Consider the following 72,089-nt stretch of genomic DNA (forward strand, 5'->3'; position numbering starts at 1 on the left):
AGGCAGGCATAGCTGGGGCCTATGCGGGTGCCCATGGCTACTCCTTTGGTTTGGAGGAAGTGGGAGGATTGGAAGAAGAAGTTGTTAAGAATGAGGACCAGTTCAGTCAGTCGAAGGAGGGTGTCAGTGGAAGGGTACTGGTTGGTACGGCGGGAGAGGAAGAAGTGGAGGGCTTTGAGGCCTTCGTGATGGGGGATGGAAGTGTATAGGGACTGGCTGTCCATGGTGAAGATAAGGCGTTGGGGACAGGGGAAGCGAAAATCATGGAGGAGGTGGAGAGCATGGGTGGTGTCCTGAACGTAGGTGGGGAGTTCTTGGACTAAGGGAGACAGGACAGTGCTGAGGTATGCAGAAATGAGTTCGGTGGGGCAGGAGCAGGCTGAGACAATGGATCAGCCGGGGCAGTCGGGTTTGTGGATTTTGGGCAGGAGGTAGAAACAGGTGGTGCAGGCTTGTGGGACTATGAGGTTGGAGGAGGTGGATGGGAGATCTCCTGAGGTGATGAGGTTATGGATGGTCTGGGAGATGATGGTTGGTGGTGTGAGGTGGGGTCATGGTCAAGGGGGCAGTAGGAGGAGGTGTTCTCGAGTTGGCATCTAGCTTCAGCGGTGTAAAGATCGGTGCGTCAAACTACCACTGCGCCTCCCTTGTCTGCTGGTTTGATGGTGAGGTTGGGGTTGGAGCAGAGGGAGTGGAGGGCTGCGTGTTGTGAGGCTGAGAGGTTGGAGTGGGTGAGAGGAGTGGAGAGGTTGAGGCGGTCAATGTTGCGGCGGCAGTTGAATATGAAGAGATCGAGGGTGGGTAAGAGGCCAGCACGGGGTGTCCAGGTGGATGGGGTGTGTTGGAGGCAGGAGAAGGGGGTCATCAGAGGCTGGGTGAGAGTCCTGGTTGGAGAAGTAGGCGCAGAGTCAAAGGTGGCGGAAGAAATGCTCGCTATCTAGCCGTGTGTCAAACTCATTGATCCGGGACCGTAGGGAGATGAAGGTGAGGCTTCTGCTGAGGACTGAGCATTCATCCTCAGAGAGGGGGAGGTCTGGAGGGAGAGTGAAAATACTTATCTCAGTTCCAACCCTCGGATTCAGCACTGCCCTCTTGACCTGCAATCTTCTTCCGGACCTCCCCACCCCCACCCTCTCTCCGGCCTATCAGCCTCACCCTCACCTCCTTCCACCTATCGTATTCCCAGCGCCACTCCCCGAAATTCCCTTGCCCCTACCTTTTATCTCAGTCCACTAGGCATACCAGCCTCATTCCTGAAGAAGTGCTTCTCCTGCTCCTCGGATGCTGCCTGGCCTGCTGTGTTTTTCCAGCACCACATTTTTCAACTCTGGTACTCCAGCATCTGCAGTCCTCACTTTCTCCTATAAGTGGAGTTAACCAAATCTTTAAAGACCCTGCCACCAGACAGGAGCTGTGGAGGCGGTGAGAGAATTGACATGAGAGAAAACCTGACTGGTCCAGTTCACAGAATTGAAGTTCCACCTTTCACGCTGAGAATATTCTGCATCATGTCGTGTGACACTGCAACAACGCTAAACGGAATTGCAGCAGAACAGTTCCAGGAGGTGAAAACTGTAGCATCAAATATAGAAGTAAGATCAGCTCATGGCTGATTGTTGTTCCAAGATATAAGGCTGGCATTAAGTCCGTGCATTTGCAAAAAAAACAGCCAATATTCTTCCATTGACTTTTAGTTATTCAGGACATACAGGACTTAGCCTTCCTATAAATGCAAAATTGTGCAGGAAGCAGAGCACTGCACTATTAAACAGCGTCAACAGGTGTTGCAGCAACAAAATACAGAGTTGGGTCTTTGAAGCAGCAAAAGAATTTCAAAGAGAATTGTGGCTGTTTAGCAGAGACCAAGGTCAACACCAAAATGCAGATTATCACTATCCTTACCTGGCTTTCTCTCTCTCTCTCTCTCTCTCTCTCCATTCTTTGATTACTGTACAGTGTTTAGTTGTTTTGTGTTTGATTATGAGAGTCTGGTATTTGTTCAATTGTGTGCAAGAGTACTTCTGCATTTATTTCGAAAATTGAAAAAGAGAAAAGCAGACATTAGATCTCTTGTGGCACAGTGATAGTGTCCTTACCAATGAAACAGAAGACCTGGGTTCAACCACCTGTTCTAGAGGTGTGTCATATTATCTGAGCATGTGTCTGCATTTAGATATTTATGAGTACGGACCAAATTTAAAATTCTTACAAATAAACCTGCTGCAGAGTTACAAAGAAGCATTGTTCTGAGATAAAATGCACTACTGTACAAGTCAGTGTGATGGTTTGAAGTATGTCTATTTTAATGCAAGAAGGGTCAGTAATAAGAATAATGAACTTAGAACATGAATCAGTACTTGGAGCTATGAGTTGTGGCCTTTACCGTGTCTTGGATATCACAGGGGCTGGAATGGTTGTTGGATGTTCCGAGGTGATGATCCTGTGACCAAGCTGTTCCTTTAACAAGGTCGTGCTGTCCTTGTTTTTGTCAGAGCATTTGTAAATGACACAGACTCTGAAAAGTCTGGGATTGAGGGATTGTAGGGCCAATTTGTTTATAGCTAACAGAGACTGCGTCAGGCAGAAAGCTTTCAAGTTTAAAAAAAAATACACTTGCCCAATGGCCAGTTCTCCCAGCACAGCTTTTCTCTGATTTGGTTTGGTTTGTGGCAGTAGTGTGGAAAAAGCTGCTGGATCCAAAGAAACAGGACCAGGCTGGTACTCCCTCTCTGACTTCTATCTGTACGAACCTCTTGTACCAAGGAGTATTTATGCGCATTGTGACAAGTATTTGGAACAGCATCATTAAGTTGGGATGGTATGTTGGGTTTTTGGAGAGCTTAAGTTATTTGATATTTTGTTCTCTGTTGTTTGTGTTTCATTCAGTAATCTTGTAAATAAATGTTGTTTTGTTTAAAACTAAGTGTTTTGACTAGCTGATTCTCTCCTGGAATATCCACTTCATACCTGCTTAAAACAATTAGCAAAGTTAAGGTCTGGGCTATCTTCTTGAAATGTTTTGAGGGGTCTGAACTGGAACATAATAACCTGCAAAAGCAACAGAGACATGGAGGAACAGAATGGGAGACAGATGTTTGAAAAGTATAGAAGTAATAGGGTTGTTGTCATGGATGACTTCATCTTCCTGAATATTGATTGGAACCTCCTTCGCTTAAATAGTTTGGATGATGAGATGTTGACAGGTGTCTCCAGAAAGGAATTTTGATTCAATATGTAGATAGACCAACTAGCGGCGATGTCATATCAAATTTGGTGCCTGGCAATGAACCAGGTCAGGTGTCAGATCTCTCAGTGGGAGAGCATTTCAGTGATAGTGATCACAACTCACTGACTTTTATTATTATTGTGGAGTGGGATATGAGCCGACAGTATGAGAAAGTATTTAATTAGGGGAGGGGGAATTACAATGTTATTAGGCAGGAACTATGGAGCATAAAGTTGGAGCACATATTCTCAGGGAAATGTATGACAGAAATGTGGAGATTGTTCAGGGACCATTTGCTGCAAGTGCTGGATAGGTTTGTTCCACTGTGGTAAGGAAGGATAGTAGAGTGAAAGAACCTTGGATGACAAGTGATATGGAATATCTAATCATGAAGATGAAGGGAGCTTACTTAAGGTTGATGAAGCAACAATCAGACAGGGCTCGGGAGGGTTACAAGGTAACCAGGAAAGAACTGAATAAGGGACTTAGGAGAGTTATAAGGAGCATGAAAAAGCTTTGGCAGATAGAATTAAGGAAACCCCCACAAGAAACACTAGGATAGCTAGAGTAAGAGTAGGGCCAATCAAGGATAGTGGAGAGGAACTGTGCCTGGAATCAGAGGAGGTAGGGAAGGTCATAGAGTCATAGAGATGTGCAGCATGGAAACAGACCCTTCAGTCCAACCCATCCATGCTGACCAGATATCCCAACACAATCTAGTCCCACCTGCCAGCACCCGGCCCATATCCCTCCAGGTCCTTAATGAATACTTTGCTTCAGTATTCACTACTGAGAGGGACCTTGTCATTTGTGAAGACAGTGTGAAACAGGCTGATATGCTGGGACAGGTTAATGTTAAGAAGGAGGATGTGCTTAGAATTTTGAAAAAAACATGAGTATAGATAAGAGTCAAGATTACAGTGGTGCTGGAAAAGCACAGCATCCGAGGAGAAGGAAAATCGACATTTCATCAGAAAGGGCTTTTGTCCAAAATATCGATTCTCCTGCTCCTCAGATGCTGTGCTTTTCCAGCGCCACTCTAATCTCGACTCTGATCTCCGGCATCTGCAGTCCTCAATTTCACCTCTGAGTATAGATAAATCGACTGGGTGATACGGGATATGTCCAAGATTAATATAGGCGGAAAGGGAAAGGATTGCTGTGCCTTTGGTGATGATCTTTGCATCCTCACTGTCCACTGGAGTAGTACCAGATGATTGGAGGGAGGCAAATGTGATTCCCATGTTCCAGAAAATGAATAGGGATAACCCGGGAATTATAGACCAGTCAGTCTTACATTGACGATGGGCAATGTATTGGAAAGGATTTTGAGAGACTGTATTTATGGTTATTTGGAAAAGCATAGCTTGATTAGAAATAGTGAGTATGGCTTTGAGAGAGGCAGGTCATGCCTCACAAGCTGTATTGAATTCTTTGAGAATGTGACAAAACACATTAAGGAAAGTAGAGTAGTTGATGTGGTGTTTATGGATTTTACCAAGGTGTTTGGTAAGGTTCCCATGGTAGGCTCATTCACAAAGTAAGAAGGCATGGGATACAGGAAAACTTGGTTGTCTGGATGCAGAATTGGCTGGCCCATAGAAGACAGGGGTGGTAGCAGTTGGAAAGTATTCAGCCCGGAGCTCGGTGACCAGTAGCGTTCCGCAGGGATCTGTTGCGGGACCTCTGCTCTTTGTGAGTTTTATAAATGACTAGGATTAGAAGATAAAATGGCAGGTTAGTAAGTTTGTTGATGACATGAAGGTTCGTTGAATTGCGGATAATGTGGACGGGTGTTGTAGTTTGCAATGAACATTGACAGGTTGCAAAGTTGGGCTGTGAAGTGGCAGATGGAGTTCCACCTGGAAAAGTGTGAAGTGGTTTATTTTGGAAGGTTGAATTTGAATGAATGCAGATTACAGGGTTAAAGGCCGGTTACTTGGCAGCATGGAGGAACAGAGAGACCTTGAGGACCATGTTCATAGGTCCTTCAAAGTTACCATCCAAGTTGAAGGGTTGTTAAGAAGTCCTATGGTGTGTTGGCTTTCATAAGCAGGGGGATTGAGTTTAAGTGCTGTGAGATTATGCTGCAGCTCTATAAAGCCTTGGTTAGACCACATTTGAAAAATTGTATTCAGTTCTGGTCACCTCATTATAGGAAAGAAGTGAAAAATATTGAGAGGGTGCAGAGGAGATTTATTAGGATGCTGCCTGGACTGGAGGGCATGTCTTATGAAGAAAGACTGAGGGAGTGAGGACTTTTCTCATTGGGGTGAAGAAGGATGACAGGTGGCTTGATAGAGGTGTACAAGATAAGGAGAGGCATAGATAGAGTGGATAGTCAGAGACTTTTTCCCAGGGCAGAAATACCTATCATGAGTTGGCATAATTTTAAGGTGATTGGAAGAAGGTTTAAGGGAAACCTCAGATGTAGGTTCTTTACACAGAGAATGGTGGGTACATGGGTGAGTTAGATACATTAGGAAGATTCAAGCAACTCTTGGATAGGGACATGGATGATCACAAAGCAAAGGTTATGTAGGTTAGTTTGATCTTAGTGTTGGATAATAGGTTGGCACAACATTGAGAGCCAAAGGGCTTGTACTGTGCTGTACTGTTCTATGTTCTATGTAACACTCAAAGCCATTATACTTCTGTCCAGGATCTATTGTTTCTTCAAAATGTTTGCTCTTAGATGTGAAGATAACTGGGACTGACTTGGAATGAGGTGACAGTTAATTTATGCATTGATTTTTTGGTAACATCCTACTATTGCCATGAGAACTTAGCAATACAACCCTTTTGCAGTTTGAAATATGCATTTCAGTATCATATTATGAGATATAGGTTAATTATAGGAAATAAAAATGAGGACATAATAACGCAAATACATGAATAAATATTGTTGGAAAAGCTCAGTTGGTCTGGTCACATTTGTGGAGAGGAATCAGATTTAATATATTAGGTCAAGTGACCTTTCCTCAGAATTCAGAACAGCTGGAACTGCAACTATCCAAGCAACTATGTAGCAGAGAGCCATTCCAGCCAAAATAATTACTTGACAGATCTTTAGGATAAAGTTTCTTTGCTGACCCTGAGGGCAAAGAATTGTTTTAGTATTCTTTCATAAAAGTTAAACTGAAATGATAGAAACTTGGTCAAAAGGAATCAGTTCCCATTGATCCAGTGAGTGAATTGAATTATTAAGACATCCTGAATAATTCATTACTGTGAGTCTGTAAGTAAAAACGTACAAGGGAGAAAAAAAGGTTGCATCTTTCAATTTTGTCTGGGTAATTAGATGACACTTTGTGAGATTTCATTGCTCAGTTGGTAGTTGATTATGCAGTTGAGGTCGGATTAGGAAATCAGTGATTTCATAATTGCTGAATGTTCTAGTTACTATTAACGTGCATGAAATCATTTTAAGACAAGAATATTAACTTGAGTTACTTCCTCCTGCAGCACACGTATATCAGAGTAGTGAAAATCTTCAAAACTAAGATTAAAAAGTCATGAATATGAAAATATCTACCTTCTGGATCATATAATGATTTTTGAAATACCATGGAAGACTTTTTTGAACTTATTAGCAGGCTGGAATCTGACAAAGCAGATCACAAATCCATTTTCAAATTTATAGAAGCTAACCAATTTTTATATTTGGAATCAACATTGTTGGCTGTACAAAGTGAATTTACTCTGCAAGGTTACTATCGAGCATGGTTGCTATGGTAGTTCATTGTCTAGGATGGCTGTCTGTGACAGATATTTCTGTGTTGAGAGACACTCTTGCAAAGTAGCGCAAAAATGGCCATGAAACATATAAATAGGCAACTGACTGAGACAATGTTAGTTCCTAAACTAGGAGCTACAGCTAACATTGAGGGAGAATGTGACATATGTGGTCTTTTACTCCTAGATTTGCAGTCCATGGGTTTACTGTGCACATCAGTATTGTAAGGCAGTCCCAACAACTGGTTATACTCAATTATTCTTTAGTAAAGCAGGGTAAACTGCGGTCATGTATTACAATCTTAGGCGTTTATTGTTGACAATCAGACGTGACCCAATAACTCAAGTGGACTTGTCCAAGAAACAAATCAAAACAGGTGATCAGTTCACTTGATCTCAACCTCTAGTCATTGATCAGTCAACTCCTGCTACTGAGTTACTTAGCTATCGTTCTGATGCACATTTTCTTAGTTCTTTTCTATACCAGCAGCCTGTGAGAACAATACTTGACCCTGTCCAGTCACCAGAGACTGATCAGTTGACCACTGACAAATGTCAAAACTGTGTTGTCCATCACAGTGTCTGAACCTTTCAGTTATTTTGACATTTTGTTTTCTCTGGAAAGAGGTTATGTCTTGATTTTAACAAACTTAAGCCCCAGGCCAGCATGCTCATGCTGCTCATATAAACTCATCCCTGTAGCTTTTGTGACATGAAATCAACAATGCAATGTTCAGACAGCCTTGTGATCAACTGAACTTTGTTTTGTTGACAAGTGGTCAATTATCCTGTTTCGAGCTGTATCCATGTTTGAACTTAGGACTCAATGTCACCAATTAAATTCATCACACACTAGGTTACAGCACTGAATTTAAACACAAATAATCACTCAAAAGCACTTCAGTTGATATCCAACCAATTGATCTTTCAACTAAGCATGCTTCAGCTGTATTTTTGCTATCTCAGCATATTTTGGGCTGCTACCTACATATAATATGATTAAATTAGATGACTTACAGTGTGGAAGCAGGCCCTTCGGCCCAACGAGTTCGCACCGACCCTCTGAAGAGCAACCCACCCAGACCCATTCTCCTACATTTACCCCTTCAGCTAACACCACGGGCAATTTAGCAAGGTCAATTCAACTAACCTGCACATTTTTGGACTGTGGGAGGAAACAAATGCAGACATGGGGAGAATGTGCAAACACCATACAGATAGTTGTCTAAGGTGGGAATTGAACCCAGATCTCTGGCGCTGTGAGGCAGTAGTGCTAACCACTGTGCCACCGTGCCGCCCATAATGTGTGACGCTATCTGTGCTGTAAAATTCTATGATTCTTTTAAAAATCAAATGGATCGAACAATTAGACATGAAGGCTAAGGGGTGCATCGCTTGAGGTCCTTAAAAAGATGATAAGAAGATCCTCCCTTCCTGTGACTCTCATCCCACTATCTTCTGCCTAACTTTGATCTTCGCTGCATGATGATCCTGGACATACGATGGGTACATTGCTGCTAGTTGCTATCACTCCTATAGTGCTGACTGCGCAAGGATTAACCAACAACCCTCCTTGAGCTGCAACTCTTTCATCAAGAAATACGATCATGAGGAAAGCTCAACAATGACCTGCTTGCATGGCCATTTGGTTCTGTTGGGCCTGTGACTGGAATCCCCAACAATTTGTTGTTGGCTGGCCAAGAACCCCTACAGCCGAACAGAATCCTGACCAACTGTATTTAACAGAAAAACATTTTTTTTCTAACTTAGGAGACACAAACCACAATATTTACAATACTGACTGTCCTGGCCCAATGTGTTTTTACAAACTTTAACCATTACTACTTCTCAGGTAACACAAAAACAAAAGAAATGAACAAAAGAAGACAGAGGGTGGTGGTGGAGGGTTGTTTTTCAGACTGGAGGCCTGTGACCAGTGGAGTGCCACAAGGATTGGTGCTGGGTCCTCTACTTTTTGTCATTTACATAAGTGATTTGGATGCGAGCATAAGAGGTACAGTTAGTAAGTTTGCAGATGACACCAAAATTGGAGGTGTTGTGGACAGTGAAGAGGATTCTCTCAGATTACAACAGGATCTGGATCAGATGGGCTAATGGGCTGAGAAGTGGCAGATGGAGTTTAATTCAGATAAATGCGAGGTGTTGAATTTTGGGAAAGCAAATCTTAGCAGCACTTATACACTTAATGGTAAGGTTCGAGGGAGTTTTGCTGAACAAAGAGACCTTGGAGTGCAGGTTCACAGCTCCTTGAAAGTGGAGTCGCAGGAAGATAGGATAGTGAAGAAGACATTTGGTATGTTTTCCTTTATTGGTCAGAGTATTGAGTACAGGAGTTGGGAGGTCATGTTGTGGCTGTACAGGACATTGGTTAGGCCACTGTTGGAATACTGTGTGCAATTCTGGTCTCCTTCCTATCAGAAAGATGTTGTGAAACTTGAAAGGGTTCAGAAAAGATTTACAAGGATGTTGCCAAGGTTGGAGTATTTGAGCTATAGGGAAAGGCTGAACAGGCTGGGGCTGTTTTCCCTGGAGCGTCGGAGTCTGAGGGGTGAGCTTATAGAGGTTTACAAAATTATGTGGGGCATGGATAGGGTAAATAGGCAAAGTCTTTTCCCTGGGGTCTGCAGTCCAGAACTAGAGGGCATAGGTTTAGGGTGAGAGGGGAAAGATATAAAAGGGACCTAAGGGGCAACGTTTTCTCACAGGGGGTGGTACGTGTATGGAATGAGCTACCAGAGGATGTGGTGGAGCCTGGTACAGTTGCAACAGTTAAGAGGTATTTGGATGGGTATATGAATAGGAAGGGTTTGGAGGGATATGGGCCGTGTGCTGGCAGGTGGGACTAGATTAGGTTGGGATATCTGGTCGGCATGGACAGGTTGGACTGAAGGGTCTTTTTTCCATGCTGTACATCTCTATGACTCTATGACTCTATAAATCCTTGAATGTATTTGTTTCAAAAATGACTGCTGTTTGAACATGTAAATTACATTTAGACTTGACATCATGCAATGTGATAAGCATTGCATGGTTCAATACTCAAATATACTAAATCATTGTACTAGGAGGATTACATTTGATATAATTTTTTTATACAAGTTAAGAATAATAACAAAACTGAAGAGTTTAGGGGGAATAATTGTTTTTTATATTGTTTGCTTGTGAGAATTTTGACTTTATTTCATTTGCTGATCATGTTTTTGATCTTTGGTGATTTCTGTACATGATGGTTTTACGTTTTTGAGCTATTTTCTTTCTTAAGGGCTATTTAAGATTTTGCTCATTCATGAGGCTTCTAGCTTCCTATATTGTTCAATGTTTTTCAATTTGCCCTTGGCAAAATATTACTGTGAACCCAGGATAATAACCAGATCATCATGTTTTTGATTATTTTAGCTACTCATTTTATCTGTACGTCCCAGTATCTTTATTGCCTTCATAAATATTTGAGTTAAACTATGTTATATTATCACAAAATGACTTGGGAACTGGGGAGACAATGGCTTAGTGGTCTTATTTGAACTATTTATCCGGAAACTCAGCTAATATTCTGGGATTGGGTTTGAATTCTGCCATGTAAATAGTCGAATTTGAATACCACAAAAAAAATTTAAGAAAATCATTGTTGATTATCAGAGGAACTCATCTGGCTTACTAATGTCTTTCAGGGAAGTAAATCTGCCATTCTCACCTGGTCTGGCCTACATGGGACTCCAGACCCACAGCATTGTGATTGACTCTGAAATGGTCTAGCAGGTAACTCAGTTGTTTCAATTGCTACAAAGTGTCAATGAAGAAATTAAACTGGTTGGATCACCTGGCATTAATCCAGGCACTGGAAGCAATAGCAAAACAGCCCTGATGACCCTCCTTATGAATTCTGGTGACTAGTGCCAAACTTTCACAGACTAATTAAGCAACAGTTAAACATAGTCATAATCACGGAATTATACCTTACAAACAATATTATAGAGACCATTATCACCATCCCTGGATATGTCCTGTATTAGGCCACTTTTGGAATATTGAGAGCAATTCTGGTCTCCTTCCTATTGGAAGGATGTTGTGAAACATGAAAAGGTTCGGAAATGATTTACAAGAATGTTGCCAGGGTTGGAGGATTGGAGCCTCAGGGAGAGGCTGAATAGGCGGGGGCTGTTTCCCTGGAGCGTCAGAGGCTGAGGGGTGACCTTACAGAGGTTTATAAAATCATGAGGGGCATGGATAGGGTAAATAGACAAAGCCTTTTCCTTTGGATGAGGGAGTCCAGAACTAGAGGGCATAGGTTAGGGTGAAAGGGAAAAGATTTAAAAGGGTCCTAAGGAGCAACTTTTTTTATGCAGCAGGTGGTACGTGTATGGAATGAACAGCCAGAGGAAGTGATTGGGGCTGGTACAATTACAGCATTTAAAAAGCATTTGGATTGGTATATGAATAGGAAGGGTTTAGAGGGATATAGGCTAAGTGCTGGCAAATGGGACTTGATTAGGTTAGGATATCTGGTTGGCATGGACAAGTTGGACTGAAGGGTCTGTTTCCATGTACATCTCTATGACTCTATGATTCTGATGAGAGACCCAGCAGAAGTTGAGCACAGTTTCATACAGTAAGATGGGAGTTGCCCTGAGAGTTCTCAACATTGACTAAAGACCCATAAACACTTATGGTATCAGGTGAAACATAGGCAAAAAAATCCTGCTGATTACCACATACCATCCTTGCTCAGCTGAGAAATCAGTACTCCTCCATGTTAAGCAACACTTGAAGGAAGCAATGAGAGTGGCAAGGGTGCAAAATATATTCTGGATGGGGAATTTCAATGTCTACCACCAAGAGTGGCTCAGCAACAGTACTACTGATCGAGCTGGTTGAGTCCTAAAGAATATACTGCTGGAAGGAGTATGCAGCAGGTAGTGAAGGAAAAACATACTGATCTCATCCTTATCAATAAGCTGGCTGAAGATGCATCTGTTCATGACAGTATTGGTAAGAGTGACCACTGAACAGGCCTTGGGGAAGCAAAGTCTCACCTTTCCTTTGAGCATATCCTCCATTGTGTTATGTGGTACCATGCTAAATGGGATGGACTTTGAACAGACCTAACAACTCAAGACTGGGCACCCATGACACACTGCGGGTTATCAAAAATAGCACAATCAGATTCCAACACGATCTGCAACCTCATGGCCTGGCTATCCTGTACATAACCATTGCTATCAAGCCAGGGGATCAATCCTGGTTCAGTGGATGATGCAGGAAGGCCAGCCAGGAGAAAGACCAGAGACACCTAAAATTGAGGGGTCAACCTGGTGAAGCTGCCAAACAGAACAGCTTGAATGCCAAAGAGCCTAAGTAGAAAGCGATAAACAGACGTAAGAGATCCCACAACTAACAGATTATATCCAGACTCTGCAGTCCTGCTACATCTAGTATGAATAGTGACGGACAATTAAACAACTCACTGGAGGACAGGGCTGCACAGATATCCCCATCTTCAATGATGAAAGGCCCAAAAAATCTGCATAAAAGCGAATGTTGCAACATTCACAACGAGGTTCAGCCAGAAATGCTGAGTGGATGATCCATCTTTGTCTCCTCTAGTAGCCCCCAACACCACAGGTCCCAGTTTTCTACCAATTCCATTCACTCCACATGACATCAAGAAACGATTGGAGATACTGGACACTACAAAGGCTATAAGCCATGATTAAATTCCTGTAATAGTACTGAAGACTTGTGCTTCAAAACTTGCCACTTCCCAAGCCAAGCTGTTCCAGTACAGCTACAACGCTCCCTGACAATGTAGAAAATGTATGTCCCGATTACGAAAAGCAGAATAAATCTTACTCGGGCAATTGCAATCTATTATGGACCAGATCAAAACCCCCTCAAAATATAATAAGAAGATAGTCTCAGCCCTAACATTTTCTTATTTTAAAGGCATTGTAATCTAGATGCAATTCAATTGGTCAAACAAATTTAAGTAGAACACACATTATTTTTACACTCCATTTAAAATACAGACAAAATAAGAATAGAAGAAAAGAACTGGCCTAAATGTAACATAATTGAAATGCTTAATAAAGTAAAGTATAGACTGTAGGGAAAAAGATGGTAACATCTTGCAAAATGTCCAGATTACAGAGGAGGAAGTGCTGGATGTCTTGACAAGGTTAAAGGTGGATAAATCCCCAGGACCTGATCAGGTGTATCCGAGAACTCTGTGGGAAGCTAGAGAAGTGATTGCTGGGCCTCTTGCTGAGATATTTGTATCATCGATAGTCACAGGTAAGGTGCCGGAAGACTGGAGATTGGCAAACATGGTGCCACTTTTTAAGAAGGGCGTAAAGACAACCAGGGAACTATAGACCAGTGAGCTTGATATTGGTGGTGGGCAAGTTGTTGGAGGGAATCCTAACAGACAAGATGTACATATATTAGGAAAGGCAAGGACTGATTAGGGATAGTCAACATGACTGTGTGTGGGAAATCATGTCTCACAAACTTGATTGAGTTTTTTGAAAAAGTAACACAGAGGATTGATGAGGGCAGAGCAGTAGATGTGATCTATAAGGACTTAAGGAAGACGTTTGAATAGGTTCCCCATGGGAGACTGATTAGGAAGGTTAGATTTCATGGAATACAGGGGAACTAGCCATTTGGATAGAGAGCTGGCTCAAAGGTGGAAGACAGAGGGTGGTTGTGGAGGGTTGTTTTTCAGACTGGAGGCCTGTGACCAGTGGAGTGCCACAAGGATTGGTGCTGGTTCCTCTACTTTGTTTCATCTACATAAGTGATTTGGATGTGAGCATAAGAGGTAACAGTTAGTAAGTTTGCAGATGACACCAAAATTGGAGGTGTAGTGGACAGTGAAGAGGATTCCCTCAGATTACAACAGGATCTTGACCAGATGGGCCAATGGGCTGAGAAGTGGCAGACGGAGTTTAATTCAGATAAATGCAAGGTGCTGCCTTTTGGGAAAGCAAATCTTAGCAGCACTTATACACTTAATGGTAAGGTCATAGGGAGTGTTGCTGAACAAAGAGACCTTGGAGTGCAGGTTCATAGTTCTTTGAAAGTGGAGTCGCAGGTAAATAGGATAGTGAAGAAGGCATTTGGTATGTTTTCCTTTATTGGTCAGAGTATTGAGTACAGGAGTTGGGAGGTTATGTTGCGGCTATGCAAGACATTGGCTAGGCCACTATTGGAATATTGCTTGCAATTCTGGTCTCCTTCCTATCAGAAAGATGTTGTGAAACTTGAAAGGGTTCAGAAAAGATTTACAAGGATGTTGCCAGGGTTGGAGGATTTGAGCTATAGGGAAAGGCTGAACAGGCTGGGGCTGTTTTCCCTAGAGCGTTGGAGGCTGAGAGGTGAGCATATAGCGGTTTACAAAATTATGAGGGGCATGGATAGGGTAAGTCTTTTCCCTGGGGTCTGCGGTCCAGAACTAGAGGGCATAGGTTTAGGGTGAGAGGGGAAAGATATAAAAGGGACCTAAGGGGCAATGTTTTCACACAGAGAGTGGTACGTGTATGGAATGAGCTGCCAGAGGAAGTAGTGCAGGCTGGTACAATCGCAACATTTAAGAGGCATTTGGATGGGTATATGAATAGCAAAGGTTTGGAGGGATATGGGCTGGGTGTTGGCAGGTGGGACTAGATTGTGTTGGGATATCTGGTCGGCGTGGATGGGTTGGACCGAAGGGTCTGTTTCCATGCTGTACATCTCTATGACTCTATAAGCTACTATTAATTAACTGTTACAATATAGTAACATCCAATAAACACACCCTTGGCAAAGGCAAATTCAGTAAAATAGATAGTCTCATATGCAATTTTAGCCGCAGTAAGGAAGTCCCAGGTTTTAACTGTAACAAAGAGGAAAAATATACTTCCACAACCAACTGCAGAAAGCTAAGACTAAAATTCTGTTTCTGTGAAAGCTTTACCCCAACCATTCATGCTGTTATTTTGCTCCAGCTTTAAAAAAAGTACCCAAGGCCTAACAAACTGTTTACTTTAATGGCCTTGAGCAGTTCACTTGTCACCTCTGCATCAAACTTGCTATGTACAAAAAAATCAGGACAAAAGCACCTTTTTAAATTGTAGTATCATCACACCACACCATCAGTCTGCTCTCAATCATCAGTAAAATGATGGAAAGTATCTGCAGCAGTGCTAGTAAGCAGCATCTGCTCAGCAATTACCTACTCAGTGACACTCAGTTTGGGTTCCGCTTGGGTCACTCAGCTCCTGATCTCGTTCAGCCTTGTTTCAAACATGGAGGAAAGAACTGAATTCCAGGGGTGCGGTGACAGGGATAGCCCCTAACATCAATGCTGATTTTGACTGTAAGCAACATCAAGAAGTTGTGGCAAAACTGAAATCAATGGGTATTGGGGATAAACTCTCCAGTGGTTGGAATCATACCACATCGAATGATGGTTGCGGTTGTTAGAGGTCAGTCATCTCAGCTCCAGGACATCTATTCAGGAGTTCCTCAGGATAGTGTCTTAGGCCCAAACATCTTCAGCTACTTCATTGTATGGTCAGAAGAGGAATGTTTAGCAACATTTGTGACTCTTCGGGTACTGATGCAGTCCTTGGTCAAAGGCAACAAGGCCTGGGCAATATCTAGGCTGGCTGGCAAATGGCAAGTAACATTTATGTCACACAATTTCCAGGCAATGCCCATCTCCAATAAGAGGTAATCTGGACCATCAATGACATTGCCATCACTGAATGCCCCACTATCAGCATCTTGATGATTACCATTGACCAGAAACTCAACTGGTCTCACCACACAAACACCGTGGCTACAAAAGCAGGCCAGACCATGAATACAGTAGTGAGCAACTCACCTCCTGACTCACCAAAGCCAGTCCATCATCTACAAAGCACAAGTCAGGAGTGTGATGGAATATTCTGCACTTGCATGAATGTGTACAGCTCCAGCATTATTCAAGAATCTTGATACCATCCAAGACAAAGCAGCCTGCTTAATTGACACCACATCCACAATTATTCACTTCCTTCACATTCGACACTCTGTAGCAGCAGTCGACAAGATCTATTAGATGCACTGCAGAAATTCACCCTAAATCCTTTAACAGTACCTACTAAATCCACCAGCACTTCCAACTAGAAGGTCAAAGGTAGCAGATACATGGGAACGCTACCACCTGAACATTCCCCTCCAAGCCACTCAACATCCTGACTTGGAAATATATCGTCGGTCCTTCATTGACTCTTGGTGAAAATCATGGAACTCCCTCCCTGAGAGCATTGTGGGTCTACTTAAAGTAAATGGACATAACAGTTCAAGAAGGCAGCTCACCACCACCTTGTCAAGGACAACTGGGGCTTAATAATAAATGCTGGCCCAAACAGCAATACCAAGTCCCACAAGAGAATAAAAAAACAATGTTCGTGTTTGAATATCCAGGACAAGTAGAGGTAAAAGTCACCATTTCCCACAGGACAATCAGTCTGCTCTCTTTAAAGATGGACAGAATTGATGGTGGTGGTTTAAGCTGAGAATCGCCACATCTCGAACAAATAGAGAGGCTGAGAAGTAGGGAACTTTATGATAATCTCAGTGAGTACGAGAATTGAACCTGCAATGTGGCATCATTCTGCATTGCAGACCAGCCATTTAGCTAACCAACCCCCTGTCTGAGTTACTGATGGTATCTGTACCTCAATTTCTGCAGTCTGCAAGGCTCTGGACCAGGGCACTATTTTCCCCTATCAGCAGAATGAGTGGGCTGATTGGTCTTTTTTCTGTGTTGAAAGATTCTTTTGGTTTTAATTTTGTAAAAATGAGATGTCCACGGCGGTAGCAATAAACAAGTAGCTCCAAACTAGAATGAATTGTCAAAGATTTAAAAGATTAAAAAAGTAAACAATATTTAGTTTCTTCCTTAAAGGTACTAGTGATAGGAAAAGTAGGGAATTGTGTGTGAATGGCAATCGAATCTTCAGTCCACATCTCTAGCCAAAGTCAAACAACTCTACTTACCAATATGAATTTCAGAGACTGAGGCAGGAAACGCACTAAATTTGAGCTTCGTCAGTAATGGCCACACCCATGAAAGAATAAAGGAAAATGTAACTAGAAAGACAACACCAAGATACACAAGAAGTAAAAGTGATTTCTAGAGTTAGAGACTGCAATTGGGTAAATTCCACTGTTATGAATGAGAAGGTAACAGATGGCTATTAATTCGCCTGGATCTTAATTGAGCAATAAAGATAAATTGCCACCCTATTCCAACAGTGGAAGCAAACTTGCTGCCAGAAATGGCTATTAGAGGATAAAGTTTGACAAATAATCTTGACTGTTGATTGTAACACACAGATTGGATGGTACATTCTCCTGCAGATATATTTTGGCCCGAAGTAGGCCAGGATTTGTTCCAATCAAAATTAAAATAGACTAGCAAGGAATGTGAAGAAGCAGTTAGAAATGCTGATGTTATCTGGAATCTATGGCATGGAGAGAAAAAAAAAGTACCATGTCTACAAGCTACTTAAAAACCCCCTGGTGAGAACAAGCGAAATTGGTATCAAGCTAAAACCAAGCAAATTCGTTATGAAGGTGACTATATCTGTTCTACAGAACAATGTAAACCGAACCCTGAACATGTTACAAATATCTCTGACATGAAACTCTAGGAGACAAGGAAGAGCTTAAAAATGTCTTTTTGATCTAATATGCGAGTTCTTTCATATCTCATGAAAGTTCTTTCATACCTGTGTCAGAACAAACAGAAAACCTATAAGTACTGATAAGGAAAAATGCTGAGTGCAAATGTTTTGGGTCATGTCAAAGGAATTCCATCAAACTGCAGGAATATGAAAGGAGACACGTTTACCATACTAGCACCTGTCATTCTGTAAGAAGATGGGACAATAAAAGGACAGAATGATGAAAATCAAATTCCTGAGTTGAAGCAGAAACACTTTATAATGCTAATGAGGGGAAAAAATACCAGAAAAGATTTTTAATGTGTTTTGATACGATTCATCGGTAAAGTAATGGAAATCAAGATTTTCTCGTTGTGGAAATGTCACAAAAGTTAAAGATTTTGTAAAGTCTATAACTATGTAAAGTATATAAAGACTGACAACATATCAGGCTTTCAGACTCAGCTTGATAGAAAACACAGATCAGGTTTATGTACTGGACAAGAATTACTATTTATTACAAGTAATTAGTCTTGTCATAGCTTAATAGTTATAAACTGTTGTCATATCATGCTAATAATTAAAACTCAAATCCTCTTATAAACTCTTCCCTTCAGACACACACACATTCTCTCTCTGTCTGTCTATCTGTCTCTATGTCTATCTCTCTCTCTCTCTCTCTCTCTCTCTGCCTATCTATCTCTCTTTATGCCTGTCTATTTCTATCTCCTCCTCTTTCTCTCTTTTTCCATGACATGTTTCCAGCTCCAGCTATTCACTTACTTGAAAAACCAATCACACAGTTGTTGGGAGCTAAAACATTCCAGGTTATTGATAATGGTCATTATTACATAGACCAATCAGCTTCTTGTTGCAGGTAAAGGCCGTACAGTGCACCTCTCTCAGCTCCAAAGTGCTTGCAGCTCAATTTCATTGACCATATCCCTGTTGACTTGCTTGATCCTACCTTATTCCTTTCACCTTGAGTCAGCCCACTCACCTGGCCTTGTCAGCACTCCTCCTGCTCCTGTCACTTGGTGAAGTTGAGTGGCTATGTGAGAGTGAGAGTGTGGTTTTGTGATCATCTGATTGAATGAGGCTGAGTGAGTAAGGGTAGCCAGGTGCAGTACACTGAAAGTGGCAGTTTTTCAGGTGATTTTCTGCTGCTTGTTGCCCACAGCCAATTCTGGGGCCTCTTCCATTAGGCTTTGAACCTCGGCCTCCTCATTTTCCCTCCCCGTTAATCTTGTTCTGTTTCTCCATATACACTAGCTTTCAGTAAGACCAACTGTTGCATGCAGTGGCAAAGAATGTTGGCCAGCAGTTTTCCCAATTATCCTAAGCACTTGCCATCTTACATCACTATCCAGGTACCATGCAACTCTGCTGGCATCCATGTTGCTTTCCATTTCTTGTGCCTTATCTTCAATCTAATATGTGCAGCAGTCATCTGGGCAATTTTGTTGAGTGGTAGAAAGTGAGGACTGCAGATGCTAGAGACCAGAGTCGAGAGTGTATGCTAGAAAAGCACAGCAAGTCAGGCAGCATCCGAGGAGCAGGAGAATCATTATTTCAGGCATAAGCCCTTCATCAGAAATGAGGCTTGTGCCCCAAAAGGACTGAGAGATGAATGGGAGGGTCTGGGGCTGGGGAGGAGGAGGGTGGTCGGGAAGTGATATGTAGATGAAGGTGCGGGTGGGGGTGGGGGTGGGGGATGTGGTAGGATGAAGAGGAGGGTAGAGCGGATAGGTGAGAAGAAAGATGGACAGATCAAGAGGCCGGTGCTGAGTTGGAGGCTTGGGACTAGGATAAGGAGGAAACTGGTGAAATTCATCAATTCTCCTGCTCCTTGGATGCTACCTGACCTGCTGTTCTTTTCCAGCACCACATTCTCAATTTTGCCTTGTGACAAAACAAAATAAAGAAATAGACCTGTGAATTTAGATGCATCTTGAACTGATTTCATTTTGGAAATCGGTGACTTTTGTGAAATATGTACTTATACTTGCCAATTCTATTCTGTTTGCAGCATGATGGCTCAGTGGTTAGCACTGCTAAATCACAGAGCCAGGGATCTGGGTTCAATTCCAGCCTTGGCTGGCTGTGTGGAGCTTATATGTTCTCCTCAGTTCTGCCGGGTGCTCCGGTTTCCTCCCACAGTTCATTGATGTGCAGGTTAGGTGTACTCGTCATGTTAAAACCATTGCTCTGTTGTATCCAGATAAGTACAAGCTAGGTTGGTTCAGTATGATAAATGTTAGGCTGGGATCCACTTCTGAGGGTTAGTGCAAACTCAATAGGCCAAATGGCCTTTCTCTGCACTGTAAGGGTTCTATGATTAAACAGTCATACAGTAGCTGTCAGCTTGTTATGCATCCTGTTAATTAATGAACATTCAACATCACTATCAAAACCAAAACAAAGTAGTTGTAACATCACAATACAGAAAGCTTGTAGTGGGCTACCTCAGTCAATCAGCCCCAAGTTCGCTAGTTAACTCATGCTGGTCAGTCACAAGTAATCAAGGCTGTAGTTGGCCAATGCTATCTGGGTCAAAATGATTTCTGATTAGAACTTTATTGTTCTGGTTGTTCCTAGCACACAACAATCATTCCAGTATGAATAAAGTTGCATGCAATTTTAGTTTTCACCAGTTTCAACTGATTTTTCCTTCCGGGTTTCCAAAACTATATTTTGCATGTAAGCCCTGGAAAATAAAAATCTGAATACTCAAAAATACTCACAAGTCCTCATGAAGGAATATAGAAGATTGTAATTATGGGAGCACTCATAGAGAGAAGATACATACTGATGAGAGACATCCTGGTGAACCAAGCAGGAAGATCTTGGTCAAAGATCATTCTGAATTGGACTTCTTGCATTCTCTTAGTGACCACTTGCATGAACAATTGCAACTGCTTTGTTTAACATTGTTAGCAAAGGTGTTGTATTTAGTGTCCACTTGCGCCTATTGTGATTCTTGATCTGAAATTAAAATCAGGTACAAATCACACAGAATTCAGAGCACAGCTTTTCAGGAACTCTACCAGACAGTTTTGAAACAAAATAGATTCATCACCATTTGTTTTGGCCTTGTATCATGAAATCTTTTGCTATCGCCTGTGTTCCACTTTTCTGTTGAACTCACATTTTATTCTTCCAATTTTCAACCCATCTCTTGGTTCAAATCCATTACGTTTTCCCAATTCTGATGTAAGATCACAGACCCGAAGCACTTAAGATGCTTGCCTCTCCGTAGATACTGTTGAAATTTACTGAATACTTATATTTGATCAAAATTATTCTGTGATGAAAAAAAGGTGTATCCAATACTCTCCTTTGCTTTCAAAAGTATTTGAAGGAAATGTATGTTTTTTTTAAAAAAGAGGATACCCAACACCCCTGTCAGTCTGATTTTTTAATTTATTATTTGTGGGATGTGGGTGTCGCTGGCTGAGCCCAGTATTATTGCCTGTCCCTAGTTGCCCTTGAGAAGGTGGCGTTGAGCTGCCTTCTTGAACAGCACAAGTCCACCTGCTGTGAGTTGACCCACAATGCCATTAAGGAAGGAATTCTAGGATTTTGATAGATGATTTAAAAAGGCAATGCAATACTCTCCATAGTTTTCCAAATAGAGTCATAGAGTCACAGAGGTGTACAAGTAAAAAGTGAGGTCTGCAGATGCTGGAGATCAGAGCTGAAAATGTGTTGCTGGTTAAAGCACAGCAGGTTAGGCAGCATCCAAGGAACAGGAAATTCGACGTTTCGGGCCAGAGCCCTTCATCAGGAAGGGCTCTGGCCCGAAACGTCGAATTTCCTGTTCCTTGGATGCTGCCTAACCTGCTGTGCTTTAACCAGCAACACATTTTCAGCTCACAGAGATGTACAGCATGGAAGCAGATCCTTTGGTCCAACTCATCCATGCCGACCAGATATCCCAACCCAATCTGGTCCCACCTGTCAGCACCCGACCCATATCCCACCAAACCCATCCTATTCATATATCTATCCAGATGCCATTTAAACGTTGCATTTGTACAAGCCTCCATCACTTCCTCTGGCAGCTCATTCCATAACATACCACCCTCTGTGTGAGAACATTGCCCCTTAGATCCATTTTATATCTTTCCCCCTCACCCTAAATCTATGCCCTCTAGTACTGGACCCTCACCCATCCCAGGGAAAATACTTTATCTATTTATCCTATTCATGCCTCTCATGACTTTATAATTTTCTATAAGGTCACCCCTCAGCCTCCGATGCTCCAGGGAAAACAGCTCCAGCTGATTCAATTTCTCCCTTTGGCTCAAATCCTCCAACCCTGGCAACATCTTTGTAAATCTTTTCTGAACCCTTTCATGTTTTACAACATCTTTCCAATTGGAAGGAGCCCAGAATTGCATGCAATATTCCAAAAGTGGCCTAACCAATGTTTTGTACAACTGCAACATGGCCTCCCAACTCCTGTACTCAATACTCTGACCAATAAAGAAAAGCATACCAAATGCCTTATTCACTATCCTATCTACCTGTGACTCCACTTTCAAGGAGCTGTGAACCTGCACTCCAAAGTGTCTTTGTTCAGCAACACTCGCCAAGACCTTACTATTAAGTATATAAGTCCTGCTAAGATTTGCTTTTCCAAAATGCAGATCCCGTTGTAATCTGACGTAACCTTCTTTGGTGTCCACTACACCTTCCATTTTGATGTCATCTGCAAACTTACTAATTAGGCTGTCAATGTTCATATCCAAATCACTTATATAAATGATGAAAAGTAATTGACCCAGCACCAATTCTTGTTTCACTCCACTGGTCACAGGCCTCCAGTCAGAAAAACAACCCTCCACCACCACCTTTTCTTCTATCTTTGAGACAGTTTTGTATCCAAATGGTGAGTTCTCTCTACATTCCATGAGATCTAACCTGGCTAACTAGTCTCCCATGGAAAATCTTGTTGAACAGCTTACTGAATTCCATATAGATCACAGCTACTGCTCTGCCCTCATCAAACTTCTTTGTTACTTCTTCAGAAAACTCAATCAAGTTTGTAAGACACGATTTCCCACACCCAAAGCCATGTTGACTATCCCTAATTAGCCCTTGCCTTTCCAGATACACGTACATCCTGTCCCTCAGGATTCCCTCCAACCTGTCAGGCTCATAGGTCTATAGTTCCCTGGCTTGTCCTTACCGCCTTTTGTAAGTAACAGTTCCACATTAGTCAACCTCCAGTCTTCTGGCACCTCACCTGTGACTATTGATGATACAAATATCTCAGCAAGAGGCCCATCAATCACTTTCCTAGCTTCCCACAGAGTTCTTGGGTGCAACTGATGAGGTCCTGGGAATTTATCTACTTTTATGCATTTTAAGACATCCAGCACTTCCTCCTCCGTAATATGGACATTTTTCAAGATAGCACCATATATATCCTTGCATTCTCTAACTTCTATGTCCATTTCCACTATAAATACTGATGCAAAATATTCATTTAGTATCTGCCCCATCTTCTGCGGCTTCACACAAAGGCTGCCTAGCTGATCTTTGATGGGCCCTATTGTCTCCCTAGATGCCCCTTTGTCCTTAATGTATTTGTAAAAGCACTTTGGATTCCCCTTAACTCTATTTGCCAAAGCTATCTCATGTCCCCATTTTGCCCTCCTGATTTCCCTCTTAAGCATACTCCTACTGCCTTTATACTCTTCAATGGATGCACTCGATCTCTGTTGTCTATACCTGACATATACTTCCTTCTTTTTCTGAACCAAACACTCAATCTCTTTTGTCGTCCAGCATTCCCTATATCTACCAGCCCTTCCTTTAACCCTAACGGGAATATACTTTCTCTGGATTCTCGTTATCTCACTTCTGATGGCTTCCCATTTTTCCAGCTGTCTATTTACCTGTGAGCATTTGCCCCCAGTCAGCTTTTGAAAGTTCTCATACCATCAATTTAGAGCTTCAACTTTCAGATCTTGTCTATCTTTTTCCATCATTATTTTAAATCTAACAGAATTATGGTCGCTGGCCTCAACGTGCTCCCCGACTGACACCTCAGTCACCTGCCCTGCCTTATTTGCCAAGAGTAGGTCAAGCTTTGCACCTTCTCTAGTAGGTACATCCACATACTGAATCAGAAAATGTTCTTGTACACTCTTAACAAATTCTTATCCATTTCAACCCTTAACACTATGGCAGTCCCAGTCTGGAAAGTTAAAATTCCTGACCATAACCACCCTATTTTTCTAACAGATAACCAAAATCTCCTTATAAATTTGTTTCTCAATTTCCTTCTTACTATTCGGGAGTCGATAAGGTGATCATCCCCTTCTTATTTCTCAGTTCCACCCAAATACTTTCCCTGGATGTATTTCCAGGAATATCCTCCCTCAGCATAACTGTAATGCTATCCCTTATCAAAAACACCACTCCCTGTCCTCTCTTGCCTCCCTTTCTATCCTTCCTGTAGCATTTATCCTGGAACATGAAACTGTCTGTCCGATCCATCCCTGAGCCATGTTTCTGTAATTGCTATGATATCCCAGTCCTATGTTTCTAACTATGTCCTGAGTTCATCTGCCTTCGCTGTTAGGCCCTTTGCATTGAAATAAATGCAGTTTCATTTATCAGTCCTACCTTGTTTTCTGCTTTGCCCCTGCCTGCCCTGACTGTTTGACTAGCTTCTGTTCTCAACTGTACAAGTCTCAGTCCTGGATCTCTTTCCACACTATCTCCCTAGGGTCTCTCTCTCTCTCTCTCTCTCTCTCTCCCTCTCCCGCCGTCCCCCCACCCACCCACAACACACACACACACACACACACACACACACACACACAAACGCACACACGTTACTAGTTTAAATCCTCCTAAGCAGCTCTAGCAAATCTGTCCTTCCAATTAGTCCCCTTCCAATTTAGGTGCAATCCGTCCTTCTTGTACAGGTCACATCTACCCCAAAAGAAATTCCAATGGTCCAAAAATATGAATCCTTCTCCCATACACCAGCTCCTCAGCCATGCATTCATCTGCTCTAGCCTCTATTCCTGCCCTCACTAACTTGTAGCACCGGGAGTAATCCAGATATCACTACTCTCGAGGACCTCCGTTGTAAATTCCTGCTGAAATATCTGTAATCTCCCTTCAGAATCTCAACCTTTTCCCTTCCTTTGTTGTTGATTCTAATGCGGACAATGACCTCCTGCTGGCTCCTCTCCCCATTGAGAACATTCTGCATCCTCTCTGAGACATCCTTGAAGCAATACACCATTCTGATTTTTTGCTGCTGGCCACAAAATCCTCTGTCTGTACCTCGGACTAAAGATTCCCCTAACATTATCGAACTCTTGGAATCCGACATATCCCTCATTCCATTAGAGCCAGTCTCAATACCAGAAACTTGGCTGTTCGTGCTACATTTTCCTGAGAATCCATCACCCCCTACCTTTTCCAAACAGCATACCTTTTTGAAATAGAGATAGCCACAAAAGTCTCCTACTCTTCTTGCCTTCCTCTCTTCCCTTTCCAGGAGTTAACCCATCCACCTGACTATATCTACAACATTTCTCCCTTCCTATAACTGCCCTCTATCATACCCCCTTGCTCTTGTAAATTCCTCATTGCCTCGAACTGTCTCTCCAACCAATACATTCAATCTGATAGGATTCACAACCAATGGCATTTATTGCAGATATAATCCTCAATAACACGTAATCTCTCCTTAAACTCCCACATCCGATGAGAAGAGCCTATCACTCTACGAAGGGCTATTTTTGCTTCTTCAAATCTACAGATCCAAAAAATAGCACTGTCTTATTCCTCTACAAAACACTGCTCCAGGTTAAATGAATAGTTATGGCTTATATTTTTAAATTTATTCAAGAGACATATCTCAAAAAATATATATAATCAAGAAAGAACTAAGTAGACTCACTACTGCAGACTTTCTGGAGGCCACACTTAAAACTATTCACTTATCTGTTTCTGTGCTGTGACCTCTCCCGAACAGGTTCCTCCAATACTAGTTGTGAATTTCACTGTTTGTGAATTTTCCCAGATGCACTCCGATGTCCAGCATTATGTGAATTCAAACAGCAAAGGCTGTAACTGTGCAGGTTCACTGCTGTGTCAGCTAGCAGTGTGGGTTTTTTTTTCTCTCTCCTTTGGTGCCTGGCCATGTGCTGTTTATTGTTTGTTGGTCTCCCTTTTAAAAGTGCTGTTGTTTCAACTTGTTTTTCTCCAAAGTTCCAAAACAATGCAACAGTTGTTTGTGCTTTTGTTTTAAATCTGTGGTCATTTTTTTAGTCTGATTTAAAAACAAGTCAATCCAATATAATTGATGGAGGTTTGTATAATTGTTGGTCCACACAGGACAAATTTCCCTTTGAAGAAGGACTTATAGGTAATTGTGCTAGTGCAATGGTACCTTAGCATCACCATCCACTTAAGCAATGCAGAGAGACATCTGAATAAAATAACTTTACATAATTGATTAAATTATGTATCAAAAATAGCAGCTGTAAAAAGTGATAGTAAACATACATAATAATTGTAAATAATAAAAGACAAGGTGCATTGCTGCATAGAATAACATTTTACTTCTTTGTACTGCTGGCTTATGGCAAGCCTAAGTAATGAGGGTATAAAGGGATTCTCCTACAAAAATGCTTATTGGTTTCCTTTGCAGCCTCAAAGATATCCTTAGTAAGATCCACACACAAAGCAAAAAAATCTGAAATATTTTATTCAGGCAGTTGGAACTGCAGCTTACTATTCCTTTTAATAATCTTCAAATATTTCCTTCCCGTTCCTTTTACACATTCTATTCACCTTTCAAATATGTTTCATAAATATTCACTAACTCTGCCAAGGCTTGAGGAGTACTCTACCATATTTTTCATGCCATGACAAATTATAGAAAAATTAGAGCTCTTTCTTCATACATGGCAATTTTGCATATATTAACTGGCTTAATTTCCTCTTCAGGACATATCTCTACAGTACAAAGAGTCTGTGAATGGCATTAGCTTCAGTCACACATTTGTGTTTAAAAATAATGTTTACTCCGTCTCTCTAAGAAATGTCATGCTCCACTGCTCAAAGCATACATTTTTAATTCTTCAGTACTTTATTTCAGTAAGTTTGAGCTTTAACCGTAAGATACACATAATGGATGTAGACACTTGTATGGCTACAAGCAAGTAGTAGCAATATTGCTTGGTTAGTAAATCAGGGAATATAAATTTAATTCCAGCCATGGTTGCTTAAGAGTTTGACTTCAATGTGAAAGATCTAGAAATAAAAAGCTGATTTAAAAGGACCATAAACTGTTTGATTAGTATCCATGATTGAGCCACTGACAGAAGGTACCTCTCTGGGCTTGTTTGATGAGTCATAATGGAATTGATGAGAAATATGTTGATTAAAAGTTCAAATTGAGTTTGATAAAACAGGCACCATTCTTTTAAAAAATATTCTTTTTGAACCGCAACAAATTTAAAATTGTCTTTTGGGGATTGAATCTGTTCACCTCACTCATACTTCTTTCCTCAACAAATAAACACCAACAGTCTATGGACATAGAGCAATCCAGCAGCTGATATATAACAATTTGGCTGGGGGCTGATACATTGGAATTTAACTGTGTAGATGTCAGGTTTGGAATGAGTGAAATCATGCAATTCTCCTGTAAGTGGATACATCTCTGTTCAGTACAAAAGCATCCTGCAACAAATGAAGAGATACCAGAAGTAAGTGCAACTCAATCAGATGAGAACTCATTGGGTGAATGTTTTAATTATGGAGTCAAAGCTCATAGGCAGGTCTGGAACTGAGAGTTATTTCTATTTGGGAACTAATTGGGTTTTTATGCAAGTACGATGTGCATGCTCTTTATTTGCATAGGTAGAATGGCATATTTTATACACCAGGAGTGTGCAGAAGGCTTGTGCTATTCTGGGATCTTCTGCAGTTAAAGTTTTGGGTGGCATAGCAAATGGCAAGCATTCACTCAGTCTAAGCAAAGAGGATAATTGATTCCTGAAGTAATCAGCCTCTACTTTATCCCTACTCATTCCCCACCTGCCTTTGAAAATACCTCACAGCAAAAAGAAACAGACCCTCTGATTCAGCAAGACCTTGATCAAAGGTAAGAGGTCCCCTACCCTAGAGATGGCAACGGGAGAGTGTCCAATTCATAAGGGTAGATTGGACAGAGATATCAGAGCAAGTTCATGCCCTTAGGTCTCACAGAATGACATAGATCCACTACAGGAAGAGGATTGTTGATCTGCACACTCACTGTGCCGTATGATGAAATGTGCAAATAATGATTATGTTACTTTGACATCAGCAGGGCTGTATATAGGAGAGGATAATCAGAAAGAAGTAGGTAGAGAGCAGGATATAGACAATACACTATGGTTACCTCTATATGTGTACATATGAATGTAAAACAACAGCAATATTATTGTGCTATCAGGAGAGAGTGTGCCTTACTCTAGAAAATTATTGTAAGACTATAAGCCATTAGAGCAAAAGGAGGCTCTTCAGCTGATCGTATCTGCTATTCATTCAGTGAGATCAACTCCACTTTCTCACCTTATCCTCATAACCCTTGGTCCACAATTTGTTTAAAATTTGGCGTATCATGTATGCACTTATGATCAAGCCTCAACAGCTCTGTGTGGTAAAGAATTTCACAAATTCACAGCCATCTGATAGAATGAATTTCTCCTCCTCTGTGTTTCATGGATAACTCCCTATTCTGAACTAATGCCATCTGGTTCTAGGTTATCCCAGAATAGGGAACAATTCCTCAACATCATTATGGCAAGCCCTCTAAGAATCTTGTATGATTCATTAAGATCTGATTTTTCTAAACTCCACTGAGTACAACGTACTCAACCCCTTCTCACAAGAAGGTCCCTCTGCACCTGGAATCACCTTCGTGAACCTTCTCAGGACTACTTCCAATACCAGTATATCTTTCCTAAAATAAGGAAACAAAAACTGTTCACCATAGTCCAGGTGTGGTCTGACTAGTGCCTTGTACAGTTTTAGTAAGATCTCCCTATTTTTAGACACTGAAATAAAAGTCAACATTCCATCTGTCTTCCCTTTTACCTGCTGAACATGAATGCTATTTTTTTTGTGATTTATGCATGAGGACCTCCAAATCCCTCTGTGCTGTATCTTTCTACAGTCTTTCCTAATTTGAATAATGCTCAGCTCTTCTAATCTTACTGAAATATTTAATAACTACACATTTCCCACTTTATATTCCATCTGTCAAGTTTTTTGCTCATTTACTTAACCTGTATATATCCTTCTGACATTCTTTGTGTCATCCTCATTACTTGTCTTGCCATTTATTTCTGTGACATGTGCAAACTCAGCAATAGTGCATTCACTTCCCTCACCCACGTTGTTAATATATATTATAAATAATTGTGGCTCCAGTACTGATGACTATGGCACTCCAGTAGTTCCAGTTTACCATTCTGAAAATGCCCTTTTTATCCCATCTGTCTGTCTTCCATTAGTTAGCCAATCCTCAATCCATGGTAATGCAATACCCCAATATAAGGCTTTTATCGTGTTACATAACCTTATGCATGGTACTTTATTGATTACCTTTATTGGAATTCCAAATACATTACACCTACTCATTCCCCTTTATCTACCCTGTTTTGTACCTCCTCAAAAAATCTCTAAGGAACTTGCCAGACTTGATCTCACCTTCATGAAGCCATGTTGACACGACTTGATTATGTAATGTGTTTGCAAATGCTGTGCTGAGATATTCTTTTATCCCTTGATTTCAATTAGCATCAGTTTTGCTCAGGTGCCTTGATGTTACATTTGGTCAAGTGTGCTCTTCATATCATTGACCTACAAGAGGTTAGATCTGACCTGTTGTTTGTGGAATCACTTACCTCTGTCTATCATTGCTGCATTTGCTGTTTGGTGTGAAAACAGTCCTATTCTGTAGCTTGACATCAGATTGACACTTTATCTTTAGGAATGCCTAGTGCAGCTGCTCCACTCTTCATTGACCAGGGTTGATCTTCTGAATGGTTGATAATGGTAAAGGATACACCTAACTATGGGGTGCAGATTGGTTTGAATGGTGTTCTGCTGCTGTTTATGGTTCACAGCATCTCACAGGTGCCCAGTCTTGAGTTATTGGATCCATTTGAAATCTAGTCGAGAGTATGGTGCTGGAAAAGCACAGCAGGTCAGGTAGCGTCCTAGAAGCAGGAGAATCAATGTTTTAGACAAAATCTTTGCATCAGAAAAGCCCTTCATTTTAAATCTGCCCCATTTAGTGCAGTGGTGGGACTTAACAGATATCCTTAGGATATCCTCAATTGTTGTTCTGACTGCATAGGTCAATGTCCTGTCATCCATCCATGTTTGTTCTTGGAGATGATGCATGTATTGAAAAAGCAATGTTATTAATGATGAATCTTTAAGATACTTATAACATTTAGTTAAACTTTGCTGAACATTAATCTGATTAATCACTAATCTGTTTTCTATGATTAACTATTTTTATAATGGGCAAAGGTATTTATATTGTGAAGTGAAAGAAGAACTCTTATGAACAGTGACCAGTTCACTGTAATCTTTCTTAAGTCAGACATATTGCACTGTGCAATAGGCAAAGAGAACACGAGTCAGGGGAAGGTCCAACACAACTTTATTAAGCACTTCATCAAGGCAAAACAATATTTATCAGACTCTATTATTGTACTTTAATTAAACTCTATCAGACTCAGTCAACTTTTTCACAGAACTCTTCAATAAACAGTCTCAAATCTACATTATTTATTTACTTCGGTCACGCATTTCTGAGACTTTGCTTCACCTGATCTACAGATCTCTAACATTGCATTTTGTACCATTTGTTTGAAGAGACTGGTAATACACTTCCAATGAAGATGCTCCAGGTTAATGCTTGGTCTTTGAGGTTTAGCTGATGTTTCGGGTTCTGCAGTCATTGATGTTGACTCATTCAGGGCTGATTCTGGTCTTTGAGTTGCCTCACTGAGGTGGTCTTCCAGATCTAGTTACTCTGCTGATACTCATCATGTGGTCCAAGGACTGGAGATGTGGTGCAGCTCACTGCCCTCTGGAGATGCTGTTGAAAAAGGTTCAAAAGCAGGCTGATGCCCCTCTTCATGTCCTTCTTGAATATTCTGTGGCCTGTGTGCAATACTAGCATTGGGTAGGAACAGGAAGAGACTGTAGGATGTGGTTTTGAACCTTCAAGTGTCAAGTGCTGTTCTTGTCACGCTATACCTCTAGCCTTCTGCTGAGCTGGTTGCCACCAAGTCTACGTAGCATTCTTCTAACAAAGCAGCTTCACTGGAGGAGTAAACAATGGTTTGTTCCAAAACCATGTGGCTGTTAGCACCTGGCCAGGCAGTTCCAGGTCTGTCTGGTTTCGATGGGAAGTTGGCTGTTTAAGATGGCTTCATGAATACTGTCTGTTCCAGCTCTGCAGTTTGCAAATTTCAGTATCCTTCTGGATTTAACCTTAGTTTCCACATTTTTATAACGGCTGATGAAAAAGTGTCAACATTTCTGTCATAATCCTGGAAGTCATGAGTCATTCCACCATGCCCACCACAGATTAGGACTTATATCATTTCCTCTCCTTGTCCGTCAGACCTCTTCATCCACCTCCAACACTCTTCCCCCCCCCCCCCCCCCAACCTGGACCCCTCCCTTTGGCCTTTGACCTTTAACCTGCAGTTGATCACTTCATTGAGAACTGTCGATGTGACATTGTTTGCCTCCATTTCTCTGCCCCCTTCACCTACTCCAACGTATCTCCCCACCAACTCCCTGCACTCCATGCTCTCAGATCCAACCCTGACTTTGTAATTCAGCCTGCTGACAAGGATGGTGTTGTCATCATATTGCAGACTGACTTCTACATTGCAGAGGCTAAATATCAGTTCTCTGACCCCTCCTCCTATCTTCCCATGGAATATGACTCCAGCATGGAACATCCTCAGGCCATTGTGTCCACCCTGTTCATTAACCTCATTTCATTTGGTGATCTGCACCCCTCACCCTGCCCCACTCACTGCCTCCAAGCTCTTAGTTTTCCAACCCCACATAGCTTGCTCTAACTTCCCTCCCAAAATCCACAAATAGAACTGTCCAGGCGGATCCACTGTTTCTGCCTGCTCCTGCCTCACAGAACTAATCTCTTTCGACCTCAACACAATGTCTTTTCTTTCCTTGTCCAGTCCCTGCCCACTTACATCCATGATTCCTCTGATGTTTTACATCAGTTTCAGAAACTTCAGTTTGCAGGCTCAAACTGCGCCTGAGCGTGCAATCTCTTTTACATTTCCATCCTCCATCAGGATGGTTTCAGGGCTCTCCACTTCTTCCTAGGAAAAAGGTCTGAACTCTCTCCATCCACCACCACCTTCCACTGCCTGGGTGAGCTTATCCTCACCCTGAACAGCTTCTCTTTTAACTCCTCTCATTTTTCTCAGGTCAGAAGGCTGACCGTGGATACCCGCATGTTATACCTGTCTCTTTGTTGAGTACGTGGAACATTCCTTGTTGCAGTCCTGTTCTGCTCCTGCTTCCCCCCACTTCCCAACCCAAGCACATCACTTTCTCTGGTATATTGGTGATATCATCGGTGCTGCCTCCCTCTCTCGTCCGGAATTGGAAAATGATATCGATTTTGCTTCCGATTTCCATCCCGCTCTCACCTTCACTTGGTTCATCTCTGACTCTTCCTTTCCCTTCCTTGACATCTCTGTTTCCATTTCTGGTGATAGGCTGGCCACCAATATCCACTGACTCCCACAGTTGCCTTGATTCTACATCGTCACATCTTGCTTCCTGTAAAAGCTCTATTCCATCCTTCATGTCCCCATATGTCCAATGCATCTGTTGTGATGATACCAACTTTGATAAGGGGGGCTTTCGAAATGTTCACCATTTCTTCTTCAGCTGAGGATTCCCCAGTCATAGTTGACAAGGGTCTCAACTAGGTCTGACTCATCTCCCGGACTTCAGCCTTTACCTCCTCTCTTCCCTCCCACTACTTCAATACGGTTCTTCTTGTCCTCATTTACCAATCCAGCAGCATCTACATCCAGAGGATCATTGTTCACCAATCCCACTTCCAAATGGATACCAGCACTAGATACATATTCCCCTCTGCTCCCTTATCAGCCTTCCACAGGGATTGTTCTCTCTGGAGATCCTGGTCCACTCCTCCTTCACTCCAAACAAACTCCCTACCCCACTGCACCTTCTCCTGCAACTGCAGAAGGTGTAATACCTGTCTGTTTACTTCATCCTTCCTCCTTCCACCTCACCTGCAGTTACTCAATCCAATCTTCTGCATTTGCTGCTCACAATGTGGTCTCCTCTACATTGGGGAAAAGAAGCAAAGATTGAGTGACCGCTTCGCAGAGCACTTACGTTTTGTCTGCATAGAAGACCCTGAGCTTCCAGTTACCTGAGTCTTCAACACACTGCCTTGTTCCCTGGCCTCAGGCTTGTTGCAGCACTGCAGCGAAACTCAGCATAAACTGGAAGAATAGCAACTAATTTTTGGTTTAGGAACTAAGGCCTTCTGGACTTAATATCGAGTTCAACAATTCTAGGGCTTGAGGCATTTTCTCCCATGTACTTTCCTCAACTCCCAAACACCAGTCTTTATTATCACATGGTCTACTATTACACACAGGTTAGAGTGATGCTGGAAAAGCACAGCAGGTCAGGCAGGATCCAAGGAGCAGGAAAATTGACATTACAGGCAAAAGCCATTCATCAGGCTTTTGTCTGAAATGTTGATTTTCCTGCTCCTCAGATGCTGCCTGACCTGCTGTGTTTTTCCAGCATCACTCTAATCTTGACTCTAATCTCCAGCATCTCCAGTAGCCAATTCCTCCTACTATTACACACAACCCATTGTTCACCATTAATTGTCACCATTCGTAGCCACTCATTCTCCCAGGCTGACCATTATTCCCTCCTTTATCTGTCCAATGTTCCTTCTCTCTCTTTTTACACCTAACAGTTACTGCTTACCCCCTCCCCCCAACCTACTTTCTGCATAAAAAAACAAGTTTTTCCTTGCTACAATCAGTTCTGAAGAAGGGTCACTGGACCTGAAGCGTTAACTCTGATTTCTCTCCACAGATGCTGCCAAATCTGTTTATATGTCTTTTCTAATGTTCTTTTTTGTCTCAGTCTCAGTGCGCGCCAGGCTTTTCAATATCAATAACCAAGAGAAAATTAACTGCTTCAGAAATGTAGGGGGGATGGGGTAGTCTTTGGAGTGGTGGTGTGGATTTAATGGACTGAAAGGCCTGTTTCCACACTGTAAGGATTCTATAACACTTGGTCATGATTTTCTCCTTCAAAATTTCTTGATTTTGATTTCAGGGTTTTTCACTCTCAGCTTGATCAGATTTTCTATATTCTTACTTGATTTTCAGTCACATCTCATTTGATTTTCAGGTTGTTTTCTGATTGATTGGCAGAGTCTGAGGTATCTCAAACATCAGGATCACAGTTTCTCCCCAGCTTCGAGTCCGAGATTCTACCCCCCCAAATATTTTACAATGCTCCCACAGGTTACATCAAATATTCCAAACTGACAGATGCAATTTTTAAATTACATACAAAAATTTTTCAAATGAGCAATTTGTTCTTAAACAGAGTAACGCCTGCTTTAATGTAACACTGTGTAGAACTTGGATTGCTAATTGGAAGTATTTGCCCTACCTTATCTACAAGGGTAACTGAGGGTTCAAACTAATTGGGAAGCTGAACGCTTATCAAACTGGCATCTGAATTGATGCTTGCACATGTGCAGAGCCTAAGAATGAAGAAAAACATTTGATCTTGATCTTACGATTTGAAATGCACCAATAAGAAGGCACCGGTCAGAAGTCCTGGGTGAATCTTCAAACAAGTTCAATGACCAGAACTTAAGTGTAGCAGGAGACAATAATACTGGCACCAGCCTATTTTTTCTAATCAGCCTGTTCAGAGATGCTATTACACATCTCTGGAGCCAGTGGAACTTGAAGCTGGATCTTTTCATCCAGCAATAGGAACACTATCCCCGCACCAGAAGAGAGCCCCTTACAGGCACCAGCCATTGCTGCCACCAACAAGTTTCATCTGGTTAGGGGAGATACCCCCAATATTATGTCTGATCCACTAATGATCAATTAACATTGTTACTGACATCTTACTGAATACATTCCCAACACCAGCTTCTGATTTTCATAGGTATGGTCAGCTTGCATTGTTTGGAACAGACACTCAAACAGATGTATTTCAGAGCTCAATACTGGTGCAGTACAACTGAAGCTATTTGCTTTCCAGCACAACCATTGAACAGATCGTTGATCTTAGAAGTTGCCCAGATCAATGAAGAGGTGCCCTCCTGTACATTGTTGAAGAGGAACCTGGAAAAACAAAACACAGTTTGAACCCTTACTCCAATTCATAAGCAGGGATATGTTAGGGTGGGGGTACAAGAAGGAGTTGGTGATGGCAATGCCAGTGCTGAAAGACTATGACTTAAAACACGAAGTCCCCCTGCACTATGATGCCAAGGAGAAAAGACTTGGTGTAATCCAGTTGCAGGAAGGTAAATTGTTGCTTTCAAACAAACACTGATCTTGGATCAAGATTGCGTGCCTGGCCATTGTCTTTGCCAGTGAACACTTTCATTATTAACCACTTGAAAGAGACAAAATGACAGTGAAGTATGACCATAATCTATTTCAAAGTGTTTTCCTCAAGTGCTCCAAAGCATCTTCAAAGATTTTTACTCTGGTTACAGAGGCAGCATTTACAAGCAAGAGAAGCAGATGTACTTTGGAAAAGTACTGTCGATTATGGTCCTTCTGACGAAGAAAATAGAGGATGCTACGACAGAGTGAATTCAGAAGATGTCACAATGTGCAGCATCATCTCTTCATGCTGTTGAAGTCACCAGTCTGGTGGAGACATTGAACATAATAGACAAGTTCTTTGCTCAAATAAAGCAAAATACCCAACAAGAGGCAGCAATCCAAAGGTTGTATAATATTTTGATCAAAGGCTGACCTCACAGTACCTGAGGCTATAGGAGAGTACGGGACATACAGGGATGAATACAGAATGGAAACAGGCCCTTCAGCCCAACAAGTTCACACCGACCTTCCGAAGAGTAGTCCACCCAGATCCATTCCCCTAACTTATATTTACCCCTAACTAATGCAGTTAACACTATGGGCAATTTAGCATGGCCAATTAACCTAAACTGCACATCTTTAGATTGTGGGAGGAAACCAGAACACCCTGAGGAAACTCACACAGACACAGGGAGAACGTGCAAACCTGACACAGACAGTCACCCAAGACAGGAATCAAACCCAGGTCCCTGGTGCCCTGAAGTATGACTGAGCCACTGTGCCACCCCGGTGTCACCTTGAGCTGTCATACTATATAATGAAAATCAAGTCATTATTCTTAAAAGTCATGAAATACTGAAGCTCCTCCGTACAAACCGCTAAGGAATTAAGTCAAGTCTGAGGGAGGCAAGAAATGCACTCTACAGCCAAACATGATTAACAAAGCAAGTACCAAGCTAATAAAGTCAAAGAGCCACTGATGGACATGACATCCCACAGAGACCTCAGATGAGTAGATCTTTCCATAATTACAGGAACTGTTTATCTTGTCACTGTAGAGTACTATTCTGAGTGCTGGGAAGTGGACTAGCGTCAGTGAAATTGACTGAGATTGCCAATCTGAAAGCATACTTTAGTCATTCCAGTAGTCCCAACTATTGCGATAAGCAAAAATAGCTGCCAGCTCATGAGTGAAATTTTCAAGCCCTTCATAAACAATTTGTAAATTCCATAAAGCACATCATTATCTCAATATCCCCAGTCAAATGGAAAGATAGAGACAACAGTGAAAATTGTCAAAAGGAATCATAAAGTATTCAATGAATCCTGCACAGATGTATTAAAAAAAATCTACTGAAGATATTGAGAATAATGCAATGCAAAGAATAATGCCACAGAATACTCAAATTACATTTCCAATCACAAAAATGGCTGCAGCAGCCAGAAGTATTAATAGGTACGAGTGACAAAATCAAGGTGAAATGGCAGAAAACCAACTTTTGTTGTCAAGACCAACAAACTATTGGCTCTCCAATGATCAATGTTGGCAGGCAGAATTCAAAATGACAGCAGTCTCAACAGAAGTTGCACAAAATGACAATATGGGACTTACATAGACCAGTAGTTACCTTGATCATATGCTGTACATGTCAATGACAAACATATCATCTTAATCGCAGGAACAAGTGTGCAACTGGAAAGACTGTATCTCAACTGCAAGCACCCTATCAGAGAAATGTGAACTCATCACCTGTATGGTTCATAAGTCAATCATCAGATCCAGGTATCCTCAGCTACTCAATAATGTTAATGGAACAATAAGTACTTCAATAACAACAAATGACAGGGCAACAATATGACCCAGTGAAGAAACAAATCCAGGTGAACAGCCAATGACAAACCACATGCATATCATTAAGGGATTAACATAATTTAAGAAAATGTAGAGAATATTGAGATTGATAAACTGCTAATGCATGAGAACAATAGTGTCTATACTGGGTAATTTGAGTAACTCAACATCTACATAATAATGCATTTTTTTGTATTAATAAAGGGGATGCTTGAATTGAATTGCAATCATGTTCATCTGGTCTCCAGATACGTGACCTCGACTGTGAAGCAGATCCTACAGGCAAAACCTTGCAGGCATTTCAATGAAAAATCCATTCTGACCTGAGTGCTCACAATAATATGGATGCTGCAGCCTTTTCCAAATTAACATCAGTAGTTCAGTTCAACCACCATTTCTATCTCCTTGCTGCTAATTTATCATTAAACCTGTTTCCAGGCCAATTAAGAAACTAGTTCCTTGAAAACTGTTCGACTACTGTTGCGCTCCCAGGGGTTCTATTTCAATCCTGGAAACTATCTTGAATTCCATTTCCAGCCCCAGGAAGGAAAATGGTATCTAATGTCATCTCCGTGAAAGAACAATAGGAAGGTTATCATTAAATTACAGAGGGTTCAGAAAAGATTTACCAGACCTTGCCAGGAATTGAAGGTTTGAGATATACAAGTAGGCTGGGACTTTTCTCACTGAAGCTTAGGATGTTGAGGATCGAACTTGAAAGAGATTTATAAAATCATGAGGGGTATGGATAGAGTGAATAGCAAGGGTCTTTTTCCTAAGTAGGGGAGTTCAAAACTAGAGAGCGTATTTTTAAGGTGAGAGAAGAAAGTTTTAAAAAGGACATGCGGAGCAGCTTTGTTACACAGAAAGTGATTCATGTGTGGAATGAATTGCCAGAGGAAGTGGTGGATGTAGGTACAGTTGCAATGTTTAAAAGACATTTGAGTGAGTACATGCGTGGGATAGGTTTGGAAGGATATGGGCCAAACATAGGCAAGTGGGACTAATTAAGTTTGAAAAAATGGTCAGCAAGGACTAGTTGGACCAAAGGGTTTGTTTCCACGCTGCATGACTTGATGATATTGTGACTCTAATTAAAAATAAGATGCAGAATCATCTTTGATTTGTGATTGTGTACATGCCAAACAGGGAACACAGTACTGTCTGTCTCAAAACCAGGTTATAGTCTAACATGTTCATTTGAGAGTACAACTTTTAGGAACACTGCTCCATCGTCACATAGCTAGTGCAAGGAGCAGCGCTCCGAAAGCTTGCAATTTCAAATAAACCTGTTGGACTATAACCTAGTATTGTGTGATTTTTCACTTCATCCATCCCAGTCCAACACTGACACCTCCACATCATCTCTCAAAACCAACAATCTTGGGACTGAAACAAAAACAAAAATTGGTGGAGAAACCGAGCAAGTCTGGCAGCACCTTCAGGAAGGACGCAGAGTTACATTTCAAGTCTGGTGACTTCATTAGAGCCTTTCAATCTCAAGGACAACACATGCAATGGGAAGATCACTACCTGCAAGTTTCCATCCAAATTAAACACCATTCTGACTTGGAACTATATTACTAACCCTGCACCATTTTCAGGTAAGAATTCTGAAACTATTCTCCACGCGGCATTGTGGGTAGACCATTACCATGTGGACTATAATAGTTCAAGAAGACAGTTCACCATCACCTTCCCAACAGTGATTATGGATGGGAAATAAGTCTCCAAAAGAATGAAACAATATTTAAAAATAAACATGTTTTCTTTTCAATAGAATGTACAGCAGGCTTGGACTGAGAAGTGGAAGGTAACATTTGTTCCACAGAAATGCCAGGCAATGACCATCATCAATTAGATATAAATTAACTACCATTGAATGGTGTTACCATCACTGGGTCTGTCACTATCAACATTCTGAGAATTACCATTGACCAGAAGCTCAACAAAGTCATCATACAAATATAATGGCTACAACAGCAGGTCAGAGGCTAGAAATGCCTCATGTCTCCCCAGATCCTGTTAACCACCTATAAGGATTGAAAAGTGTGGCACTAGAAAAGTACCAGCAGTTCAGGCAGCATCCAAGGAGCAGGAGAGTTGATGTTTCAGGCATAAGTCCTTCATCAGGAATGCGGGCTCATTAAGGGCTTATCTGAAATGTCAACTCTCCTGTTCCTCAGATGCTGCCTGACCTGCTGTGCTTTTCCAGTGCCACACTTTTCGACTCTGATTCTCCAACAACTGCAGTCCTCACTTCCACCATCTACAGTATAAGGAACAATTCAGGAATGTGATGGAATATTCCCCACTTGCCTGGATAAAGGCAGCTCCAACAAGACTCAATAAGTCTGAGACCATCCCAGACAAAACAGCCGCTTGTTTGACACCACATCCACAAGCATCCATTCCTTTTACCTCCAACACTCAGTAGCAGCAGTGTGTGCTATATACAAGATGCAATGCAGAAATCCACCAAAGATCCTCAGACAACACCTTCCAAAGCACAACCACTTTCATCTAGAAGTTCAAGGAAAGCAGAATACATGGGAACACCACCACTTCAATGTCCCTTCCAAGCTGGTCGCCATCCTTACTTGGAAGTATATCACCATTCCCTCACCATCACTGGGATTCCTCCTGTAGTTGCAATGTGGGTCAACCTACACACATGGACTATAGCGGTTCAAGGAGGCAACGCACACCAAAATCTCATGGACTAATCGGGTTGGGCAATAATTGCTGGCAAGCCAAGATTCCACAAGAGAATAGAAACAATTTACCTATGTTTATGTTCACTTGTACATTCAAGGGAAATGAGCATTGCTGGCTAGGTCACTATTTAAAGCTGAGTTCTAATGTCCCTGGTGAAACTGATGGTTATTTGTCACCTTAAGCTGCTGCAATCATTGGGATGTATCCACAATGCATTTCGGGAAGATATTCCAGGATTTTAACTCGGTGAACTTGCAGGAATGGCAATTATGGTTCCACATCGGATGGTTCGTGGCTTGGGAAACTTGCAAAATAAGAGGTGTCCCAAAGTAACTTGTAACTCTAGCTATTCAGGCTCATGGGTTTGGAAGATTGCTATCCAAGGAGCACAGGTATGTTGTTGCAGTCCATCTTATACATGGCAGCTAGTAGTGCATTAGTAGTGAAGGGAATGAATGTTGGAGGTGTTAGATGGGGTGCCAGTCAAAAGCGGGCATCCTCGTGTAGATTTTTGTTGAGCTTCTTGTGGGTTGTTGGAGCTGCGGTCACCTGCGATATTCAATGTGCCAGTGGCGAAGCTGAGAAAAGAAAGGTGGTGAATGGAAGCAGGAGTCACCAAGTTGGCATATGGGTATGAGGGGCCATGAGGGTGAACAGCTGGCAGCAAGTTGCATTTGCTTGAGAGGGTGTGAGGAATAAGTACTAGAAGAGTGTTTAAAGTTCTCCTCTTTTGGACATGTTAGGAATTGTTGAGAACCCAGCTACTAGTCAGACTGGACACTTCAGATCTCAGAATGAGACATGGCTTGACGGGTGCAAGTTTTATATCCATAGTGGTCAATCATACTCTCAGGAGGATACCAATGCATTGTTAACAATGCAGTATCATACAAAAGAAAAACGATGAACTATGTTACACGAAATCAGAAATACTTGAAATGATACAAATTTCAGAAGGAAAGATTTAATGCTTTTATCCTAGTAGTGCCCTTACAGATATTTGAAACGTAACAAACCTACGTCCCTCTCTCTTAAAACTAAAGCTTCTTGCTCAGCTGGTACAACTGTAGTTGCTGCTGGAGCTTTCATCTTACTGACTTCTGAGAATTTTCAAAGCAAATGCAGATTTCCATGCATTCAGCTGACAGCAGTTTTCTGGCCTGTCTTCTTACTAACTTGACACTTCCAGCTTTCATTTTGCGAACCTGCAGACACAGGCTGAATGTCTGGCTGTTTCTCTTTTTGTCTCTGTCTCCCTGTGTCATTCGACAGCTTGCTGCTAGGCATCAACACATTTTCCTTGACTTTTTCTTTTCAAGACATCGAGCTGTTAGCTCTCAGCTCTGCTCTAAGGCTTTCAACCCCAGTAAAAAATGTATATGTAACAATACCTGAGGCTTTATGGCACAAAATCTCAAAAATGAAACCACCTATGAATGTAATTTTCTGCTCCCTTGAGCAAAATTTTGGGAAAATGCAACAAAAAACAAAACCCTCACACTCTCAATATTGAGAAAAAAAATTCTGATTTTCCTCTTAAATAGCAAATTCAGAATCTCACTAAGAGGCAACATGCATTTCCACCTCATTATCAATTGCATTTGTCATGCTGTTATGCAACTCCCAATTCTCCTCTCCACCACTGGGAAACAAGATGGCACCAATTCTGACATGAAAACCCGACAAGTCACTCGGTGGCAGTGGCTCACTGCTCGCTTCTCTGGACCTTCATTCAACTTGTTATCTCCACAATAATACTGCATGCGTCACAGAAACCATATTCCATCAGCACCCTTCATCTACACAAGTCAATATAAACAAATCATCAACTCACCACATCATCATGCCATTTTCAGACCAACTCAAAAATCACTTTCGCCCTTCAGGAGCTCAGTAACACTTATCACTTGCACAATTCTTTCAGATGACTTTGATCATGGGCACACAGACAGCTCATGTATCCACAAAGATTGCAACTTAGGGCTCTTATTTGCATTTCTTAATGACCACTCATTTCACTCTTACTTGAAAGTTAATGTATTGCTTTTTAGCACTGAGGGAGTATCAAGCACTTTGTCATGGCTGCAAACACTGTACAGCCAAAGGGACATGGTGCAGGGTACCATGGTGCTACGTTAATGAAGTTTCCGGTCAAAATGACAGAGGAATAGCGGAGCAGTGTTCCTGGTGGTAATGGCAAGTTTGTACTCCCAGTGGCAGAGGGAGTTGGGTTTGTGTTCCCATTGGTGGCAGAGTGAGTTGGGTTTCTACTCCCAGTGGTGGCAGAGGGAGATGAGTTTGTGCTCCGGTTGGTGGCAGAGGGAGATGGGTTTGTGCTTCTGGTGGTGGCAGAGGGGGTTGAGTTTGTGTTCCTGGTGATAACAGAGGGAGTTGAATTTGCACTCCCAGTGGTGGCAGAGGGAGTTGGGTTTGTGCTCCCATAGGTAGCACAGGGAGTTCGGTTTGTGCTCCCCATGGTGGCAGAGGGTGTTGGGTTTGTGCTCCCAGTGGTGGCAGAGTGAGTTGGGTTTGTGCTCCCATAGGTAGCACAGGGAGTTCGGTTTGTGCTCCCCATGGTGGCAGAGGGTGTTGGGTTTGTGCTCCCAGTGGTGGCAGAGTGAGTTGGGTTTGTGCTCCCCGTAGTGGCGGAGTGAGTTGGGTTTATGCTCCCAGTGATGGCAGAGGGTGTTGGGTTTATGCTCCCCATGGTGGTGGAGGAAGTTGGGTTTGTGCTCCGAGTGGTGATGGGGGCAGTTGGGTTTGAGCTTTTGGTGATGCTGAAGGGATTTGTGGCGGCGGAGGCAGTTGGGTTTGTGCTCCTGATGGTGGTAGAGGGGGTTGTTGGTGGACAGAGTTAGGTTTGACTTCCTGGCTGCCCCCATTGTTGGTGGAGGGAGTTAGTTTTGACCTCTTGGTGGTAGCAGAGGGAGTTGGGTTTGTGCTCCCAGCGATGACAGAGGGAGTTGGGCTTGTGTTCCCAGTGGTGGTGGAGTGAGTGGAGTATGTGCTTCTGATTATGGTGGAGGGAGTTGGATTTGTGCTCCTAGTGATGGTGGAGGGAGTTGGGTTTGTGCTTCTGGTGGTGGTGAAGGGAGTTGTGCTCCCGGTGGTGGCGGAGGCAGTTCGGTTTATGCTCCTGTTGGTGGTAGAGGGAGTTGGGTTTGTGCCCCCATTGTTGGTGGAGGGAGTTAGGTTTGATCTCCTGGTTGCCCCCATTGTTGGTGGAAGGAGTTAGGTTTGACCTCCTGGTGGTAACAGAGGGAGTTGTGTTTGTGTTCCCAGTGGTGGCGGAGGAGGTTGGGCTTGTGCTCCCAGTGGTGGCAGAGGGAGTTGGGGTTGTGACCCGTTGTTGGTGGAGGGATTTGGGTTTGACCTTCCGTGGTAGAGGAGGGCATTGGATTTGAGCTCCCAGTGGTGGCAGAAGGAGTTGCATTTGTGATCCGTTGTTGGTGGGGGGGGGTTGGGTTTGACCTCCTGGTGGTAGCAGAAGGAGTTGGGTTTGTGACTCATTGTTGGTGGAGGAAGTTGGGTTTGTGACCCATTGTTGGTGGAGGGAGTTGGGTTTGTGACTGTTGTTAGTGGAGGGAGTTGGGTTTGTGCTTCCAGTAGCAGAAGAAGTTGAGTTAGAGCCCAATGCCCAGGTTGATTCCCAGCAGTTTCAGCGGCAGTTATATTTCTGAGATTGGCCGAGCGTATTATTATAGCAGCAGCACCTTCGTTACAGAGGCACTATGTTGTAGGAACTTGAGGCTGGCCGAATGCTTCCTGCTGGGGTGAAAGAGCATTAATATAGGCCCATGACTTGGAAGGACTGTAATGCAGAACTTTTAACTTTATTTCTTTATTTTCCTCCCATTATACTTTCTATCTGGTTTATTTTGAAATGGAGTCAGACAGCTTTTCATTATATTTCTAATAAATATATGTAACAAATACCCTTGACAATACGTGAATGAATTATTAAATCAATCAATGTTATATGTACGACATCTGCCAATAGTGTCTGCAGCAAACACACTGTCGTTGTTTCTGGCAAAATCATGTGTCTGAAAGTCACAGAATTCACAGGATTATCATGACACAGAAGGAGACCGTTCAGCCCATCATCCGTGTTCTGGGGAGCAGTCTTTCCTGAGATCAAGAGGGACTGCAGTATGTTAGGGGGCCCTGTCAAGGGGTTCATATGATTCTAGTCCAGTGAGATGGGCATGGATTATCTTGCAGGTCAGGGATAAACAGTCTTCGGCTTACTGGTACTTCAGTTAGTGTGCTGTGGCGATGTCAGTCTGGGAGTGGGTTGGTTTTTCCTGCAATGCCAAGGGGACGTTGGTCATGCATGTGATGACAGTAGATTAGATTAGATTACTTACTGTGTGGAAACAGGCCCTTCAGCCCAATAAGTCCACATCGACCCACCGAAGCGCAACCCACCCATACCCCTACGTATACCCCTTACCTAACACTACAGGCAATTTAGCATGGCCAATTCACCTGATCCGCACATCTTTGGACTGTGGGAGGAAACTGGAGCACCCGGAGGAAACCCACGCAGACAAGGGGAGAACGTGCAAACTCCAGTAGATAGAAGAGCAGTTCAGGGTGATCCATGAGTAGGAGATGTCATCTCAAAAAGTGACCCAGAAGCAGAAAGAACAGGAAGGGTTAATAGTTTGGGAGGATGAGATTTGTTCACTGGACATGACACATGCAATAGTGAGAGTTGATGTCCATGACACTTGGTGAAAGGAATGTTCAGTATCAATGTTAAAATATTTGGGGGCCTTGTGAGTGTCAGGTAGTACAGAGAGTATGAAGGTACTCACCTTTGCAGTATGCAGAAAATAGTTAAACAAAGAACATCGAGCATAGCACACAGAATAGTACAGTACAGTACAGGCCCTTCGACCCTGGATGTTGAAAAGGCCTTTTCTCCTATTCTGTAGACTACAGAGCATTGTGTTTCACCCAGAAAAACCCAACCAGTATCTCAGTCCAGTCTGGCTGTGTCTGATGGTGTGGCCTCTTCTGCCAGCTAGCAGGAAAATTATCTTCCCTTCCACCCCTCGAGTCACCAACATTGCCAGCGTCATGCCTGTAAGCCAAGGGGCTACTTGCTTTTTTGGGTCATGTTGTTTGGGATGAAGTTGGAATATTGCTGTGTGAAGGCCCATTCCTGACTTGCAGCAATTGAAGTGCTGCACAGCTGATGTTTAAATATGGCTCAGATGATGTTGCCATCAAAAAGTCCCAGCAACAGAGAACATCTCTGCCTCTCTTGCCATGTGATTCCATGAGACAGATGCCAAAGAGACCAGGTAGATTATAAATGAGATGAAGAGTAGAGGATAAAATAGAAAAAAAATCATGGACCAAGATGGCATGGACACCATGATCTCACTTAAAAAAAAAGTCTTTCAAAGAAGTGCAACTCAATACTTTTGGATGCAAGATAGAAATGTAAACTAAAATTAAAGTTAAACATCATTTTCCCACTTTCAAACTCAAACTTCCACATCATAATGATAAAGTATTATGAGCCTTCATCACAGTACCTTGTGGATCTTGTCCTTGGATGTCATTGTTTGAAGGAAGGTTTATTATCAGAGACAGAAAGCACCTTTTGGATTTATGGATGAAGCAGGCAGGTGCATAAATGTGTTAGGACTTGCAAAATTGTCAGGAAGCTGTGCAAACAAATTCAGTTTAAAAGAAAGCTCAGGCAAGTGAAGTCCCTGTGCATACAAATCCATTGTAGGATTTGTGTTGCATGACTGATTTTCCAAACCATCATTTTCACAATGGGATGTCAATTTATGGACAGTTCCAAATACTAATTTAATGGAAATGTTCATTATGCTTAACTACTTTAGTGTGACTTTTATTGACAAAGAGTATAAGCAGTTTAAATGAAATGTTTGTTTATGTAAGTGATTGAATATTAAAGTGAAGTGTTTGTTTTCGTAAAGGATTTGTTCTTACAATTTCATTGTATTGACCATTTGTTTTGTATCAGTCTGAGGGTGATTTATTTTTCAATAGTGCTACAACCAATAGATTATCAACTTTATTTTCAGTCTTGTTGCCTCCTGATTAATGCCTTTGCTGGATAAAAGATGAGTTAGCATGCAGAGGGAAGCAGAGAGGGTGGTTGATGACATATATGAATTGGCACTGACCTTGCATGAGATCAATGAAGGGCTGATGGGGGCATGCAGGTTATAAGCAGTCATGGGGGCTGGGTATAGAGTGGCACATGAGGTATGAGAGCCATGAGGCGAGATGGGCATAAAGTGATACGGAATCTATAAGAGTTCATGTGGATTAGGTGAGGTGCCATATGTTGGCACAGGAATAACGAGGGGTCTTGTGGATGGTACAGTTGCTTGTATTGACATACGAAGTGTGAGGAACCATTGGGATTAGTAGGTTGCTAGAGGATGGCATAAAGTTTATGAAGGGTGATGGGAGATGAATGCATTGCCGCAGGGGTAAGAGGGACCACTGGGTTGTGCAGAGGCATACAGTTGCATGGATATGGCATTGAAAGTTTGGGAAGTGATATTTTGAATTTTAATTTTAAAGACAGTTCCAGAGTCCCCAGGGAGGGATTTTACTTAACTTGCTTCAGATACTGGGCAGTATCATAGGCTCTTCCCCAAGGTCACTTGGCTTGATGCCTAACCCAGACCCCCGTTTATATTGGGCTTATATGTAGCAATAGTATGATAAGTTTAAAAAGTAATATCTTGATTATGTTGGTAAATACAAGAATTTCAGCAATTCTTCCTGACTGAGGTCTAGGATAAAGTGAGGACTGTAGATGCTGGAGATTCGAATCAAGAGTGTGGTGCTAGAAAAGCACAGCAGGTCAGGCAGCATTCGAAGAGTAGGAGAATTGACATTTTGGGATAAGCCCTTCATCAGGAATGATGGTTCAAGACCAATCAATAATTAGCAGATGATTTGGACAGAGGGCTTAAAATTGGATTGCAACAGATTCTCTGGTGAAATTGCCATATCACAGTATAAAATTTTCAATGTAAGGGAAATATTGTCCTCAGTCAGGTAAAAAAAAACAGATTTGAAGATGTTCCCATGATGGCCCAAGAATCCAATCCAATCCAATCCATTCTTATGTGATCTCAGAAGGACTTCTACCAGAGAGCTCATAATTGACGTGAGGCACACCAATGGCGTTTGTCATGCCCATAACAGTAGAAGAGAGAGCTGATCAATATCAGAAAGAACTCTTGCCTGTTACCAGACAGTTTTTTTTTCCCAAAAGGGACAAGATAGGCCAATTCCATACCTTCTTTCCAAACTCAGAATGACACAATGCCACTTTGTTATTATTTTAGGTACAGCCCAACCATTTGAGCACATGCGTGACTGTTTCTAATTTGGGAATAACAATGGACACCACACATTATTAGATTTACGGCCAGCTACGTTAACTATAATACGGTTCAATCAGAACTTCAAACCCACCACTGTTGCACTGCTGAACGTTATTCATGTATATGTTGATCGATAAATCACACTGTCTTCAATAACTTAAAAGTTCAGATTTTCTTTTATATCTAATACCGACTTATGTCTGCAATAAAAAAATATTTTCACATTTACTTCTGTTTACAGGCTAATATTGTTTTTTCTTGTTTACAAATAAAATTACGCAGCAGTCTTCAAGGGGAATTTGCATTTCTAGATATAAAGCCCACAGGGCTGCTTGCCAGAGAGCTGCAAGATGGAGACTCTATTCTTTATTAAAGACAGGCTTTAACATTCTCCTTGAAAGTACCTGTAACAGGGATAGGATTAGGGTTAGAGTCAAACAAGCATCCAAATGCAAATTGATGGCTTTAAGCCTGAGTGGATCAGATAGCCTGGAGGCTGGTTAAGCTAACAGGGGAGGATTGAAGGAAGTTCCAGTGAACCTGGTAGCTCAGAACTGATGAAGTATGGCAGTGAAAATGAGAAGACTGAAAGCAATACTCATGCTCATACATTCCACCCTTACCTCCCTCCCCCCAGCCAACCCCCACAAGTCACCAACCCCAAGTTCATCTTTAAACACATGATGGATAGGGCTGTCCAGTTTTACCAAGTGAAACATCCTTTGTGGACACCTCATTCAGTGTGCAATTAAAATCTACATTCTTGTCCTTTATTTTGTATTTATTCGTGAACCAATGTCTTTGCAAAGCAGTTGCCTCAAACTTCCAACAACAGGCTGCAAGGGTAACTATTCCTGATGAGGGGCTTATGCCTGTTGATTCTCCTGCTCTCCAGATGCTGTCTGACCTGCTGTGCTTTTCCAGCACCACACTCTCCACTACAAGGGTAACTAAGCAATGCCATGTTACTATCCTGATTTTAACTCCCATTCCCCTCATTTTCTGTTCAGTGAAGATATTCAACCTTTCCCAGCTTACTCTGCAATGCACTCAAGATATTTTAACTGTAAAGCCAATGCTGCACTACGCTTTGAGAGATATTTAGCTAATTTAAATGCCACCTTTGAATAATAGCTTATTAATATGTGCTTGAGCTTGATTTTCAGTTATAATTTCAATGATACATGGAATTCTTCTGTGCAAATTTTGGTGATATTTGTAAGAGAAGGGGAATGCAAAATCGTTTTATTTCAATATCCTGAAACATGTCCCTATGGATAGTTAAAGCAGTAAGAACATGCATACTTGCGAGATCTGTCAAAAGATTATTATTGTGGTGACACACAATATAATAAACAAATGATATTAAACTAAACAACTGTTTTTAAATCTGCGTAGGAAGACATTAGAAGGTAGGCAGTGTCAAACCTCTAGAAATGTTAAATGCTAATACGTGTCGAAGTAACTATATCATATAGTTATCTTACTGGTAAGCTACTGTTTGTTTGGCTGGTCATGAAGTTTCGCAGTGGATTTTTCTGTTTCTCTTCATATTACGTTAACTTTGTATGCAACCTTGTGAGCCAATTGCATTTAACATACCATTTATAATCCCGAGTAGTTAAAGATGTTACAACATTAAGCTTTCCAGTAAATTCTATCTTAATAAACCTGCAATAAATGATGCAAATATTAATCCTCTAGTGTGAATGCCATCATTCACCGCTGCTGTGGAATATGTTGACAGTTGCCATGGTGTCTGGTAGTGCTGCAAGCATTGACAGACTTATTAAAGGGATTGTATGCATACTTCCAACAAACAGATAGCTAACTGAGCACTGACAAAAATATTATGCTCTCTGTGTATCACAGCCATTTTCTGATAAGGTACTGGATGTGAAAAAAAACTGGAAAGCATGGAAAAGGTACTCATTCCATACAAAGGAAAGATAAAGTAGTGAATGTTTTAGTAGGGATTTACAGGTAGTAAAATAAGATTTGAGTTATTTGTTAGTCTAGGGTATTTTTCAATTGTAGTTCTTCTGTATTTCAGTGAAAGTAAATTTCTGTTTGTCTGTCTTTTGTTACGTTTTCTTCAAGTTTCCTTTCCATAGTTATTTTTGTAAATATTTTTATTGAAAAAGAAGACAAAAATTTAGCCTTTTTAAACAAAATTACAAAATTAATACAAAATAGTGTATCCACTTACAATATAATAATAACACCAGCATAAAATTAAGAAAACTAACTACTAATCTATTCTGCAAACTACCAAAACACAAAATACTTTATAAGAAAGAAAACTCTATGTCTAAATAAAAGACCACACTGTCGTACATTATTGACAACAACAAAAAAGCATCTTTCGAAGTGTGAAGTGTTTATTTGCTGTTTGTCCTCCCTCAGAACACTCTGCAGCAACCTGGTGCAGATTACTGATTCTTGCCATTAAAATAGCTACTTGAGATCCCTCATGTTTCCTGGTTGCAATTGCAAGCAGAGCTGGCCTCATTTGTAGACCACATCAAAATTGGGGTCATCATTGCCTTCTTTACAGTACAAATGCACACTGAAGAACTCTGATTTAATGGTGCAGCAGCTGCCTGAATCAGATAGTATTCTTATGTTTTGTTATGAGAGGAATTGAACATAAAAGGAAAGGGAAATTAAAGGAATGCTGTTGTTTAGCTATGGTGGGGATTAGTGTGAACACATCTGAATACACTGCACAGTCTGGGTTGCTTTTTTAGGGAAGGATATGAATGCATTGGATGCAGTACAGAGGTGGTTTACTAGATTCAAACCTGGAATGAATGGATTGTTGTCTGAGCGTAGATTAGATAAGCTGGGCTTGTTTACAGTGGAGTATAAAAAATGAAGAGTGATTTGATTGACGTGCATAAGATCCTGAATGAGCTTGACAAGGAGGATGTGGAAAAGATGTTTCATTTTACGGCTCAATACAGAACTAAGCGACATTATTATAAAATCAGGTGTTACTCTTTTATAACAGAGATGGGAAGATGCCTTTGGAACACTGCCTCAGAACCAGTGGAGGAGGAGTTATTGAATGTTTTTAAATCAGAGATGGATAGATTCTTGTTAAGCAGTGGAATAAAGGGCTATTGGATGGAGATGAAAATGTAGAATTAAAAAAAACAGATTGGTCATGCAGTTACAGAATGGTGAAGTATGCTTGAGGTACTGAATGGTCTACTGCAGTACTTATTTTAGATGTATGTTTCTAGGATGAGATAGATGGAGACAAGTGTTTATGAGCCTGAAAAGACGAGGCAGTTTGTGTAGGTGCGATTAGGGGATACATTATTCATCAGAATGACCTGTCATTAGATACTACACAACCACTGAATTACAGCTACCATTGCTATTTGGAAACCATCACATGCTCCTACATGCTGTTAAAGAATCAGAGAGGTTTACAGCACAGAAAAGGCTCTTTGGCCCATTGAGTCTGTGCCATTCAAAACAATCTTCTCCAATCTCATTTTCCAGCACTTGGCCCTAAGGTGTATATGCCTTAGCATTGCAGGCGTACATCTAAATACTCCTTAAATATTATGAGGATTTCTGCCTCAGGAGTTCCAGATTCCCACCATTCTCTGAGTGAAAACATTTTTCCCTTACATCCCCTCAAAACCTCCTACCACGTATCTTCAATCTTTGCCCCTGGTCATTGATACCTCCTCCAAGGGGAAAAGATCCTATGGTCTGTCCCATCTGTGTCCCTCATAATTTTATACATCTCAATCTTGTCCCCCTTCAGTCTCCTATGGTCCAAGAGAAACAATCCCACTCTATCCTATCTTGCTTCTAAACTAAGAAGCCCTGGCAACATCCTGATAAATCTCCTCTGCACCCACTCCAGTGCAATCACATACCTCCTATAACGTGATACCAGAACTGTGCATATTACTGTAGCTGTGGCCTAACCAAGCTAACTTAAAGGACCAGTGGGTATGTACACCAAAGTCCCTCTGATTCTCACTGCTTCCCAGGATCCTTTCCTTTGTCACGTATTCCTTTACCTGGTTTGTCCTGCCAAAGTGTATCATCTCACACTTTAGCAGAATGAATTCTACTGGCCTTTGAGAAGCCCATTCAACCAACTCCTCTATAACCTCTTGTTACCTTAGGCTACTCTCAATAATTACCACCATATCAATTTTCATATCATCTATGAAATTGCCGATTAGGCCTCCTACATTCAAGTCGAAAGCATTTACATTTATCACAAACAGCAAGAATCCCAACACACTGATCCTTGCATAACCCGATTTGATGGAGTTTTCCTGCCACAACAACACCTCAACTCAAGACCCTCTGCTTCCTGTCACTCAACCAAATTGAATTAAATTAGTTACATTTCTTTGGGTCCCCATGGGCTCTTTCAATCTCCCATGCTCCTCAAAAAGCCTAGATGAAATCCACGTGGACTGTGTCAAATATATTGTCCATATCTACACTCCTGGTCTCATCGAAAAATTCAATCCAGTTGGTCAGACATGACCTTGCTGACTGTTCTTGATTAGCCCAGCCTGTCCGATTGCAAATTAGTTCTGTCTCCCACAATTACTTCCAGTTGTTTCCCCAACATTGAATATAGTTTAACTGGCCTGCTGTTTCCCAGTGTTTTCCTTACCCTTCTTGAATAAAGAAGGCACAAGTCATAAATCATGACACAAATGATCAGAACCTAATGTCAAATGGGAAAAAAAGCTAACAAGCAGGCAAGAATCACAAGTGAAAGCTAATTGATTACTTTTAGTTTTTGTTTGGCTTTTCAGCACTCTGCTTTGAGTTGCAAAGTTGTCAGAAGAACAGCACAGTGCAGGACAAGCTACTGGATAGGGAAGGAAAGAGAGTGAGGGCACTCGAAGATGTGACCAGGAGAATAGATAAGAATTATGCATTCAAAGTAGTCCACTTAATTTTTAGCAAGGCTTTTGCTTTGTCCCAAGTGGAATACTGATAGATACATTAGGATCCAAGGAAATCTCTCTAATCAGAGTACTTAGTTGATTCAATATTTGCAGAACATTCACAGGGACTATCTCTTATCTCATCTTCAGCGAGAAACAGTTCAGTCGGTGTATTCACTTAACCAAGGATGTTATTCCTTAGACTTTTTCGATGTTACAAACATAAGCACAACATAAATCTGAGCAATGACAGGACAATCGGTGAATTCAAGTTCACAGCTACCTAAACATTCAGAGATGCAGCCTGGATGTTACAATGTCATCTCATGAGGAGTCCATCTAATAATCTCAGTGGGACAATTGGACTGCCCCATTCATCTGTAGTCTCAAATGCCTTACCTCTTTCAATAACCATCACTTTGTTCTCATTCTATCAGTAATTATTGCTACCTCTGTCATTTAACAGCAGGCATAAAAAGCTAACAGCCAATGCTAATTTAAAATAAGATTTATCAATCATGTTGAATAACATAATGCATTAAAAATGACACAAATTGCCATTATTTATTCTCATTGTGCCTCTCTTTTGATTGTGTGCAAGTTATGTTTAATTAGGTTTACATTTTGTAAGTTATTGTACATTCTGTAGGAGCTAAAGAAACAAAGTTTGGGAGAAGATTTGTAGCTCGGGTGCTCGTTGTTGTGGTTCTGTTCGCTGAGCTGGGAATTTGTGTTGCAAACATTTCGTCCCCTGTCAAGGTGACATCCTCAGTGCTTGGGAGCCTCCTGTGAAGCGCTTCTGTGATGTTTCCTCTGGCATTTATAGTGGCTTGTCTCTGCTGTTCCGGTTGTCAGTTCTAGTTGTCCGCTGTTAGAATATATCGGCCACTGCAGCGGACAGCTAGAGCTGCCAACTGGAAGCGGCAGAGACAAGCCACTATAAATACCGGAGGAAACATCACAGAAGCGCTTCACAGGAGGCTCCCAAGCACTGAGGATGTCATCTAGACAGGGGACAAAACATTTGCAACACAACTCCCAGCTCGGCGAACAGAACCACAACAGCTAAAAAAACACTTGGGCGTGGAGGAGGTGAGGGGCAGATCTAAGGATCTCCTCTTGAGGCAGCACAGATGAGACAACACAGCCATTAACAGATCCAGGCAGGAGTGTGTTTGCGGGGCTTTTTTGTACTGACTGCTTATTTCCAAGCCTGGATGTCCCTGCAGAGGGAGCGGATGCTGTTCACCAGTATACATGATGCCTTCTGTGACAGGTGAACTCTGCAACATTCTGTAATGCATCTCCTTCATTCCCCCACCACCTGCAATGGTATCTTAATTTAAATTTGTCGAGTTTCCATTGGAACTTAGATTCGGATTAGCTGACTGACAGGCAATATCAAGGGCAGTGCCACAAGCTGAAATGTTGCCAGTCTGAGAGAAGACACCAGGTTCATCTTCCATGGAAACAATACCATTGTTTTGGACAGTGCCTCAGAATTTCTATTGAGATGACATGTTGCTGGATCGCTGTGATGCCCCGAAAGCGAGCAGGCACAGTGACAGGACTCTTGAGCTGCACGGCTGAATTTTATGTTGTGATGGACATTGTCAGATTAGCCATCAGAGGCTCCATTATGCTCGGTTGTGATAATCACTGTCATCACTGTTGGAAAGGATGGGCTCACAGGTAGGTAAGGTTTCCTGAAAGGCTTCCAATTGAAAAAAAAATTTGTTGTGCATTAGCACGAGCCTTGTCTGCAATCTGCTCCGAAAATCCTCATTTGACCTTTCTGCAACAGAACGAGTGTGCAATCTCACCCTTCAGGAGACTGGTATCTGTGGCATATTACCCTCTCCACCTCAGATCCTATATACTTCTGTCTGGAAGTCATAGTGTTGATACCATTCTTTAGAATCTAGCCACAACGGTCCATGTCTTTCGTTGGTCCTGGAGTTAGTGGTTGCTAGAGTAGGACTGAGTGATGATGCACTTTCACAAGTACCATATCTTCTTCCTCCAATGATTGCTAAAAAGTCCACTTGGAGTCATAGAGTCATAGAGATGTACAGCATGGAAACAGACCCTTCAGTCCAACCCGTCCATGCTGACCAGATATCCCAACCCAATCTAGTCCCACCTGCCAGCACCCGGCCCATATCCCTCCAAACCCTTCCTATTCATATACCCATCCAAATGCATTTTAACTGTTGTAATTATACCAGTCTCCACCACTTCCTCTGGCAGCTCATTCCCATGTACCATCCTCTGAGAAAACAAGTTGCCCATTAGGTCTCTTTTATATCTTTCCCCTTTCACCCTAAACCTATGCCCTCTAGTTCTGGACACCCTCTCATCAGGGAAAAGACTTTGTCTATTTATCCGATCCATGCCCCGCATGATTTTGTAATCCTCTATGGGGTCACCCCTCAGCCTTTGACATTCCAGCCTATTCAGCCTCTCCCTATAGCTCAAATCCTCCAACCCTGGCAACATACTTGTAAATATCTTCTGAACTCTTTCAAGTTTCGATAGGAAGGAGACCAGAATTGCACACAATATTCCAATAGTGACCTAACCAATGTCCTGTACAGCTGCAACATGACCTCCCAACTCCTGTACTCAATACTCTGACCAATAAAGGAAAGCATACCAAACGCCTTCTTCACTATCCTATCTACCTGTGACTCCACTTTCAAGGAGCTATGAACCTGCACTCCAAGGACTTTTTGTTCAGCAACACTCCCTCGGAATTTACCATGAAGTGTATAAGTCCTGCTAAGATTTGCTTTTCCAACATGCAGCACCTTGCATTTATCTAAATTAAACTCCATATGCCCCTTCTCAGCCCATTGGCCCACCTGATCAAGATCCCATTGTAATCTGAGGTAACCTTATTTCTGTCCACTACATCTCCAATTTTGGTGTCATCGGCAAACTTACGAACTATACCTCTTATTCTCACATCCAAAATGTTTATATATATGATGAAAAGTAGTGACCCAGCACCGATCCTTGTGGCACTTTGGAAGAGTGGCCTTTTTGATAAGGGATAGCATTGCAGCTGTACTCAGGGAGGATATTCCCTGAAATACATCCGGGGAAGTTACTTGCGTGGAACTGGGAAATAAGAAAGGGATGATCACCTTATTGGGATTGTATTATAGACCCCCTAATAGTGAGAGGGAAATTGAGAAACAAACTTGTAAGGAGATCTCAGTTATCCGTAAGAAAAACACGGTGGTTATGGTAGGAGATTTTAACATTCCAAACATAGTGATAAGGGTTTAGTTGGAGAGGAATTTGTTAAGAGTATACAAGAATTTTTTCTTATACAGTATGTGGATGTACCTACTAGAGAAGGTGCAAAACTTGACCTATTCTTGGGAAATAAGGCAAGGACTTATGGATGACTAAAGAAATTGAGGGTTTGGTTAAGAAAAAGATGGAAGCATATGTCATGTGTAGGCAGGATAAATCTAGTGAATCCTCAGAAGAGTATAAAGCCAGTATGAGTATACTGAAGAGATAAATCGGGAGGGCAAAAAGAGGACATGAAATGTCTTTGGCAAATAGAGTTAAGAAGAATCCAAAGGGTTTTTCTAAACACATTAAGGACAAAAGGGTATCTAGGGAGAGAATAGGGCCCCTCATAAAGATCAGCAGACGGCCTTTGTGTGGAGCCGCAGAAAATGGGGGCGATCTAAATGAGAATTTTGCATCAGTATTTACTGTGGAAAAGGATATGAAAGATATATATGGTAGGGAAATAGATGGTGACATCTTGCAAAATGTCCATATTACAGAGGAGGAAATGCTGGATGTCTGAAAATGCATAAGAGTGGATAAATCCCCAGGACCTGATCAGGTGTACCCTAGAACACTGTGGAAGCTAGAGAAGTGATTGCTGGGCCTCTTACTGAGATATTTGTATCATTGAAAGTCACAGGTGATGTGTCGGAAGATTGGAGGTTGGCTAACGTGGTGCCACTGTTAAAGAAAGCTGTGTAAGGACAAGCCAGGGGAACTATAGACCAGTGAGCTTAATGTTGGTGGTGGGCAAGTTGTTGGAAGGAATACTGAAGAACAGGATGTACATGTATTTGGAAAGGCAAGGACTGTTGAGGGATAGCCAACATAGCTTTAAATAGAACATAGACCATTGCAGCGCTATACAGGCCCTTCAGCTCTCAATGTTGCTCCGACCTGTCATACCAATCTGAAGCCCATCGAACCTACACTATTCCATGTATGTCCATATGCTTGTCCAATGACGACTTAAGTGTACTTAAAATTGGCGAATTTACTACCGTTGCAGGCAAAGCATTCCATACCCTTACTTCTCTCTGAGTAAAGAAACGACCTCTGACATCTGTCCTATATCTATCAACCCTCAATTTAATCCGTGATTTGGATGCCTGTTTATGCATGCAAAGTGTTCTGACTGCACTCTTTTAATGCTGGTTGTTGGTGCACATCCAATCGATTAGGAGAAAGTGAGGACTGCAGATGTTGAGGATCAGAGCTTAAAAATGTGTTGCTGGAAAAGTGCAGCAGGTCAGGCAGCATCAAAGGAGCAGGAGAATCGACATTTCTGGCATAAGTCCTTCTTCAGGAATGAGAAGGGTGTGCCAAGCAGGCTAAAATAAAAGGTTTGGGAAAGCGATAGATGGAAGGAGGTTAAGGTGAGGGTGATAGGCCGGAGAGGGGGTGGAGCGGAGAGGCCGGGAAGAAGATTTCAGGTCAAGAAGGCGGTGCTGAGTCTGGGGCTTGGGACTGAGAAAAGGTGGGGGGAGAGGAAATGAGAAAGTTGGAGAAATCTGCATTCAACCCTTGTGGTTGGAGGGTTCCTAGGAGGAAGATGAGTCACTCTTCCTCCAAGCGTCATGTTGCCATGGTCTGGCAATGGAGGAGGCCAAGGACCTGCATGTCCTTGGCTGAGTGAGAGGGGGAGTTAAAGTGTTCAGCCACAGAGCGGTTGGGTTGGTTGGTCCGGGTGTCCCAGAGGTGTTCTCTGAAACGTTCCACAAGTAGGCGGCCTGTCTCCCCAATATAGAGGAGGCCACATCGGGTGCAGCGGATGCAGTAAATGATGTGTGTGGAGGTGCAGGTGAATTTCTGATTGATATGGAAGGTTCCCTTGGGGCCTTGGAGGGAAGTGAGAGGGGAGGTGTGGGCGCAAGTTTTGCATTTCTTGCGGTTGCAGGGGAAGGTGCCGGGAGTGGAGGTTGGGTTGGTGGGGGGGTGTGAATCTGACAAGGAGTTGCGGAGGGAGTGGTCTTTCCGGAACGCTGATAGGGGAGGGGAGGGAAATATATCATAAGACCATAAGATATAGGAGTGGAAGTATGGCCATTCAGGCCATCGGGCACACTCCGCCATTCAATCATGGCTGATGGGCATTTCAACTCCACTTACCAGCATTCTCCCCATAGCCCTTAATTCCTTGTGACATCAAGAATTTATCAATCACACTTGAACACATTTAGCATCCCGGCCTCCACTGCACTCTGCGGCAATGAATTCCACAGGTCCACCACTCTCTGGCTGAAGAAATGTCTCCGCATTTCTGTTCTGAATTGACCCCCTCTAATTCTAAGGCTGTGTTCACAGGACCTAGTCTCCTCGCCTAACGGAAACAATTTCCTAGCGTCCACTCTTTCCAAGCCCTATGTTATCTTGTAAGTTTCTATTAAATCTTCCCTTAATCTTCTAAACTCCAATGAATACAATCCCAGGATCCTCAGCCGTTCTTCGTATGTTAGACCTACCATTCCAGGGATCACCCGTGGGAATCTCCGCTGGACACGCTCCAGTGCCAGTATGTCCTTCCTGAGTTGTGGGGACCAAAACTGGACAGTACTCCAAATGAGACCTAACCAGAGCTTTATAAAGTCTCAGTAGCACAACGGTGCTTTTATATTCCAACCTTCTTGAGATAAATGACAACATTACATTCGCTTTCTTAATCACGGACTCAACCTGCATGTTTACCTTTAGAGAATCGTGGACTAGCACTCCCAGATCCCTTTGTACTTTGGCTTTATGAATTTTCTCACCATTTAGAAAGTAGTCTATGCTTTTATTCTTTTTACCAAAGTGCAAGACCTCGCATTTGCTCACATTGAATTCCAATCAGCCATTTCCTGGACCACTCTCCCAAACTGTCTAGATCCTTCTGCAGCCACCCCACTTCCTCAGTACTACCTGCCTGTCCACCTAACTTTGCATCATCGGCAAACTTCGCAAGAATGCCCCCAGTCCCTTCATCCAGATCATTAATATATAATGTGAACAGCTACGGCCCCAACACTGAACCCTGCGGGACACCGTTTGTCACCGGCTGCCATTCCATAAAAGAACCTTTTATCCCAACTCTCTGCCTTCTGTCAGACAGCCAATCCTCAATCCATACCAGTAGCTCACCTCAAACACCATGGGCCTTCACCTTCCTCAGCAGCCTCCCATGTGGCACATTATCAAAGGCCTTTTCGAAGTCTAGATAGACCACATCCACTGCGTTTCCCTACTTGTCACCTCTTCAAAGAATTCCAACAAGTTAGTCAGACATGACCTCCCCTTACTAAATCCATGTTGACTTGTTCTAATCAGACTCTGCTCTTCCAGGAATTTAGAAATTTCATCCTTAATGATGGATTCTAGAATTTTACCAACAACCGAGGTTAGGCTAATTGGCTATAATTTTACCTTTAATTTTCCATCTTTTGTCTTGATCCTTTCTTGAACAAGGGGGTTACAACAGTGATCTTCCAATCATCTGGGACTTTCCCTGACTCCAGTGACTTTTGAAAGATCTCAACCAATGCCTCCGCTATTTCCTCAGCCACCTCTCTCAGAACTCTGGGATATATCCCATCGGGGCCAGGAGATTTATCAATTTTAAGACCTTTTAGCTTTTCTAGCACTTTCTCTTTTGTAATGGCAACCATACTCAACTCAGACCCCTGACTCCCTTTAATTGTTGGGATATTACTCATATCTTCCACTGTGAAGACTGATGCAAAGTACTTGTTAAGTTCTCCTGCTATTTCCTTTGTGGTGGGGTCAGAGAACACCTCTGGGACACCCGCACCAACCAACCCAACCGCTCCGTGGCTGAACACTTTAACTCCCCCACACCCTCCCATGCCCCCCACTCCGCCAAGGACATGCAAGTCCTTGGCCTCCTCCATTGCCAGACCATGGCAACACTACGCCTGGAGGAAGAGCAACTCATCTTCCGCCTAGGAACCCTCCAACCACAAGGGATGAATGCAGATTTCTCCAGCCTCCTCATTCCCCCCCCCACCTTTTCTCAGTCCCAACTCTCAGACTCAGCACCGCCTTCTTGACCTGCAATCTTCTTCCAGATCTCTCCACCCCCACCCCTAGCCCCTCTCCAGCCTATCACCCTCACCTTAACCTCCTTCCACCTATCGCATTCCCAATGCCCTTCCCCAAGTCTCTCCTCCCTACCTTTTTTCTTAGCCTACTTGGCACACCTTCTTCATTCCTGAAGAAGGGCTTATGCCCGAAACATTGATTCTCCTTCTCCTTTGATGCTGCCTGACCTGCTGCGTTTTTCCAGCAACACAAACATCCAATCGATGCCTGTGCTTGGTAGATGGCCTGCTGACATATTGGAGAAGTGCCAAGATAGCCATGAGGCATTGACAAATGCAGGAGGTCAATGTCCATGAAAATGGGATGCATGTGCACTGAGACCTGTGGATCACTTCCTCAGGTACTGTTTGGTTCTTAACACCAAAGAGATTGACAAGTGGCCAGTTGAAGCTGCCAGGTGTCCGCACTGATTTCCGTTTCAAGTTTACTCCATTTTTGGTTTTGTTTGGAGTGCTAGGTTAGGTAGGAATCTTAATGTTAATTAGCTGAATCGAGCCATCAAAAAGTGTTTCATAAGTAATAGTTCCTGTTAATTGAAAAATCATTTTCTGCCAAGTGAGAAGCTCGCCATACTGCTTGTCAAAAACAAACAAGATGGAATGGGATGCTCTCTACTTTGAGATTAGCCCCACTGGACTTCCTGTCTGATTCTGCTGCCAATCTCACTATAGATCATGTTGCTGTAATTTCGCCAGTGCAATTAATGATCTCAGTCTACACAATGTCCATCCACCAGTTTCATCTTGGAGTCATAGAGATGCACAGCACAGAAACAGAGCCTTCAATATAATTCATCCATGCCAATCAGATACCATAAATTAATCTATTCCTAGTTGCTACACACCATTTTGATGCTGCATAAAAATGTAAACATGCTTCGGCATACCCTGTGATATGTCTAGGTAATAGGCTTGAATAACTATTAGCATGTGAGAAGTGAATTCCTGGATGAGGTTTTCAATAATGCTGAGTGTCTGAAGGTGAAACTAAGCTTAAGATTTAAAGTTTTAAAGTGACTATCTCTTTGAAGAGTTAGATGGTTCTAAGCTTGATAAAAACAAGGACTGCAGATGCTGGAAACCAGAGTCTAGATTCGAGTGGTGCTGGAAAAGCACAGCAGGTCAGGCAACATCCAAGGAGCAGGAAAATCGTTTCGGGCAAAAGCCCTTCATCAGGTTCTAAGCTTGTTAGTTTTTACAGCTATGTAACATTGACCTAGGGATTATCTTTTAGAAGATAACAATATTGCTTACCCAGTATTAATATAGTTAGCCAGACTTAAGCTAATGTAACCTGTTACTTTATTATTATGCAATGGCTAGCCCTTCATGATTTGATATTCATAATACAGATGACCATTGCAAGAATGAATGGTGGCTGCAGTAACCAAGTAAAGTCCTAACACAACCGATGTCTATTGCAGTCTTTTCTTACAATGGAGATGGGATGAAATTGGTAGAAATTCAACAGTTGATGAGTCTAGTGGTTTAGTTGCTATGAGATGGAATTTGAATATTGATCTTACCTTGACAGCTTTATAGATCATTAATTTTCCTTTAACACCACCTCTAGGAAGATGGAGCCATTCGTATCCTCTGTGATCCATTCATTACTCCTGATCATGTGCTGGAAATTCTTCCTGTGTACTGGTGAACAGAGAATGTCTCTCTTCTTTTGGTCTTCTTGCTAAAAGGCCAACCATTCAGCAACTATGCTACATACTCTTATTTAACTTTCGGAAATTCTTCACACTAGCTATAAAGGTCACCTTCACGTTAGTTGTAACAACAGTGTGTCCTCCCTTCACAAGGTGCTGATAATTTAAAATAGTATTTGAACTTCTGTTGTTGATCTGCTCCTACACATGTAGCCAATGAACGACATTTTTGGCATTCTACATTCATTGCTTTGAATGGATGCAAGTTAATTGTATGTTGAGATTCCTGTGCTCATTTTGACCTCTTATACAATGCAGAATAGTGAGTTTTGCAACTGGAGTTGAACAATTGTATTTTCTTAACCAAGCTGTTCACAACACCCAGCTTTGGACAGGATTAGCAAACTGGGCACAAATTGCACTCAAAGTGGTGCTAGTGTTATAATCCCAATGGATGGTAATACTGGACAAGTGAGATCCCAAAGTGAAGCTTAGCTTGATAGATTATAAGTTTTCTTTTTTGCTGTTTGTTTACAGTGGTGTTTGGTCACTGAACATACTCACAACAGATTGTCAGTGTACTTTTAACAAAAGATTATCAAAGCTAGTTGTACATATAAAGGGAAAAGAAACATTTTATGTTTTACAAGAACTATTTGCAATGGTTTCATTACAAATATCTGAATAAAATGTCAAATTTTATACCTTCAACAACATCCCTATACATACTTCAATCTCATCGAATGGTCATCCAGAATTTCCTTTAAAATTCCTTGTTCAGGTGGATCATCCCCAATGGCCATTAGGAAGGTGTGGTGCACCACCTTTCTTGCTGTAATCCACAGCCCACAGCGCTTCTATGCAGGGACTTACAGATTTGTAACGCAGTTCCCATGAACAAACAGTGATATATTTCAAAGCTGAGATGATGTGTGATTTGGAGAGGAATTGGGAGGTGCTGATGTTCTCATGCGTTATTTGCCCCTGTTCTTCCAGATTATTGAGGTTCCAGACAGCATTCCTCTAATTTTTTTACTGGCCGTGTGCACCTCTAATGACAGCACATGACAGTGACTTCTGGAACTGGAGTTCCATGGAGCAGTTGAATGACTGCACCCACACACTGCCAAGCAGCTTAGAAGGAACATTGCTCACTGATATACAAAGAGTTGATGAAGGAATTGATTGGCAACTGCAGTGCGTCTTATCGGAATTTATGAATGTTTTGGGAACCATAATCATCCTGATAAATGGATAACATCCCATTACTGTCTTGACTTTTGTGTTACAGAGCTGTCACAGTGCATGGCTGGTAGATGGAGTGAATGTTTAAGACTGTTGCTTGTTGCTTTGCCCTGGATGGTATCAAGTTTAATAAATATTATATATTTTTGCATATATTAATATGACATAGACAGAATGTGAGTCACAGCCATAGAATTCTCAACCCTTGACCTGCTTTTGGAGCCAAATCTTCATACAACTTACTCAGTTCAGCTTCTGATCAATGAGAATATCCACAATGCAGATTGCTATTCTTGTTGAAACCTCTATCGACATCCTGCAAATTACCATTAACCAGATAATTAACTGGACCAACCATAGTAATGCTATGGCTATAAGAACAGCTCAAAGACTAGAAATCTTTGTCTCCTGAATTCCTAAACTCTGTCCATTACCCATAAGTCACAAGTCAAGAAAGTGACGGAATGCCACCTATTTGTCGGGATGAGTATGACTCTATGACATTATACAAGCAGCCCACTTGATTAACTTTCCATCTAGCAGTTGGTGCAATCAATGACCTCTACCATCTAGGAGGAGAATGACAACACATACATAGGAACAGCATCACTTGCAAATATCCATCCAAACAACACAAATCGCCCTGACTTCAAATTATTTTGTGTTTCCTTCATCAACACGGGATCAAAATAATGCAATTGCCTTTTTATCAAAACTTACTGAAGAATCATAGAAACCCTACAGTGTGGAAAAAGGCCAATTGGCCCAACAAGTTCACACCAACCCTCCGAAGATAACCCACCTAGACCTATTCCACTAATACTCTACATTTATCCATAACTAATGCACTGAATCCACACATCCCTGAACACTATGGGCCATTTCACATGACCAATTTACCTATCCTGAACATCATTGGTTTGTGGGAGGAGACCAGAGCATCCCAGAGGAACCCATGCAGTCATGAGGAGAATGCGCAAGCTCCACACAGCCAATCACCCAAGGCTGGAACCAAAGCCAGGTCTCTGGCACTGTCAGGTAGCAGTGCTAACCACTGAGTCACCATGCCATCCAATCTAATGGTGGATGGTAATGTGTTGAAAGCAGCTCAGAGAAGGTTTACTGGACTAATAGCTCAAATCAATAGAATGCCTTATAAGGAAAGGCTGTATATGCTTGACCTGTCTCCTCTGGACTTTGGAACAGTCAGACATGATTAAGGAAGGAAGATGGCTTTTGTTCCAAGCTATTCTTAAGTCCTGATTATTTACATTGATTCCTGCTTATGTTTCAAGAGCATTGATATAATTTTGTAAATGTTGTTTATATGAACATTCAGAAGGCATTTGATAAAATCCCACTCAAGAGATAATTAGCACAATTCAAGTTGTAAGGAATTAGAAGAGAGAGCATTGGCTAAGGAAGTATTTTCTGATTGGTGAGCTCTCACAAGTAGTGTTCCACAGGGATCTGTGTGCAAGTTCAGCTTTTCAACATGAAAATGAATAAGGATGTGGTGAATGAATAGGGCTATGTAAAATCCTGCCACGAGCATCTCCATCATTCACGAATTCACTGACCGAAACACACACACACTTCTGTACCTTATCTCACCCATTATGACATCAGTGTTTGCTTATTAGGGACTGTCATGGGAAACAATGTCATTCACAAGGAGGACTTAACCAATAATATCATGCTGAGAGATATCTTAAATTAACCAAAATTGCCTTTTCTTTCCTGTCAAGATCCATTAATTTTTCAGCAGAAATAACTATTTCACAAGGCAACAGACTTTCTGGGGTTGAACAATTCTGCTTTCCCATGGTAACCAAGAATCTGGTTGCTAATAGCATTAACTTTACATTTATATCTACACAAATTGTCTCTCCAGGGAAAGTGGAGAAAAAAAAATGCTGTGACATTATCAGTAAAAATTAATAAACCTCTTTAAATGTTTCTGTTCAAACTGAGGCTATCCAGTCAGCCTGGAGTCCACTAACAATGAACTTGAGCTGAGTCTTTTCTTTGGCATTATGAACATAGTCCATTAATATCTCTTTTATTTACTAAAACAATGTTTCTATATACCAAAATTATGTGTGATTGGAATTGATTCATTGATTCAGATTGTAAAGTACCTCAGCCATTCATGGTTTTGATGTTTATGAGGCTCCTGTGAATATATTCCCTGTGAAAAGTGGATATTTACTGCTGTAGTAGTTGCAATGAGGTCAGCTGGCTAGAACTCATAGAATATGAGGTCCCTGGTTAGAGTTGTTAATCTGGTCAAATCAGGGAGTCCTGGCTGACATATAAAAAGAGGAATGTTGGAGATGATGACACTCTGGCAGTTTACTCTGAATAAGGATGTTCCAAATTCAAGGATGCTTCATTTGTAAATAAAGGACCACTTGCTGATGTATACCAGCTTCTGTGAAGTAATCTCAATTGTGCACAATTTTGCAAATGACACTAAGCTAAGATGCATAGGAAGTTGTGAAGATGGAGCATCATAAGGCATAGACAGGCTGGGTGAATGGGAAGATGGATTTGGAAGTGTAGCTAATGAGAAAATGTGGAGAAATGTGGCAGCTATTATCACACAGCAGGTCTGACAAACAGCAATAAGATTAATGACCAAATAATCCATTTAGTGAAATATAAACAGAAATTGCTGGAGAAACTCTGGCAGCATCTGTGGAGTGAAAGCTCGTTTTTAGCCCAGTGAGTTCTGAAGGGTCACTAGACTCAAAATGTTAGCTCTGCTTTCTCTCCACAGTCGTTGCCAGACACCAACAATTCCTAGCTCTGTTTCTAATCTTCTGTTTCCATAGTTCCTTGTTTTATAATCGATTTAGTAATGTTGGGTAAGATGAAAATATTAGAAAAACATTGCTGAATGCTCTTTCTCTTCTTTGAATGGTGCCAGAAAATATTTTGATCCACCAAAACGTCAGGCAGTTAAGCATCTCTTCTGGATGGCAGTGCGCCCAATAGTGCATATTTACTCAGTATTTCACTAAAGTGTCAGTGAAGATTACATGATCAAGTCTCTGGAGTGAGACTTGAACCAACAACCTTTTGATCTCTGTATTGATAAATGAAGATTACCTAATGTCAAGAAGATGAATTATTCGCAACATGGATGGCATATAGTTTGAAATATGCTGCTCTCAAGACATCGAACAGTAGTCAGTTTTATTGCCTTAGTTTACATATGCTGACAGATGGGATGCAGAAACTGAGACCAGGATGTTTATACACAAAAATATGAAGACTACAAGACAAGTTGAAAAATCTTTTAAATATATGTAGGATCCATTCTTTCTTAATTGAGACATAGAGTACAAAAGCAAAGAATATATGCTTTTATTTATAAAATACTGCAAGGTTGCAAATGGAATCAATGTGTTCAATTCAGGGTACCACACTTTATGAAAAATACCAAGGTCTTAGAGAGAGTGCAGAAGAAAATTACTTAAATGGCATCAGGGATGAGAACATCATCAATAAGGAGAGACTGAAGAAGCCATAGATTTTCTCATTGAAGAGAAGAAGATTAGATGATTTTATAAAGTTGTTCATGATCAAGACAAAATAAGGAAGCAGTTTTTAACTTTTGAATACTGGGTGATCCAAAATGGACTGCCTGAAAGGAAGATAGAAGCAAATGTAGTCATAATGTTCAAGAGAGAATTAAATACATTTAGAAAGGAGAAAACATATGGGTTATAAAGAAAGACAGGAGACTGGGACTACTTGAATAGCTTTCATGAAGAAAGATTGATTCTGATATTGGCTGACTGACCTTTCTCTCCAATGTATCATTCCATACGTCTATGTTTCTATCAAGTTATGTCCATATCTAATAACCATAAATGGTTGTAGTAAAAATATAGTTACAATGGAATCACAAAGCTGAATCATAACAAATGATCATTTTCAAATATTTATCTTAAACTTTTCAATAACTATAAAGATACTTCCATAATACTCCTTTCTCAAACATAATAGACAAATGTCTGTTTGGATAAAAGCTTTCAAATAGTCAGTAAATTCCCAAAAAGCAGAATCTTGTGTAGTTAATGTGGTCTTGCTGCTGACTGACAGACCCTAATGACAGACCCTCCTTGCCTCCTTTAGTGCAGTCTTGCAGAATCACAAACCATAGAGATAGGACAGAGGTCTGTACTGGACCTTTCCTCAGGATCTCAGGATCCCTAGGGATGCAGGTCCTGCCAAGGGAGCATTCTCAACCAATTGGAGGCTTGTAACACTTCCACTCTGGAGTCACATAGAGTTGCTTATTAACTAGAGCAAAGCTACCTGAGACCTAGATTCATGAGCAACCCAAGCCACTGTGTAGGAATTAATAGTTGGAATGGTTTAATAGGGTGGGGGGTTTAAAAGGAGTTGGCAGCAAGGGCAGAAGCTGACTGTACACAGATCCCATCCCTCCCCCATAATAAGACCTAAGATCAGTCACTGTGTAGCTTCTGAAGGAAGATTTCCCTCCCACCATAGTGGTGACAAGCAGCCCATATAGATTTCCCAGTTGCAGCCACTGTTGAATTAATAACAGTGATAGTGGGATGAGATCCGTAAGCAGTCACTTTGTGTCTGTTATGTATGGAGCCCATTGGTCCTGGAGGTTTGGCCAGGTGCCCTCCTGGGCAAACTTGTGGCTGCATGAGCCAGATGTGCCCAGCGTTCTTTTGCCCGATGCAAGTTGACCCTCCTTGGCGTGAACTTCCAAGGGTCAGATTGAATCCTAGTGGTTGGGCAATGGATTGCAGGGTTATGTGTGTCTCCAGCAGATCCTGAGAGTACTGGACCTGGATCTCCATGGCAGCAACCAACCTCACCATTGAGGCAGCCACACAATTACATGGCTCACTGCACTGGTGCAGTTTCTGGATGATGACAGTCATTGTGTCTCACACAACTGTCTGCTGCTCCCATTCCTCCTTGTGCAAGAAGACACAATCCTTGACTGCAGAGTCTCTAGGGTCCTTATATTCCTGGGTTGAGCAGGAGATGAGTCTTTGACTGTCGACTGAGTGTCAGCAGCCTGGGCTGTTCCCTGCTCGCACTGCTGCAGTGTGGTATGCTGATGAAATTGGGGTCCCACACTTTCTAAGCCTAATATTTCCAACAAAGTGTCAATATCTGAGCTGCTTGGGGGTGGGGGGGGGGGGGGGGGTTGCCATTGTGTGGTGGAGTTGGTGGGGTAGTGTGTGCAAGATGCAGCCTTGTTTGCTCTGAGATCTTGGAACCCTTTTCCTTAGATGGCTTCAAGAGGAGCTGGGTCATTTCACCCAGGAAGTAGTGAATATGTCAAGGAAACCTGCAAGGTATGAAAGAGAAGGCATCATGGCAACAGATTAGACATAGTGTACAATGAATGAGATTGACAAATTGCCCTGAATTTTTGGAATTCATTGTGGAATGAAAATTAGGAGCAATTAGTTTGGCGGGTGACAGCTGTCTTGGCTTCCTAGCAGGATACATCCTGGTCTTGTCATGTTTGGCCAGGATCTGACCTTGTTGTTGAGGAGTAGCCTAATTTTGGATAATGGTCCACATGTGTACTGTTACGGGTTATTTTCCCCTGCAATGAGATAAAGGAAGGGACTGAGTGAAATGAAAGTTCATAGCTGCTGGGGCAGGCGGGCAAAAGATAATGAGACATTCTAAGGGTGTGACTAGGCAGCACCAAGACCATGCAAGAGTGGTTCTGTGGGAGCCGGGGAGGGTGTGTGACTGGGCGAAGGAAGATGTTGCGTGCAGTGATAAGAGTGGTAGAGGATGAACCTTACAGGATGGTGGGTATAGTTTGAGAGATACAGTAAACATGAAGTGGCAGACTGAAGAGTATGGTACTTCCTCTGATACAACATCAAAAGTTGTTCTCGTGGCACTAATGGCTGTTCCTTTGCAGCATGGAGATGGTACTGACATGAGGCACAGGCTTGGGGATGGAGTGAGTAATTAATGTGGCAAGCTTAGCAACAAACAACATGAAAATACCACTCAGCCTTGTTATGAAAAGCCCCCCAAAAATCACAATTCAACCCAGACTTAGCCAAAAGAAGTAAGATTCATAAGGTTGCTTTCTACTGGGATCTTGGCACCATTATCTGTTCATGCTTATTTGTGAACTTGAAATAACCCAATGGAAACCTGTCTAGCTATCTAAATAAATGCTCAAAGTGCCAGAGCACAGCACTAGTTTCGATGACTGTATACCCTTAGAAGGTATGTAGTCCACTGAGAAACTGTCCTCAGGAATGCCTCCAGAGTGCTCCCCACATGTAAGAGGATATTGGAGGAGAATGTTACTTTGTTGTCTATCAGCAGATTAGATCTCATATGAGAAAAGCATGTGTTAAATTTAATTCTGTCACCAGGACATCTGCAAAATCACATCCTCCTCTGTGATGGTTAAGAACTCAGAAATTCAATGTCTCTGTGAATTTATAAACAGAAAGAACTGCAGGTGCTGGAAATCAAAAACAAAAACAGAAATTGCTGGAAAGGCTCAGCAGGTCTGGCAGCATCTGTGGAGAGAAATCAGAATGCATGTTTTGGGTTCAGTGACCCTTCCTCAGTTCTAAAAAAGGGTCTTTGAACCTGAAATGTTAACTTTGATTTCTCTCCACAGATACTGCCAGACCTGCTGAGCCTGGCCAGTAATCTCTGTCTTTGTGCCCTTGACAAATTCACAGAAACAATGTGTTATAGACTGCTTTCTTCTTTAAGTTTTATTCTTTCTTTTGCATCAGAGAAATAACATATCTCAGGACGTGAGTGACTTTAAGGGCATGTGCTTACCCTGTGGATTCAATGTAATGTGTGAGGATGACTATTTGGCAAGTCTATCATATTGCATCAGGATAGTTGGGAGTGACATTGTTGTCAAGAAATAGAAAGGGAGGAAGTGTATAAAAATTGATAACAGCTTCTCTTAAAGCAACAGTGCATGGCTGATCTAATTTAATGGAGTGGGTAAAAAAAAAATCACACAATACTGGGTTATAGTCCAAGAGATTTATTTGAAACTGCAAGCTTCCAGAGCCTCCATTCCTTCCCCAGGCAACGAGTGAGACAGAATACATCGGACACAGAATTTATAGTAAAAGATCAAAGTATCATAAAACTTCTGTGAATGTATTGAACAAACCTATGTGGCTATTTAGTCTTTCATCAGATAGAATGATCTTGAGTCAGACTGGTTCTATTTCCAAAGTAAGAATTTTCGAAATTTCTGAATTTTTGAAATATGGATTGACTGCCTACAGATTGTGTGCTTTTTAAACAAAACAGAATTCATCAGCAAATATAATTCTGCAAATGCAATTTCACCTCATAGATTTGGTTTAACAAGACAATGAGTTGCTGTTATATACCATAGGATATAATTGAATATGTAACCATTCAATTTTGTTAGTTGGTCATTATTTTGCTTCTGGTGTTGTATCCAGAAACACATCATGCTTCTGACCTCTCAGTAAACCCTTCACCCATAAAATTTCAGGGTCAACAGTTGGTTTCTTCAGCCTATTCCTGGGGAAAGATGACACACATGCAAGTACATCTAAATGGCACACTATAATCATCTTTGACGTTAAAAGCCAAGACTCGATGTCTTGAATGGCCTGCTTTCCTGCTGTCGGGATTCTATGATTCGAAATTCCACCAACAATAGGAAAGGGAATCGGGAATCGGTGAGAGTGGATTCTCTTGGGACTTTCCTGGAACCATGAGTCCAATCAGGTCAACAGTGCTGGTTTGTGGGACTGTTGGTCACCAGAGTCAATCAAGTAGACCTTAGCAAGGGGTGAAGGTAGCTCCTGAGAGTAGGGAGGTGAAAGACTTTCTCATGAAGGCCTTGCCAATAAAGTTAAAAAGTATGGCGCAGGAAAAGCACAACAGGTCAGGCAGAAACGTCGACTTATGCCCGAAACGTAGACTCTCCTGCTCCTCGGATGCTGCCTAACTTGCTGTGCTTTTCCAGTGCCACACCTTTTGACTCTGATCTCCAGCATGTGCCGTCCTCACTTCCTCCTTGCCAATAAAGTACTAGCAGAGAAAGAAAGCAACAGTAACTGCACCCTACACCACTTTATACCTGACTTCTCCCTCTTGCCTATCCTAGCCCCAACTAGCCTGCTCCTTGTAAATGGAATTGTGGGTGTCAAATCTGGTCTTGCCTGACAACAGGCATTGCAGAGAAAGTCAGCAGTCACTTAACATGCTATACTCACTATAGTCATTTATATATATCACATTTATTTATAATTTATTCCAAATGCTAACCTGTGTTTCCTTATTTGCAATGATGCATATATATATGTGGTGACTTCATTTCATGAGGGCCAATTCCTTAAATCCATTTTTACACAAGTCTGCATCACTTCCTAACTTAGCAATGCTCTTTACTCTTTCTTTGTCAAGCTCATTTGCAAAACAGTGTGACTTACTTGATGCCAGTGGTACTCCACTTGCATACTTGCCAGAAATTGTACAAATAAAATCTGGACAAATTGGCAGCAGAAAAAAATTGTTCTAAGGGTTCACCTACAGCAGCTTTCAGGGTTGCAAAGGGACAAATCACTCCAGAAATATTTAACGTTTAACATTTAAATAATGCAGCTTTTCATGGACATGTTACTAAAACAAAGCATAGACCTGCTAAATCCCACCCAACTGCTTTGGAATAATGTTATCTTTCATTTTGTTCATTTGGATACCATTGAAGAATCTTCTCTCTGTCTAAGACAGGAACACATTACTTCACTGAGAAAAGGACAAATTGAAAGTAATGAGGCAAATGATACAGATTGACATGAACTTTCCCTATGTTTCTTCTTCAGTTGATGTGATCAAAGTGAGACTGGGCATTGTAATGGGAATTGTTGTTTATGCATGGCCAGTGTAACTGACTCATTCCCAAAAAGTATACAATACACACTGACAGATTCAGTGCATTTAAATGATCAGGAAAATCAATTTCCTCACATTATAGGCTTAAAATACTAGAATACCCAGTTACAACAAGGCATTGAAATGAAAGCTATAGTTTTTTTTTAATGCAATCACATTCTCAGGTCAGAGCTGCATCCATCCATTACCTTTTATGTAGAGAAATTGTGGAGCATTGGCAACCAAACCTTTTATGAATGCTCTAAATGGGTGATACTTCTTGATAGAAAAACAATCAGATAAAATGACACAGTGGTGCTATATTACAGAGCATTGCTAACCTTGCACAAGCAATGACTGGCTAATGGGGAGGTGGTGGTGTAGTGATAATGTCACTGGACCAGTAATCTAGATACCCAGGCTAATGCTTTGGGGACATGGGTTAGAATCCCACCATTGTGGATATTAAATATGAATTCTATACAAAATCTTAAATTAATAGCTCACAATGATGACCATATAACTACTGTTGATTATTGCAAAAAAAAATTATCATGTTCACTAATGTCCTAAAGGGAAGGACATCCTTAC

This window comes from Hemiscyllium ocellatum, chromosome 4 (genome assembly GCF_020745735.1).
Source record: "Hemiscyllium ocellatum isolate sHemOce1 chromosome 4, sHemOce1.pat.X.cur, whole genome shotgun sequence".
NCBI lineage: Eukaryota > Metazoa > Chordata > Chondrichthyes > Orectolobiformes > Hemiscylliidae > Hemiscyllium > Hemiscyllium ocellatum.